Here is a 69,331-nt window from a genome sequence, read left to right as displayed (position 1 = left end):
GTTGGTCTTTGAAGTCAAATGAACTGTGTAAGTGGATGTGGATTGCAGACTGCCTGGAATTTTCCTTGCAGTTTCTCAGCATTCTTTGATAACTACTGCATTGCTTCCTAAACTCTCAAGCATGCCTTATGTAGTAAGATTTGCACAAAGTACAAAAAAAAAAAAAGTTTCTATGCAAGCTGTAATTAGTATGTAGGGGTTTTTATGCTTATTTTAATAAGCTAAAGAAAGGTATTCAATATCTTTCAGTAGTATTAAAAGGACAGCAGGCTGTTTTTGTCTTTTTTTTTTTAATGAAAAAGGTTGGCTGGCTCCTGAAAGCTGTTCTGGTTTATTGTTGATATTTTTTTTTTTTTGGTTAAAGGGAAAGTTAAATACTGTTTGTTTACTTTTAATTTAGGTATTAACTTTTCCCAACATTGCACTTTTGGGATGGTGAGGGGAGGACCAGACTATTTACCAGCTGTAGAAAAGGAAGGACTAACAGGGAAAGCTGTCTGCTGGTGACTAACTGCTTGAGAAAATTCTCTTCTGTGAGTAATGGGCTTCATTAGAAGAACCCAAACATGATGAATTGGTGCATCACTGCTGCATTTCATCTTATCTTAGTAGCATAATTGTGCTTCCAGTGTGCTGTAGTTGGCTACCTAAAAAGGGGCTTAGTTCAAGAAAGCCTTAAACCCCTTCATCCAGGAAAGAAACTAACAGTGACTTCAGGAAATGTGAAGAAACAGAAATCAGAAATAACATTTGCATACATTAGTTCTCCTGCTCATTGTAGTTCCGTAATTTGGGATGCTCCAGTTAATCGCATTCTGATTTTGAAACGCAAGGGAAAAGAATACTTTAAAAACAAAAAACAAAGACACTCCAGAAGAGTCTAATTCATTACAGGTCAAATTCCTGCTTAAATTTGCAATGCAATTTAAGCTCCCAAATCGTTTAGATGCTTCTGAAAAATTGTACTTTTAATCTACAGGATGTGAGAAGCATTTGTTGTGCAGGCTGCTGTAGGCTATTCCAAGGAGAAAAAAATCCCGAAGTGTACCTCTAGCAAAAGCACCTCAAGAACTTCTCTGGGTCCGTCTTCACTTCTTTGCTGTACAGTCTTCACTTCCACGATGGCTGGGGGTCATGTTGCTTCTAGCTGACTCTCTGGTTTGCTTTCACTTCTAACTTATTTTTTTAGGCACCATTGCATTGCCATCCTGTAAATAACCTACTGATCTCCACGTGGCCCTGTTTCACCTCACAAGCTTCCTTGGAAGCTGAAGCCAAGGCTGTGGGGTTTTTCTTAAATCTTAGTTATCCAGGTTTAAGAGAGCTCTTTCTTTTTCTTTTTTCATCTGCATTGTTGTTGTAAATGGGTGATGAGCAAAGTAAGAATTTTTTTTTTTTTAAATTTGTCCTAGGACATGGTGGGTTCTTTCCCCACTCCCCCGTGCCCATTCCCACATGCTGTCTTTCATGCTGTACTCGTAGGCCTGGCCTGAAGGCGTTCAGTAGTGTTGTGTGTGAAAAGTGTTTTAGTACTGTGGATGCAGGGTCAGTGCTTGCTCTGTTCCTCACCTCTTCTGGTAGGAACTGTATGTGAGCAAAAGAAAAAGTACCAAATGAGTGTGATCACCAAACTTTTAGTGGTTCAGAAACAAGTGCTAAATTGCAGAAGCAATCTATTCCTTCTTCTGAAGGACTTTTAAAAAAAGAATGACAAAGAAATTTATTTATTTTTTAAATAAAGAGTTCTGCAGACCAGTGCTCAAGGCAGTAAGGTTACTATGTGAACACTCCCTTCCCTTGTTTTTATTGTAAAATAAGAATCTTTATTTGCTGGTTAGACAGGACTTCTTTTGAGATTTGTTAAATTTAACTGGTGTTTTCAACAAATGTACAAAGTCACGGCAGTTTCATCTCAGGTCTGTTAAGCTACATGGGGATTTTAAAATGTGGACTGCTCAAAAAAGCATCTGTAAATTTGAGGAAGGGGAGGATTTACCTCATAAGATGTAGTAGAGCTTATGCTCTACATCCAGTAGGATAAATTCAGCCTTTGAAATCTGGAGTTGTGCGGAAGACATCTTGCTGAAAGGTCACAACTGTGTTTGTGTGCAATGTCCCCTTGTAAACGGGAAATCTGCCTGTCAGCTCCACAAAAGGAAGAGGTGGAGGAGTGCAGTGACCCTGGCTCAGGACTGTAAAAATGGCAATCATATGTGTAACTTTATATTACTTGGTTCCTGAGTGGGATCAGACTTGCAGGTATGTCTTAGTTGTGATAGTAGCATAATGACCAGCACCCAGTGAACAAAATATTGGCAGGAATTGCATCTTCCTGTCTTCAAAATGCAGAACCTATGATTTAGCTTGAAAATATTGATCTTTTGAGATTAATCACCTCTGTGTGCGTAAATTCTTCAGCCAAATGCTTGTTTAGTAAGCTTCTTCCCTCCAGTTAGATAATGTATTATCCTGTCTCTCACCAATGATACATCTTTTCCAAAAAACCCCACATGCTTGTGGTCCAAGCTGTGGTCCAGCCGGTAGGCCCCCGGAGGACACGGTGCTATGCTGCTCTTTCCAAGAGTAAGGAAGTGCTCTGTGGTCTGCATTTCCCCACCCTCACGTGTGTGTGTGTGTGTGTGTGACTGAAGCAGGCGCTCTTTGGCGCATTGTCTCGGCGTCAGTCACGAATGAAGTGTCTTGGGGTTGGCAAATCTATTCCAAAACCTGCAGGTGGTGGCTCAGTGATACCAAAGTTAATTTCCAGTCTCCTGCTAGATGTTTCAAACTGTGAATGCCACATTGCCAATGACGTAGCCTTTGAGTGAGTTTTTAAGCTGTTCCGCTGTAGCAAGGAATCTTTACAGCAATTTCAACATGCTATTTGTTTTGCAACCTACCTATAAAGTGAACAATTTGTCTTAAAACAGTTGTAGTCACTCTCTTTTACCTTTGACTGGTTTTGGATGCGCTGTGGGTTAGTCTCAGCCCCCCTCCCCCCACCCCCCCCGGTGTGTATTAATTGGGCTAATGCACTTGGCAGCTTTCATTCAAAACAGCATTGCCCTTTGCATGTCCTGATCTTTGGACACGTAGTCAGTTGCAATTCACGTGCTGTGTTGTTGGCCCTAATTACTGCCTTTTTATTATTGTATTCTAGATGTTTTTCTTAAATTTGATCCTTTCCATGTTTGTCCTAAAGAAAAATATGGGATTTCAAATGAGATCAAGTTGTTGGTGTTGTGGTTTCGGATGTGAAAGATGCACTGCCTTCTTTGTCCTGGTAACCTCTGACCTTGGTTTGGAAGAACAGAAATGAGAGCTGCTGTTCTCAGCTGTATTCTGTGGAGATGAGAAAATTCCAAGTAGCGGGCATGGGCTGTACCTCCCACCGGCACACCCAGATACATCCTTCGGAGCATCCAGTTCAGAAGTTGCTTATTTCTTCTTTCATTGGGGTTTGTCACTTTTTACAAAGTCTGAATTCAGTGGTGTCGTGCTGCCATATCCGTTTAACGCATTTGCTTTTCAGATACGATTTGATCTTTTTAGTAAGATCAGTAAATTCCCTAGACTGAGAAGAAACCCGGTGTGATTGGGGTGGACCTCAGGCATGGCAGGGGCCGTGCTTTGGAATAGGAGCAGGACCAGATAGACAGTAAGCCTGAACAGTGTTTCTGCCACCAGCGCCATTCTAAGTGCTCTTTGGCCCAGGCACAATGCCTAAGTGGTCTCTTCACTCCTTCAGAGAAAAACATTTGCAAACAAACTTACTGCATCCCACAGAGTCCAAGGGTTTAAGTTTAAGAGGTTAAGTTCTATTTACCAAGAGAAGTATACCATCTAGCACAGCGCTTACACATTCACTACCCTTTTGTGCGTTCTGCTTATGCCTCACAGAAGGTTTTGTGCTTCTGGAAGGTTTTTTTAGCTGCTCTAAGAAGCTCTAAAATCTCACGGTTGGGAAGAAAAGGATGGAAGCAGTGTGATTAGGTGCAGTTGAATTATGTTATTGTATCATTTGAATTTGTAGCCACAGCTCCTGTTTGAGGGCAGCTTGATTTAATAAGCAATTTACTGCGCTGTATTTACTGAAATTGCTGTGTCATGCCTGCAGTTTTTATGACAGCTCCTATTACATTTGTAACATTTAAACTGCATCTGTGGTTATGAGTAGAATACTGGGATTTTCCTCTTTCTTTTCTTTTAACTCGGATAGCTCTGGCACAGTACAGTAATGTTGCTGCTGTGTCCAGATCTGATTTAGATAATTACAGTATGTTCTTCCTTGCACCTTTTGAGCATTATCAGCAGAAACAGAGGGTACATGACACTCAGGCTGCTTACGTTAATGAGCAAACCAAAGGTAAAACACTGCAGATTAGCAGGGGGCACTTGCCTCTGTGTGAAATGCAGTAAGAATTTATATTTCTGTTGCTCTGATTTACCAGGGACCAGAGAGAAAAAGCTTATAGCAACCTTGAAAAACGAATATGACGGTGTCCTGTAGTAACTGTCCAAGTGGGCAGCACTGCTATGTAATGTTTTGGGCCAGAACCGTATGAAGGAGGGTAAAAATTGCTCCTTGTTAAGGTGCTGTCAGACTTGCATAAACAGGTATTCAGATAGTATGACAGTGGTGCCAGCTGTCTGACCGCAAACAGCCACAGAATGCAATGCTATTTCAGTGACTTTGTTGGCAGTGAAAGCCCAGCTCTGACTCAATGTACTTTATTTTTAGGGGCCCCCAGCTTTTCCAAACATGTTGTGGCCCAGCATCAATGTACTTCATTTGTTATGTGCTCAGTTGGAAGCCTCTTATTTATGAATAGGAGCATTACTTGGATTCTCAAATATGCAGGTACTTAAAGTGGCATTTTGTTGCTGACTGTGCAAATCTTCATTTTGTTCATTGATTATAATGGTTCTTGTGTGGCAGCTGGATTAAATTAAGACTGAAGTCTCTGGGCTAAAAGCCCTGATGGAACTTTTGTGCAAAGGCTGCATTTCTCAACCAAATAACTTTCTCTCGCGCTTCGGCAGACTGCCTGCATACAATTACCTATTGTGGACTAAATACCTGCAAACTTACATTTCTGACGAAGCCAGTTCCACAGCAGCTGTATTTTATTGCAGTCTACTTTATAAATAACTAGCTTGGATTTAGACCAAAAAATAACGTGGATGAGTCAAATCCAAGATGACTAAACTGTGTCCAGCTCAGTGCTGCTGTGTCAGTTTGGCCAGAGCTCAGACGAAATGCCATCTCGTCCTCAAAGGAGAGGGAGCGGCTCTGGGTCTCGGTATCCCTTGCTGCAGCTTGAGCCAAGGACTCGACTCATGTCTTTCGAGGTGTCTCTCGGTGTCCAAGCTTGGCAACTCTGATTAGTGTGTGTCGCAAAACTCCACAGTCGTAACATTGGTTTTTGAGCTTCAGTGTGGAAAAACCTAACAGCCTCTAACATCAGCCTGTCAAGCTTTAGAAATGAGAAGGTAAAATACAACTTACTGATGGCTATGCCTGCTTATTGGGTGTAAATGCTGTAGATAATTAAAGCTGTGGCTGATGCGACCGTATGTCAGGGAACTTTTGCTTTGTGCTTGCACAAAACGCCTGTGCATGGAGGGAGCATTCCCTACAGTGAAACTTGTTGGCCTTCAAGTGCTCTTGTTAGGATTAGCTCATGGTAGTACAACCTCTGCAGCTCGAAGTACTGAACCCAGCTCTAGGCCTTTCTCCAAAGGCTGCGATGACAAGGCAATGGATGTAGCATGAAATAATTGGCTGCCCATGTATGTGCTGGGGTAGCGTGGGGTCTGGCACAGCTGTCACCAGTCTTTTTGGGGAAAAGACAGCAGGTGAGATAGTCATTTGCAGGGTCATGAGTTGGACCTCAGACACAGATAAAAGGGGAGGAACAGCAAAGGTCAGGGTCCTTCTCCATCTGCACATACAACTGGTCAGCAAATGCTGCAGACAATTGTGAAATGCCCGTACACCCTATGGGAGATCTTAAGGTTCTGGGACTAGGATAATCCTAGAGAGAACACTCAGTCAGTATTCATTAGGACCACGCACAGCTGCCTTGCTCACTAAGCTCTACCTTCTGTGGCATCTTTGTCGCCCCATGGCAGCACCCGAGCATTTCTGTAGGTTTGCTTTATTGCAGTTAAATTTCAGGCTGTACGGCCTGATGTGGGGGGTGTGTTGGAGCACAGTCAGAAGAGCAGGAGCGTTCCTGGTGGTTTGGTATTCCCTAATTACTGACCTGGCTTGGCCTAGGGGCTCTTCTAGATGGAATTTAAATTTGCCATTGCAATGGGCAGAAAAATGTGCAACAAATTACAGGTCATGACAACTTAGGACTTTGTATTTTATTGCCTTCCTCATACTGTTTAGCAATAGAATTCTCTCAGTATTACCTGAAAGTTTGCAGCTTCTGAGGGGACAGGGATGACTTGCACTCAACAGCCAACCCAGTGCAGGTAAGCTTCTAAACATTTGGGTCAATAAATCTTGACCTCCTAACTGCTGTAACTTGGTTTTATATGGCCATTATGTGAAGCAGAATCCAATGAACTTTGGAGTATTTGTAAACAGCATTGCAAAGAAGATGCAGGCAACAAGGGCAAAAAGACCAGCAGCGTGCTATTCCGTCTTCTCCCTCACACAGTTTGAGAACAGAGAGTTTGAGTGAAAACCCAATTTGTTTTTCTTTATGTGAAAAAAAACCACTCTACATGTTGAGCATACGCACAAGGCCATAAAACACTGAGAAGGTGCTGCTGAGGTCAGTGGTTGTGAAAGTGTGTAGGTAGAGGGGTGCTCAGAACAGAAATGAGAACGTTACAGTACACTGACACCATGCCACAGAAGTGGACTGGAAAGGGGCCGCAGTGAAATTGCAGCATTGAATACTCTAGCTGTAAATTTTTTAGTTAAGGTTTCTATCATACGCTTCTATTTTTAACACAGTTAAAATTAAACTCTGCAGCCAAGGCTGAGCGCTAGAAATTCTTTCTTCAGTACTTCAGCGTTGCCAGCATCTTTTTAGACAACTTTCTTCTCCTCTTCTGCAACCTTGGATATGGGATACTTCAGCTATACAGGATAGTAAGTATCATCTCTCCACCCTCAGGAGTGACCTCCTACAGGACTTCCAGCAACGGGTAGATGAGATTGTCGTGACAGTGTCTGGTGTCAGCTTTTAATTTGTGAGCATTTTCCTTGGCCCTCTGTTCGTGGACAGTTACTGTTGAAAATCTGCACGAAACTGTCCTTAATTCACCCTGCCTAATGCTGTTGCACAGATGGCATCTGCAATCAGTAGATCAGGGAGCACTGCTGTAGCTAAATAAGACTTGCAAGTGGGGGTCAAAGCCTCAGTCTTAATTCTGGAGTTCCTAGCCTCGATACAACCAGTTTAAAACAGCTTCCTGGTCTGCAAAATGTTCTGACATCCAACACTTCATAGTCAGACTCTGCCTTTTATCTTGCGACTCACCTGTCCTGTGGGGTTTTTTTTATTTGTCTTTACAACGGCAGATATTAAATTCCTTGAGGCTGCTGCTTCTGTCTTTTAATGTGCTCCATCGACTACTGCTATACAAACATAAACCGAAGTCACTTTGCACAGTACAGAGTTCACTTGTGGAGTATTTAGAATTTACCTTTAGCTCTGTTTAGGACACAGAGTAAGGTGGTGGTTGTATTTAGGCTGCTGTATCAGGCCCTTGGCAGGGAAAAAAGGATCTGGTGTTTTGGTTGCACTGGTTCGATCCAAATGGTGCTAGGTGACTGATGAGCCCCTTAATGCAGGCTGCCACAGTGGCAGCAATGTTGGCTGGCCCTCCTGAGCCTTCTCATTGCTCGGTCCTAGCACTGCCAGCTACAACTGTGTCGAAGTTGGTAGCTGGTTATCTCCACAAATGTTAGAGATTAATCATCTTGATCTCATTTGACTCAAACCACTTTTTTCTGTCAGAAAGAAATTTACATTTTGTGTGCGTCTGCAAAAGGTTTCTTTAAAAATTTTAGAAATGACTGTTTCATAATATAGTGCAAAATCTATAGACTATAGCTGCTCTTTCCCTTCCCTGGAAGGGGAAGAATATTACAATTATCCCTTTTTATCTTTCTTGTTATCCATTGTGTCAGGCAGGTGGAGGGTGAAAATAGATTGAGATTTACAGTAAATCTATTTAAAGATCTAATGCTGTACTCAATAGAATTTGGCTGATGATTTTTAACAGATTTTGTACCATATTAGCAAAGTATAATTACGTAGGAAAAGAGTGGCTAAGAAGAAGTAGCTGTTAAAAAGACATTTACCAGCAGTAGCCCTGCTACAGTAGTGGAGATCCTTCCTTCTTTTAAACACAGCTTAATTATTACTCTTCCAAATACATCGTTGTTTTGCTTTCGCTTTTTTAAGAGGCACCCACTACAGCAGAGGGGAAACTGAGCACAGCAGCATCAAGCTGTGCAACAAAGAGAGTTAACCGTGGAGGACCACCTTTTGGCAACAATTGTGTTTTTCTAAACTGAGGGAGTACCTTTAAATTAAGATTCAAGATTTCATGCAGAAGCCCTTGTGCCTTTTTGTTTCTTGCTGCCATAGCGAGAGTTGGACAGAATTCCAAAATTTAAAGTTTGCTGTATAATCTAGACCTTTATTGACTGAACACTTACCTGAAAACTCACACCACTGTAAGTAAAAATGGTACTTTTCGCTTATGACATGAAAAGCGATAGTAAAAGCTTTTGTGTGAAGGTCAGGTTACATGAAAATCCTGGGGGGAAGGTTGGTTTTGAGGAGTTTTTGGGAGGTTTGATTTTTTTTTTTTTTTCTCTTCTGAAGGGTCATGGTTTTTGATTGCAACCATGTTATTGCTTTTTGTCAGCTGTATGACTTTTGAATTGTAAAGTTATTTTTATGTGAATAATGGGTATGTTTTATTCATTAAATACATTTGAAAACCAGGGTTTTTTTTCCTTCTAATTAAGAGTTCACACTTGAACTGTGAGCCCCAGTTTGTGCAAAAATGTCCTTCTTGAGAAGTACATTAGCACTGCTACTCAAGAGAATGAACTGCCACCAACCGAGTTTGAACTAGTGTTGCAAACACATTTGCAAAAGGTGACTGAAGTCCCAGGGCCATACCTGCTGCACTCCTGTGACAATGGCTGCCCTGTAGGCACATCCTAAAGAACAATTCTGAGAAAGTAGCTCTGAGGTCTGAGATAAATGTGATCTTTAGAATGTATGGCTTAGCCTCCAGAAGGTATTTAAGAACTTCAGACCCCTGGTACTAAATGAGATTTCTTTCCCTAATAAATGTAAATTTGATAGGCTGCCTCTAGTTGTGTTTCCTGTTAATGGTTTGGGACTGGGAAGTGAACTCTAGAACCCTGGATTTCAGTGGGTACTCAGAGCTGAATAATGGAAGGTGTAAAAAAAACATCATAAAACACTCCTTAAGATAAAACAGCAGAGCAGCCCCTGGGAACCCAGATGAATCCTGTTCTGTTTTGGTAAGCCAACCACATGTTCGTTTGCTTCTATGAAGTGGTGCTGTTCCAGGTGACAACAGAAAGCCATGTGCCAGAGAAGTGTGCAGCTGTAGGCCTGGAGCGTTTGTAACACAGGGTCAAGTTCTGGTGAGCAGAGTAAAAACCAAACTGGACCAAATGATCCCTTTACTGAGCCACCGCCTATGAGAAAGGCAATACTTGTTCCTCTGCAGGTTGTGCAGGGCCAGCAGAAACACTTCTGCTATGCTGAACCTCACAGGCCAAAATGGGATGTGAACCTCAGAAAGGCTCAGGCACACATGTGTCAGGCACTCTTCAGAACGGAAAGAGCTGCAAGCAGGCAAAGCAGATGTTTGGGCACATAACAAGGAGAAGGTGAACAAACAATGTAATACTAATTCTTAGATGGAGGCACTTGGATCTGTTTGTGGCACTAGCCTCAGGCACTTGCTCAAGCAGCCAGCGACTTCGTCCTTTCCCTGTATCTCAAAAACCAGGAAGAATGATAGCAGTGGACATTTTTTTCCCTTCTGCTAGGCACAGAGGCACACATTGTCGTCTTAATTATTGCTAGGTGTTTTAATGATTGTTACTAGTGTGCTCACACTAATCTACATGAATTATTAGCGTGTACCACCAGAGTTTGCATTCAAGATCTGTGAACTTCACTTCTCACAAAAAGGCTGCTAGAAAAGCTAAGTTTATACTTGCTTTATTAGAAAACTAGCCACTCCAGCTTAAGCGCTCTGCCTACTCACAAACACCTCTCGGTGTTTTGGGAGCTTGTTTCCCATGGCTGTGTGGTAATCACATTTCTTGATGCCACACCAAAGGAAGGGAGATGGAAACGACTCTATCATCTCTTGCTATTCTTTTGCTCATCTGCCTTTGGCTGATGCATCTGGGGAAGGCGAGGATGTAATGCTGCTTGAGGTACAACTAACAATCCTGATGATACATAAGGCGGCACCAAAGTTCATTTGCAGTGAACCAGACGGACCGAAGCACATGTCTTCTGTAGACGCTGGCGTGGTTTTTCTCCTGTGGCTACTCTGACAGCTTCTTCTCTAATAATTGCTTCACCAGAAGAGGATTGGATCGTCCTTGTGTTTCTCTTTGTACCAGGCCAATTAACTTATTTAGAACTTTTAGATTTCCTGCCTTTATGGCCATAACCTTTAAAGAAAAAAAACAAGACACCACTGTTACAGGAAAACCAGACATCTTTGCTCATTCACAGGCAAATATGAATATTTTTGTCCTTTGGACCATTGTGGTAGAATACTCTATTTTGGATTAAGGTGTTATTTATAAAAACTGCCTTCAGCTTTGCAATAAGCTCCTGCTCTGCTCCCCTGAGACAAGAGCAAGTCCCTACAGCAGCAGGGCCTTACAACTAATAGAAAGATCTCCTCTTATTGAAAAAGACAGAAAATGCTTTTGGATATAAACAGTGGCTGCAACCTGAACAGCGACTTCCTGGAAAAGAGCCAGAAAAATGAGATGGACTTCTTTTGCTAATAGGATCTACCTGTTTACTCAACAGAACGTTCAGTGTGTAACAAGTAATTTGCATCGAATCACAATCTATTTGATAATGTTTGTGAGGTCCTTCAAGTGCAGACGTAGGTGTTTTTGTAACAGCATGTTATTTCCTTTAAGCAAGGAATGCTTTGCAACATAGCAATTACTTAACTGATCAGAAATACGACCTCATATCAGACAGCTAGTGTTTGATGCACAATCACCTGCAAAATAGCAAGTAAAGACACTGAAAAAAGCATTGAAAATTTAACTTCTGGGCATTTCTAAAGGAGTTGCTACTGCTGAAAGACAAGCTTCTGGCCTTCATATTGTTCGTGTGGCAGGGAAGACATTCTCTACATTGTCAGAGTTACTGGGCAAACCATGCTAGTTTCAATTAAACGGGATGTCATATTTACAGATAATTAAGGGAAGGACTGTGAACGTATGAACCACCTACTGTGCCAATACCAAGCACAAATGCAAATATTGCTACTCATTATGCTATCTGAACTATTGCCAGTCTAACACCTCTGTAATGTCACAATATGGAAAGGACTCATTACCCCTGATCTGCTAGAAACTACCTATATGGGGCAGAGCACAGTACAATCCAGATACTGCATTTTCATAAAGTGCTCAGTGTTGGCTTGAGGAACTGTTTATAAGTCAGTTCATTTTAAAGAAAGGTACTATCCAAAAGCAAGGCATACTTCCCCCCCCCAAGTACTCAGCTCACTCTATTTTGTAAGGTAAGCTCTCGCAGCAATTTAAAGCAATGAATTAAAGGCCTTCAAGGCAGCTTTTGCCTTGGCAAAAGATCACCTGGAAAAAGCAGGGAAGCGAGGCCATTCTGCTGCATTTGGCTTGACTAACACAGTGGAAAACAGAGAGGAATTATGTTCTCGGAGAAAGCATTATTATTGAAATGGGAGTGTAGTTATGGACCTTCAGCTTCTGCACTTCCCAATCAGTTCTTATGTTCTTTCTAGCCACACTTGTGCTCCTGTACCAGTCTGAAAATACAGCAGCACTTTTATCAGGCTCTGCAAATGAGTCAGTCTGATGGAGGTCACGCCGACCTACTGCAAGCTCATTTTCTTTATCAAAAGCTCTTGCAGAGCTGTTAGCACGCCCCAATGAGATCTGGGGTGGGTGGTACTGTTCTCAAAAGATGTTAAATGTTTTTTTCCAAATGGCAAATGGATCTAGACAATGTTTGTATTAGAAATAAGCTATTCACTTCTGCTTTTACATTTTTGCTCCAGAGAACATATAAGAACTTGTTTTCATTTTGCTTTTTATAAAGTAGATTTTAGACTGTCACGATCCCTTCTCACTCCTCCCCTTCATGATCAAGAAGTTTTTTTTCCCTTTTTCCCGGCTCAGACCTTGTTAGAGCAATGAGCCACACAGGCTGCTGCATGTCCTTCCAAGGAGACGGGGAAGAGCCTAAACCCCATCTTTCCTACGGCAGCATTTGCACTGCTGCCACAGCCCAGCAGCAGAACAGCAGAGCGGACAGCAGCTCTGGAGCCACTAATGCTGCTGCCACGGGGGTCCGGCTCCTTCCCCTCCCACAGACATTGTCAGGCAGGCGAGCCAACTAGACTTGTCTTTTTGGCAGTGGAGGGAGACAGGGACAGGGTGAAGACAGATGCAAGTAAATTTTTTGCCTTGTCAGCCTTTGATACAGTCTCTAATTCCATACCTAATATATGCCTTGCTGGAAGTAACTCCAGTCTCCAGCTTCAGAACAGTTTAACAGTGTTGCCCTAATATTACAACAGATGACACAAAAATCAGAGTTATGTGGCTGGGTGGCCAGGTCAGGTTAATGGCAGTAGAGCTGAAGAGGGAAAGAGCCCCACAGTTTTGCTTTCCTGCATTAAATTTTTATGGTCTCTCAGAATGACTTAGCGCATTAGCCAGACTGGTAATTTCTTCTGCTGATCATTTTGTGTATGCTTCAATTTCCAAAAAAACCACTTAGTAAAATAAGAAAGGAGAAGAAAAGCCTGATAATATCTGAGCAGCAGCTTTAATGCTCCTATACTGGCTCTAGACCACAAATGCCAATCAGAAGGAGAAAAAAAGGAAGGCCATTTAAACCCTCTTTTTAGTGCCACAGACTGCCATAGTGCACAAACTTCCCAGCACCATCATATCACCTCATTTTCTTGTCCATCAATCACCGCCTGGCAGATCTGTTCAAGCTCTTTTTGATCCTGTATCAGTTCAAGTTTCTTTTCTTTAACAATTTCAAGAGGAGTCTTCCCTTCACCCTTCCACAATTCCGCAAGCACCTGAAAATCACAATGAGTAGCAAAGGTCAGTGTCTTGATGTATCAATGCTGTTTACACGCAGTATTTCAGTTACTGATCCAAGAAGCCAGATTTTTTTAGTTAAAGCAAGAGCAGATTGTCTAAATATGAACAAACCCAAGATTTAATCCTGTGCCTCGCTGAAAGGCGTCCTGAAATAAGACAAAGCATTTTCACTCACTGTATGAGTGCAGGGTAATGGTTCGCAACTGGTGCTCTGCAGCCTACCGCAGTACCGGGAGCTGGCCGCTACCACCAGCGATGGTACCTGTCCAAAGAAGTTTGCCGAGCGCAGCCCCCGTCTACCTCGCTGCACTGAGCCACTGCTCCCTCGCTGGGAGAGGGGGGCACCACGGCAGAGACTGTCACTGACTGCCAGGCTGTTCCTCAGGCAGTACTCGCGCTTGTCTCACATTATTCACAAGGACTGCCTGAGCGCAGGAAGAAAATGCATTTCCATGAGAAATGTCTCTGCCCGGGAACTGATGATTAGCTGACTATTGTACCAAGTCCAATCCCAGGTAACTCATCCCATTACCAGTCCTCATCAGCAAGCTGTAATGAGGATACGTATGACAAAGCAGAAGAAAAATAGCGCCGAGCAGAATGAATGCAGCAGCTCCAGCTCACCTATGCATCACCTCCAAGTACTGGAATGCTGGGTGAAACCAGGCCTCTGGAATAATCACTTGTTAACGCTAGTGTGTTTTCCTACGCTGTAGCAGGGCTATCGCCCTGGAATAAACTTGAGAGAAGAGAACATTTATAAAAAACCAATTTCCTTGGGCAGTCATTTGCTGTATTCCCTTTGCTCTTATTTCAGAGCTCTGGGAGGAGAGAAAGAAAACTCTTATTAAAACAGCTGCTTGTGCTCCATCCTGAGCTGAAGATGTAATTGTATGTTTGGGCCATTGCTGTGTACCAATATGGAAATGGATGTCATGTCAAAATCTCAGCATTAAATACTCACTGCAGGATGAAGAAGAGGCTGGGATGGGGAGACAAGAAGGGGCATTCAAACTGCATGTTAAATAATTAGCAGGGCAGCCAGACAACTTAGGAAAAATGAAGCGCGTGGGATGGTATCTTAACAACCCCAGCAATTTCCTTCAGCATGAAGAATTCTCCAGTACAAAAGACCTTCAGTTAAACAATTTGGTAGCCACAAGAGATATTTAAGAAACATGCATCGACACAATTCCTGCAAGAGGAGATTTGTTTGCCAGCAGTACCCTAAAGCTTTTTATGGGATTTTATCACTCTGCTGGAGACCTTGAGAAAGGGTAATCGTACGCAGCTGTATTGTGGCAGCTACATCTTTTTTTTTCCCCCTGTAAGAGGGTTAAAGGCAGATCACAATATTAAAGTTACTGATAAGAAGCCAGAGTTACAACCGCTATAAGTAAAGCTTTCAGCTGTTGCTATCTAAATAAATCAGTGCAATATATGACGTCTTCTACAAGATCTTCCTCCTAGTGCTGTACTTAAAAATCATCATGCCAGTGCTACCTGGAATACCCCTAGAAAGACATACATCCAACAGAGATTGAACCTGTCTGCAGCCACTTGCCTTTTTTTTCTTGCACTCCATTGCTACCCCAGGCAGCACCCTCCCGCTCCTTCCCTGAGGGACCAGACAGGAAACTCTCTGTCCTCGAGGCCTCCTGAGGCACCGGGACAGTACATTACCCCTCAGAAGGAGTCCTGTTCTCTTCACACAGCACAGCCCATAGCAAAACACCCTGGAGAGTCTGAAGCGCTGCACAAATCAGGGGCTAGACAATGAATAAGCCACATGGCTCTCCTCGAAAAAGGCAGATGTGATTTTTAGGACTGGTATGTATTCAAGCAGGATGCCATGGGCTGCAGGAGGGGAAAATCTGCAACAAACAAAACCTACGCAGCCGACCATGGCAGAGATACCCAGGAGCAACTCATACATCAGGCTGACTTAGATCAGGGGCAGGACAGCTTGACAGTCAGAGATCCAGCTCTGATTCCCTGCTATTCCTATGCCAAACATCTCCTGGCACTGAGAAAAGCTTGCCCGTTAGAAACCTTGAAGGCACCAGATTTTCCCTGTGACATCTGCATCGTGTGTACTTTTCAATTTGGTTACAAGCATCTCCCCTTAGCTAGTAGAGCAACAATGTTATCAAGGCCCTTGCTTGTTTACAGGTATGTAGGAAAGCAGAAAGAGATGTGGCCAAGACCTGTCAAAGATGTACTTTAAAAAAAGTGTTTCTCCACTTGGCAAGGAGTATGAATCTAAAGAAAGCAGTTTAAAAAATGATTTCAACTCATTTACACAAACTGCCTGCACCAGAACAGGAGGATCAAATTATGAAGTCTCCAGAGCCAAAATGAGAATCTCAGGCCCCATTTCCATTACTGAAATCTCAGTAGTTTCTACTATTGATTCTTGCCTGAGCATGATTAGATTTTAATGATGTTCTGCAGTCTCTACCTACACAGGCATAGCAGCAAACCATTGGTCAAGATGAATTAATCAGGACTTACACGTCTGGCTGCCATGGGCATCAGATCAAACATTTCGCAACTGATGAGCGTGCCAGCTGACTGCTGTGCCTGAGAACACTCCACTGGAAACCCTATCTGCAGTGATTTGCTGCCAAGGGTGGGAGGGAAGCAGCAGGCAGTACCACTCGAGTCAGTCCTGTGGGCATCTCTCCTTTCCAGTGATGGAAGCCTCCATGGCTGGCAGTTGTCCCTCAGCCTCTGACAAACGTGAGGGGCAGGCTGGGTCCTGTCCTCCAGATGGTATAGCCGTAATTGTCAAAGCAGATGGTTCCGTTTAGGTTTGTGTACTGTACTCATTTCCCCGCTATCTACTTTAAAGTAGGGGTGCCAAGTGGGTCTGTTGAAGTTATCCCTATGTGGGTGACCTATGCCACTGCAGAAGCAAACAAGACCTGGGGTCTGTTCTGCTCCATACCCTGCCACAGATCCCCGATGAACGTGTGACAAGGGTGTCCACATGGAGTTGCTCCAGCATGGCTCTCAGGAGCAGGGGCAAGTTTCTGCCTCCCCGGCCCAGGAACCAGCCTCCTCCCACAACGTTGTAACTCAAAGGCGTAACTCAGAGAGAGATGCACTCGCTGCCAGCCCCGCGAACAAGGACCGAGGCCCCATCTCTGGCGTGTGCCCTGTCGGACTGGTTTCAGCTCTGGGTGAGCAGCACTGGCACCTGCCACTGTGGGCTTCAAAACGGTGCCTCTGGGGTGGGCCACAGCACGTGCCTGTGCAGGTCCCCTGCTCCAGGACATGCCCACCCCACAGCCCTGCACACCAGCAGAGCTGGAAGCTGCTCCCCTTCGCACAGGCACGCCAGTCTGAAACTGCTTCAGAGACCTCTGGAGTAGGATGCTGCATTTGATGGCAAGTTGGGCGTTAGCTCTGTAATTACCTAAGTGGTAATTATGTAAGCACACAGTGCCCTTTCCTTGGCATACGCATCCTGCCATACAATGTTCTGTGTCTATAATCAGTGCTCTCAGCTTTTATCTGCCTGTGTTTTAATGCCTTACACAGCAGAGACTGCACACAAAACCTCTTAAAAAATTTAAACTGTTAACAGCTTCCTGCAGCGAGCATGTATGTGTATGCGCGTCTGCGTGCTCACCCCATCGAACCCTTCCATCCTTTCTCCATGGATCTGTCTCTACCACTGCAGTTCATTCTCCGCCACCCCAAGTGCTGCAATTCATCTGCTGTTGTGTATATATAGCCCCTTCTGCCCTCGGGCCATCCAGTATCTCTGCCTACTGCTGAGAATTGTTATAAACATTTGTTATTCTTCTGACATCCAGGCAACCAAAATACTTTTCTAAATGTGGCAAGGTTTCTGCAGTTTGATAGCATCACTCAGTGATGGCAAACAGTACTGTTATTTCTCTGTGTCCAATTTCAGAACACCAAGGACAACACGCACATTACAAGAAGTTGGTAATTAAACAAGAAAAGCATCTCTGAAATTCTTAACATTTCGTAACATGTCAGAAGTGCTGGCACACAAATATATCACAAGGCAAGAAACTCCCGTAGAAGAGCGTTAGTACCCTGTCTCTACCTCCACAAGGAAGCCCAGAGTTGAGACTGGAGTGCTGAAGCTTCCCTCTCAAATGCAGACACCAAACTGATGGGTGTGTCATAATCCGCAGGCACAGAACCACTCTGCATTCCAATGCTTTTCCTACTAATACTTTATCTCCTTTTTGAAGCTTTTACTTTTCCAATCCAGAATTTCCAAATGCAGATGTCTGAAGTCAGGCACTTAAATCCTTTTTTATGGAGCCTGTCATATGCAGCTGGCTATTCACAGAAGCAGACCAACAGCAAGACCAACTTAATTAAGAACCACAAGCATCTTCAAAAAAGAAAACAACAAACCAGGAAGTTTAAGTGTGTTTAAGTGCAACAGTTACACTTTGTTTATAATCATGCAAAAAAAAGTGAACTTGGATTAAATCAACATGTGCTGGAAAGATGGAAACGCGTCCCATGTATTTCAGAGTGTTAAAAGCTTGAAAGCAGACAAGGCAAGTTAAATATCTTCATTAACAGTTTCACTGATGAACACCTGAGAAGAAGCATTCATCTAATGTACTTGTCTAGAGGATAATAATTACTCTGAAAAGACAATGCATTCCACATAAATGAGCCGTCAACAATTTAAGTTGAATGACAGATTATTCCCTATCACAAAAAACCTCCAAATTTTGTCTATAGACACAGCAGTCACCGTAACCATCACAAGCAGTTCACACTTTTAGATACAAATCACCAAGAGCCGATTTCTCAGACTGTCCTAAGCAAGATCTTACTGCTCTCTACAACTACCTGAAAGGAGGCTGTAGCGAGGTGGGTGTCCATCTCTTCTCCCAAGTAACAAGCGATAGGATGAGAGTAAATGGCCTCAAGTTGCACTAGGGGTGGTTTAGATTGGATATTAGGAAAAATCTTTTCACTGAAAGGGTTGTCAAGCATTGGAACAGGCTGCTCAGGGAAGTGACTTGAGTCACCATCCCTGAAGGTATTTAAAAGATGTGGTGCTTAGGGACATGGTTTAGTGGTGGACTTGACCATGCTAGGTTATCAGCTGGACTCGATCTTAAAATGTCTTTACCAACCTAAATGATTCTATGATTCTACTCTATAAGATTATATTTAAAAAGAGGGGAAAACTAGCTTTACCATTAGTACTTGCTTGAGAGGTCCATGATAGCACTTGCTCAAAGAAGCAAGGATAAAAGAAAGGCCAGACCTCTCCACTTTTGACTCCAGGGTACACCAAAGCAGAACTCTTTTTGTGATTACACTCAGGTGAGTTATATCCTTTTCCAAATGCTAATGCTTGGGAACGTAGACCTTACTGCCCCTTAGTACCTAGTAACAGATACTCTCAGCTTAACTGCAATTCATGGATCAACTCCCACTGACCTTTCACTCAGGTCTGACTTGAACTATGAAATTAAGATCTAGTGTCCAGCCTGTTCAAAAGCAGGATTTATTTATTTGACTTCAGTTCACATTGCTTAATCTACTATTTGGCTTGTGCCCCCTTCTAATACTGAATATGCAGATATATCTGTAAGATTATATACACACAAGGCATTTTCATCTATTATATATATATAGTAGGTACAAAATGTATCCTTCATCAACACTCCAAATAATTTCCTTTTAAAGCAACTGATGTATTGGTACATGCTGATTGATTGTAACATTGCTACACAAATGGAGTAAGCAGCCACAGATTCAAAGTACAGTAAAATCAAAAAGGTACTTACCTGCTTTGCTGCTGTAGAAGAAATTTCCTTTTTTTCTAGAAGGTTCAGAAGGTCAGCCAGGAGAAAAGAACTGACTGGGCTAGGGAAAACAAGGGCAGAAGTTACCTCAGAGAATAAGGTGAAGTAACATATCTAGGCTACTGTTGCTTGCCTACACATCACACAGTTTAGCATGACAAGCTAGTATTTTTCCTCATGATACACTATATTCAGCTTTGGTATTGATTGCCTGATTATGCCTTACCATTGTCATATTCCAAAGAAGGAAGACTCTGATTACAACTCTTTACTATACGGTCCTCTTCTCTACAAGGTATTTGGTTAACTCCAATCAGCAAGACAGCATCAAGGCCTATGTAGTACTGCGTAGCGTAACAAACTTCACAGATAGTAACTAAAGCAGAAGCGAGCAACAGAGTGACATGATACTATTCATAGTACGTGAGAAAAGGATCACTTTTGTTTCACCACTGTAGTAGTCAAGAAGCCTGACCTTTCCTTTACTGTAAGGGAATGTTGTTTCAAATAACTGAGCAGGTCATTTAGAATCCAGCCGATCACCTTCTTTGGCTTCATCTGGGTCTGTTTTACCACATTTTCAAAGAATTCTGTTAATCCGTCTTCATTCTGTTTAAGAAAAGTTAAATGCATCAAAAAGATACCACAGTGCAAACATGTTTAATTATACAATTACTTGTGGAGTATAAATACTCAATCCTAAAGTAAACATGATTTTGTGAATTAATTGTAAAGTCACAAGACTTCGGAGTAATTTTATTAACATAACAGCAAACAAACTATGTTAGTCTAGAACAGGTATATACAGCTTATCTGCCAGTCTGTCTGTTTCAATGGAACTTCCAATAAAGGAGTGATCTTTTTTTCTTAACTCCTCCCTAAAATTAGCATTTGGGGAGAAGCTTTCTCACCTCCTCATGTGCTTTAAATGTGTGTAATGCTAGAAAATATAACTCTGCCATCTAACAGGCTGTCACGCTACCTTTTACGAAGAAAAGATTTTTCTTGAAACTGTCTACAGATATTTCACTCTTGATCTTGCAACCACTTCTATTTATTTTGGATTGAAGAGTAAGTTTAGCTTGCATTCACCCTTAAATAATACGGAAAGGCCACACTGTAAGAAGCAAGATTTTATTTTTCTGTTTTTTTCAGAGAAGCTATATAAGCTTTTCCACAGCACCCTACATGCTCAGAAGGTATGACAGTAGGGGATTCAATTTATAGCCTAAGTGAAATCTGAGATTGTTTTTAGAACAGATACTGTACAGTCTGTTGAATGCTGTGCTGTTTGTCATCAAGGCATTGATGGATCTTTAACTGTAGCACAGAACTCATTAGGCCTACTGAAGGCTGAAGAGATATTAAGTGGCAGCTCCTACCTTTTCAAGGAGGAATCCAAATCCAGCATACCACTGGACTTCTGCAGTGTGTGGCATAAATGCACAGGAGGACAAGCCAGCTCTCAGAAGTTGTGAGAGTAACAGTTTAGAAACAGCCAAGGAGCTATTCTAAGTGTACTATCATCACAGCAAAAACATTTTCCAAGCACATGCTGACTGCAGCCAGATCTCTCTGAACAGTTCTGAGCAAAAAGAGTGCAGGTACACACTAAACCAAAGCCTGACTTTTCCACTTAAACACATTCCATCAAAACAGTCTCACTTGCCCTTGTTTTTAAAGGCAATTTATCACCATAGCAATACAGAATTTTAGACTTTCCTCCTCAAAACTTTCACAACACAAACTTCCAACAGCTCTAGATACCACATTTTTCAGTGGTAATGATGTATGGCTTTTGAGAAGACTGCAGACAACTGCTCTCCGTTCTGTGAAACAGAACAAAATGCACTTGGATTAATGGTTGATGTGCTGTAAAACTGGTATGACAAAAATCAGACCCGTCCCCTTTACCTTGAGACAGTGAGCAAAGAAACCAAGTTCTCAGCCTAGGAAAGCCACTGAGGTCTGTTGTGAACCAAGATAAATCTTGTAACTCCCCCTATTTATCTATCTAATACACACAGACATAATTCCCTTCTTTTCCAGTGTTCTTACAAATTTATCTAGCAGTTACTTTGTAATCAAATAATGTAAAATCTAAGGCTAAATAGACTAGAGGAACAAAACTTAAAAAATACAGTAAAGGAATGATGTGATTACCAAAGTACAGAAAACATGATTAAAAACTGCATGTGCGTTAAGTGGAATTACTAAAATGATGCATTACTAAATACTGTAGCCCTTCTAATTCACCTCAGGATTCATTAGCACAAATAAACACTGATTAGTTAAACAGCGGGTTCCCTTCCACAAAAACACCTATCCAATTTAGGTAGGACAACGCGAGCGCATACAAATGCTGGTTTCTTTACACATGCTGCAGAAGGTTTTACAAACACTCCAGGCAGAGTAGGTCTAGCTACAACATTATGTACACGAAAACAATGTCTGCAGATGCCACATGTCTGAATGCAGGCTACACAACTCAAGACGCAGCATGTCCAACACTTTCATCATGTACAGGCTGGAAAGCGTATCTCTAGCAGTGGGCACATTCAGATTTCTGGATACCAACAACCTGGCTGGAGCTACAGCTCTGACCCTGCTGCCAGACCTTTGAAAATTAAGGACAAACATACCCAGCCTTCACGTTTTAATCAGATGATTTCCAGGCAGCAAGAGGAGAAAAGCCCAGGAATACTCAGGTAGACAGATTTACGTATGCTGCCAGATACTGAGCCCCATACTTGTGCACATAACACCAGACATATTCCCCAAAATTCCTTTGCATTTCATTTCAGGTTTTTTAAAGTGACTGTCATTTTCTGTAGCCAAAGAGTAGGAAAAGCCAAGCAATGCTAGACTGAAATGAATATGGCAGTGTCAAAACATCAAAATGACTGACAGAAATGAAACATTTTCCTTATTTTCTCGCCATATGAGAAAAATGCAAGCATAACTTGATTAGCTTAAATTTCTAGATACTGTACTACTTGAACTTGACTTCAATTTGTTCTGCATTTTGGTCAACTTTCTTCATGCCAAATTCACTCCAACTACCAACACACACCTACCTGTCACTTGCAATAGATCTGAGCTGAAAACCACTGCATGCTCTAACGTGCTGGTTTACAGGAATGCTAACTCACTGTTCTCACTTAATTCGGAGTAACATATTTTAATCCTCATAGAAGGAAAACCAGAAAGCTGGAATTGCAGCACCGTGTTTGTGATCCAGGCTCACTCGGTGCCCTCATTACACACTAAATATGCTCTAACTTACTCATTAGAGTCTCACTGGCATGAAACCTGACATACCAATATTTCAACCAGATGCAAATTTCTTTCTTAAACACAGTTTAAAATGATTACTTAATAGTATTGAGATGTGAAAAAAACTAGTGGTGGAGTGATTCCAGATGCTTTTTAAACAAGTTTAAAACAATACATTATTTTACAAAATACCATGGGTACAATCTTCAGGGACATTGGGTCTGTAATGCAAACTTATGCTTTTAAAGACCAATAATGTTTCCCAAAGAACTGAAGAAAAAACTACATCAATGTTAACAAATAAAATATCATTTTCTGCTTTCTTATTCCCATTTTCACCATCACAGTTCCCACAATAACCAACTGTGAGGTAACAACTGCTGCAAATATGTGCAAGATTGTCAGGGAAAAAACCAGAAAATCTAGCCTATTAAAGCAGACAAGCAGAGCAGTCAAAGAAAGTTCAAACTTTTTCCTACAGCTTCTTATAAAATGATTTAAGTTCTAAAAATAAGCATTAAGTCACTTGCACACCAACGTGTATGAAGATGGCATGTCATAAACAAAATGGTCAAAAACTACTTCTACAGCATCCCACTTTTGACTGTTCGAAGGATTCACCAATGTAATTGTTCCACCAGAGCAATAAGCCAAAGCTCAAGTGGAACTGCCACTTTTACCTGAGTAAGCAAGGGAACAGTAAATGTACAGGAAGACTTGAAATTCAGATGAGAAAGGAAGTGATCAGACTGTTTTTTTCTAATGCTGTACTGTGACAACTGATCTATTTTTTGGTTGGACCCCCCCGGACTTCAGCACGCTTTTTGAAAACAAAACATCACACTAATGTCTATGTCAGTATGTCTTATTTTTTTGACTTAATAGGAAACAAGACAAAAATATTATAATACCATAACCAGCAAAGTTGTCAGAGATCCTTCTTGACTGATGTATTTGCCAGCCTACCAGTTTACACAGCAAAATAGAAATTGCATGCAGAAATTGAGTACCCAAATACCATGGAGTCTATGTGGCGCAAAGAATTGTATCTTTACGAATAAGAAGGGTTCTGCATGAAGAAAATCAGAAACTTCATTTATTTTTGCAGTTTATACAAAACTGTCAAAAATGTAGCAGTTCACACTTAAGAAATTTCAGATATAAAGATATTAAAAGGTAACGCGCTCCTTCCATTTCAGTACATCTTGTAATTAGGCAAAGCAGGAGTCTCAGATTCTCGGTGCTGCAATACGTGCAGGTAGCTATTGTATATGAGAATAAAGCTCATGAGGTAAGCTCGGAAACTAACTTGCATGCTGAAGCATGGTATTGTTTTATTATAACTTTGGCGCATAATGTTTTCTCTAACAAGTTGGCGCAGAACAGAGATTTTGCATTTTAGAGTCATCCCTCTACCACTGCCATTTATTTAATGAGCACTCCTGGGCGCTCTAACCTAAAAGAATGCTCATTAGATTTGTGCATCTGGCCCTATCAGCAATCTTCTGCAACTTCTGATGTAAGCTTAACACAGCAATGGACATACCGTTTTCAAATGAATTAAGGTTAACTAGTCTCCCAGTGAACAGGCAAGCAACTTTTATGGAGAGTATACATGCTGACATTCTAATGCACAATAAAAGAAGACCCACAATGAAGAACCTGCTCACTTCATGCATTCAAATGGATGCATTATCTTATTACAAGCTGAATCCCAAATTTCAGCTTGGAGCTCATTAATTGTCTTATACATTGCAAAAAGGAAAAAAAAGTTAAAAGGGAAAAAGCAAAGGCAATACTGGATTTCAGAGAACAGCTGGAAAGAAAGGGCAGTTGATGAGGCAAATATATAGGGCTGGTTGATAAAGATGACAGAAACCACACAGCAGAAGCCATCAATACTGGCAAAATTGAAACCTGCAAGAAGTGGTTTGATGCCAAGTGAAAGGAGTGGGTGTACTGGGTCTGGCTGGGATGGAGTTTATTTTCTTAACAGCAGCCATAGGGTGCTGTGTTTTGGATTTGTGAATAAAGCAATGCTGACAAGACATTGGTGTTTTGGCTACTGCTGAGCAGTACTTGCACAGCGTCAAGGCTTTCTCTTTTTCCCATTCTGCCCCCCACAGCGAGTAGGCTGAGGGTGGGCACAAAGTTGGGCAGGGACACAACCTGGACAGCTAACCCACGCTGACCAAGGGGATATTCCATGGCACAGAACACCATGCTCAACAAGAAAAACCGAGGGAAGGCAATTTTTGGATAGGTAGTCATTGGTTGGAGACTAGCTGCACATCAGTCTACTTGTGGAAGGTGGTGAGTGCATTTGCACCACTTTTGGGTTTTTGCCTTCCTCTTTCCTTAACTTACTTAAGTGTCTTTATCTCAAACCATGAGTTTTCTCACTTTAGCTCTTTCTGTGCTCTCCCCTGTCCCCCCCAGGTGGGGGGAATGAGTGAGCAGCTGTGGTGCTTAGCAGCTGGCAGGGGTCAATGCATCACAGAGGGGGAGAAGAATAAAGAAAGTCAGAAAAAAGAGTACAGGACCTATCTGCCCTTCTGAGGTCTGTTTATTTTCGTATGTCAGAAATATGTTGATGTGAAAAAATGCATGCTTGGACAGGAATACTGGCTGCAAAATCACATTTTCCAGCTTATACAATGAAATAGAACGGTAAGATACTACTCACACCTCTTGATGCTATCACTGCAGCCTCATGACCTTGATGAGACTTATGACTCAGCTGCCCACCAAATAGTAAAAGATCTGCAACTCACTAAAATGGCACACCACCACAAGAGCAGTTTTCCTAACAGCTTTCTTCAGAAGAAAGAACCATTTTTTTTTTCTGTAGAACCAGCTTCTGTACAAGTGTATTAAATTACAGACACACAAAGGAAGGATATTAGGTAGTTAAGTTAGATGCACTGCTCTCCCTCCATTTATAGTCAAAGGAAAGGAACTCCTCCAAAGGACAATGTAAAGTACTTACGGTTCTGCTCTGAATCTTACTCTAAAGTTGTTTTCCTTCTGTCTCCACTTATCACAGAGGTAACCAAAGAAGGACACTGTCCTAGCTTAACTAGCTATGTGAAATGTCTAATCTTGGGTGGGTATACTAACCCCCACACAGAGTTATCATTGGCAAACAGAGATGATGCAGCTTGTATTTAAGAAGCCCAAAGTCCTTTAGAATAATTTTGGAAGTTATGAGATTTTGCTGTCACTTCCTTATTTATATCCATATTTGCCACATCCTTTTCTTTCTCATCCCCTCTTCTAAACCTACCCCTGGTAAATTGCATTGTGAGGTCAAAGTCGATGTTGTATAGCTGTTTTGTGTATTTACCTAAGAATATGTCTGGGTTTTTTCAAAATGTGGAAGCCAGATCAACTGGGACATGTGAAACTGCAAGATTTAAACTTTGGGTTTTGCTTTTGCAGTCAGGAAAACACATCTATTAGTTTGTTAAATACTGACAATGTGCCCAGCCTTGCACCAGAACCAAAGACAAAGAAGAGCAAGCACTTGCAGACCAGGATTTGTCAGCAGGAAGTTGTACATTTGTTGCAGTCAGTCACAGGTGCAGCCATGTGTAGGCAGACAAGATCAATATTAAATAATAGTTATTTGACTGTACCTTGCATGAGAAATGCTTCTTCTAGGCACACTGTGTATGGTTTCTTTTTCCCACCCTTCTATGTATATGGCTCCAAGGTACAAAGTATGCATTGGACACATTTCGAACTAAAAAACACCCATGAGAACTGACAGCTGGTTAATATGACATTTGTAAATCTTTCCCAAAACCCTGCAACTTTGAAGTTTCTAGGCTTATTTTAGCACTTGATCAATAGACCTACCAATAAGGTGAAGCTGTGTTCAGGAAGAATCCCATACCGTTCAACAAGCTTTGCTCTCTTCACACTGGGGAGGTCAGGAAGTCTCTCATGTATCCAATCAATATTTACCACTTGCTGATGGTTCATATTAGCTGGCAAAGATTTAGCATCGTACAGAATCAATGGAGGAAGGTTTGGCTCTGGCATGAACCTAGAGAAAATGATTATTTTCAGTCAGAAGCTAAACAACAAGGAATAAAATTTATTTCACAAGTTTATGCTTACCTGGAAGTTGTACTACTACTTCAACCAAACAAAATAGTAAAAATTCATGACTTAGTATATCACTGTTAAGTAATAAGAGATCAGCCCCTGAACTGCTGAAAGCCCCTATTTTCTTTCTTTGAGTATTTGCCACTGGTTGTCAAAGAGCTGATGATAGAAAAGGGGTAATTAAAACACTTCGGCACCCAAAATAATAATAAAAATAACAACAATAATAATAGATATGGAAACAACCCATTCCTTTTGGCATCAAGCATGAATTGTGGATCTGGACAAAACGGGAGTGGACTGGCAGGGAAAAAACACAGATTGACAGCCATCTGCCAGGAGTGATCTGGGCAGGTTGCAACCTTTTCCAGACTAACTTCAAAAATCTTGATGAAATCTCATGCTGTGATAAAAGCAAAGTTACTCTGCTCAGCAGGGTGCCATCCCAGGACAAAAGGCTGCCTTAAAGAGAAGGCCAATTCAAACCACTTGAATAACTGCAATTGAAGTAGAAACCTCACTCTTACATGATCAAATGAGGGGTTCAAAAATATCAGAATAAAGGACACTGGGCACCCTCTACATTTACTGTAATAATTTATATTTCAGATCTGCCTAAACATAGATTTTTAAGTTTAATGTAAAATGTGCAGCAGTACGTTACAAAAAATCTGAAAAACGCTGTTTAATACTGATCATAATCTTAGTACTAGTAATAATCTTTCTGGTCTTTATTTGAAATATCTTAGACTCAGCAGTTTCGCCTAGGTTGTCATAAATTTTCTTTTACATTTGTTCAAATTAGTCTTATTAAATAAGCCTCATGCCAGCCCCTACCAGAATAAGAAATTCATAGAATGATCACTGCCTTTTCTGCTGCATTTCTACAAACAATAATTTAAAAGGCAGATTTAAAGTTTGTGGGATGTTTTCAAAATCCTTGCTCTGCTCTAGTAAAATCAATGGTAGAATATATGTAGATTTAAGCATGGAGAGGCAGGGCCTGCTATCTGAAAATCATTTCCCTTGGTATTTACTTAAAGCAGGAGCAATGCTTAGCTCAGAATATTCTGACGTTTTATGTCAGGCATTCTTAAGAATACACTTGCACTGGTCACAAAGTAAACCTTCAACTTACTCACTCTGAGCTAACGTACTCCAGCTTAGTTTTTGGGAAAGGTCTATGGGTTTTAACAGAGATGAGACACAGTTCTAGATCTGAACTACTCAGACCAGCACTGATTTTGATAGGTCTCTTCGCTTTCCAGTGGAAGGTAAACTTCCAATACATACTCGCTATACTGACTAACTTTACATGCTCATTACACTGACTACACTTAAGAAATGAAATAAATTCTCAGTTCTTGAAATGTTAACATTATTAAAAAAAAATACCGATAATCCTGTTTTCCTTCTTTGTCTCTCATTGGTACAGTGCACCTAAAATAAAAGCAAAACAAATAAGATGTGGTAAGAGGTACACCACAGAATTAGTTTTATGGCAAAACCACAAAACAAAAACTTCGCCTCATGAAGATCAGGAGAGCTTCTTAAAACCACTTCAAATAATGTGTGTATGTAAAGAGGGCAGTCACTTTCACACAGGCACTGCTTGATGTAGCCCACAATCTGTTTTGAAAAAGCCTCAACTTTAAGAACAAATTAGTACCTGTGAGGAGACTATGCTTGTGAACATTAGCTTCAGAAGACAGAAGTTGAGCAATACTATGTTACCTCTTCTGATCATGTCACTAGGTATCCGTGGCACTCTAAAGCTGCTATTCCTGATGTTCCTCCAAAATAAAAACTCACCCAAGCTTGGAATCAAAGGCTCTTGTTTCATTCAGAATTGTTCCTCCATTTTCAAGTTCTTCAATTTGCCTCTGTATTTCATAGTCTGATAGAAACAAAAAAAAAAAAGAGTAAGCTTGTTATAATGCGCTATTAGCTTGTTACACTGCGCTATTAGCTTGTTACACTGCGCTATTACACTCCACTATTTCATTTTCACTGCTATGCATTAATGGAATAGTTTGTTGTTTTAACCTTAATGAAATCAACAGCAGTAGTTACACACAGAATGATCAGTCACTGTCTCTCTCTCCAGCACTGTTTCTTTGCGTGTTTCCCTCATCTTCTTTCATTCCCTTTAAATAAAAAACATTTTCTCCCAGGCACTGCAGCCAAGCCATACATTCCTAGTGACCTTCCAATCACCCAGTTGAGTTTTCTTTTGGAGATGTAATAATCATCCTTTCTTGCTCATACCCAAGCTGCACCTGAACTTCGTACACACCACGTACCGTACTCAGTGGAAAGCAATCATCTACTTTGGACAACACAGAGCTAATGCTAACATACTTCTGTACTAAACATGCTAGGCATTGAATCATCTGCTTTTTTTTTCTTGCATGCAGAGGGTTACCTCTGCAAGAAAACGGCAGACTAACATAGCTGCTATCTCCACAGTACCCCATACTAAGATTTATTCTGTCAGGGAGCAGCAAGAACGGGGCTGTTCCACAAGGAGGAATAAGCCAGGAGCTGAGGGTAACCACAGCACAAGCAGTGTCCTCACTGTTTGGTGCAGTCCCACTAGTCTGAACAGCATGGACTGAGGCATGTGCTACTAACAGGGACCACTGACAGCCTCAGTCAAGGTGAGGGGATGACCTGGGTCCAGGGTCCATCCAGGGAGTTCAGTCAGAAGCAGCAGGAGGTAAGTCCAGAGACAGGACTGGGAACAAGACTACAGAACAGGTCAAAGGTCCATCAGGAGACAGGACTGAAAACTGGCACACCTGTGATGTAGCTCAGGCAAAGTCTGAAGGCCCTAGCCTGAGCTTAAATGGAACTTCTGGACCCATGTTAGTCCCAACCGGCAACTAATCACCACACAGCTGCTCGCTCACTCCCCTTCCTCAGCTGGACAGGAAAGAGAAAATATGACGAAAGGCTCGTAGGTCAAGACAAGGACATAGGGAGATCACTCACCAATTACCATCAAGGGCAAAACAGACTTGACTTGGGAAAATTAGTTTAATTTATCACCAATCAAAATCAGAGTAGGATAATGAGAAATAAAACCAAATCTTAAAAAACACCTTCTCCCCACCCCTCCCTTCTTCCCGGGCTCAACTTCACTCCCGATTTTCTCTACCTCTTCCCCCCGAGCAGCGCAGGGGGATGGGGAATAGGGGTTGCAGTCAGTTCATCACACGTCATTTCTGCCACTCCTTCCTCCTCACACTCTTCTCCTGCTCCAGTGTGGGGTCCCTCCCATGGGAGACAGTTCTCCACAATCTCCAACGTGGGTCCTTCCCACGGGCTGCAGTTCTTCACGAACTGCTCCAGCATGGGTCCCTTCCATGGGGTGCAGTCCTTCAGGAACAGACTACTCCAGCGTGGGTCCCCCGCGGGGTCACAAGTCTCGCCAGCAAACCTGCTCCAGTGTGGGCTCCTCTCTCCACGGGTCCACAGGTCCTGCCAGGAGCTTGCTCCAGCATGGGCTTCCCACAGGGTCACAGCCTCCTTCGGGCATCCACCTGCTCCTGCATGGGGTTCTCCATGGGCTGCAGGTGGATATCTACTCCACCGTGGACCTCCATGGACTGCAAGGGGACAGCCTGCCTCACCATCACCATGGTCTTCACCCCGGGCTGCAGGGGAATCTCTGCTCTGGCACCTGGAGCACCTCCTCCCCCTCCTTCTTCACTGACCTTGGTGTCTGCAGAGTTGTTTCTCTCACATATTCTCACTCCTCTCTTCCTCGGCTGCTGTTCCCCAGTTTTTTCCCCCTCTTCTTAAATCTGTTATCACAGAGGCGCTACCACTGTTGCTGATTAGCTCGGCCTTAGCCACTGGCAGGTCCGTCTTGGAGCCGGCTGGCATTGGCTCTATCAGACACAGGACAAGTTTCTAGCAGCTTCTCACAGAAGCCACCCCTATAGCCCCCCCCCCCCCCCCCCCGCAAAACGTTGCCACACAAACCCAATACAATGGGCAAGATGCACGGATGGGACACCCAGATGAAGCCAGGGCATTTAAGGCCAATTACTGCACTGAAGAGCCTGACGTATTTCATGTCAGACCACACAGAGTATCTACAATGCTACTGTAATGAAGCAACCATCACTTACCTACTGCTTTTGCCAGGAATCGTACGCTATTGATATTCTTCACTTCAGTCCTCACTCCATAAGGCTCTCCAGGGTGATGCACAGAAACATTGGCATCCACTCTCAGCTGACCCTCTGTAAAAGGAAACTTCATCAACAGAATAGCCTGCCCTGTAAACTAGAGTAAAAACCTTGGCATGCATTAATAAACTGCATGTTATGTGCAGAGGATTAATAGCAGACTTCCATTATGTTCAGAAAGGAGCAACAACCACCTCATCATAGCGTTCTGTTTGTGATGCCATCTCAAGACTCTGCCTCCAATCATTCAAAATTTTCAAGAATACTACTTTCTAAAAAAAATTGTTGCTCATAATTCCTCTCAGAGAAAACTACATGGTGCAGTGCAGCACAGATCCTCTAAGCCATATAGTGAAAAAAGCTTCTGATTCACAGCTCTTAAATAAAGGGCAGAATTAGACAAGCAATTGAAAATGGTGGACTGTGAGCTTCCATTCCTCTAAAAACAGAATAAAAATACCTTTTGCAATTACAGTTTGATGGATATATACTACCCTAGCATGGAACACAAGAACTTACAGTTATGTTGAACAGATTTACTAAGGTGTTCTTGGAAATTTACAGCTCAAGGACAAAATGTGCGAAGTAGTGGATTTTTTTGTAATTTTCTTCCTCTCCTTCAAGAAGCTGCAATCTCCCCCCACCCCAAATTTCCCTGGCTGCCAAAAACTGAAACTGAATACAGTTATATATAAAAACATCCTGCACTTTTAGTCCAAAATGGAATAATATCCTTAGACGTCTTTAATGACTCAACCGCAAGTAACTCATAATTGTATCTTTCTAAGTTTTTTCCCTCTAAAGACATCCCTTCTGAGAAGAAAAGGCCTGCCACAGTTATTCAACTGGTGGGAATAAACAAACAGGAGAGGTTGTATTAAAAAGAAACATCATTTTGCCCATATTGCACAGTGAACTTCTGTAGTCTTCCTCTTTTTTTTTTATTTTCATTTCAAATACAGATAAAAAGAAACAAACACTGTTTAGCTACAGTACCATTATTAAAGAGAGCGTGAAATAGCTCAGAGTTAGACCTGTGAAGATGTCTACAGCTTTAGAATCCATTCCAGTCAATAGATGTAAATTGACTACAGAGGCCTTGGTACACTTTGTAAAAGTAGGCTGGATGATAGTGCACTAATTTCCTCTGTCTTCATAGAGTCTTGCCAGACATGCAAATGAAGGACAAAGGTGCTGGAACGACCCAACATCTCTTTCAACAGAAGTGTTTTGCATGTGCTCCCTCTTTGGGGTGAAATGAGTACTTGTTCCAAAAGAGGAATAGTCTTGTCCTGCCCTTGCTTCATTTTAAGAGATGACCTGCTTCTACTTGGATGTAGGTGTCAATGTGACAAGACAATGAAGTTAATCAGGCATAAGTGAAAGGAGAGCCAGGCCCCAAATGTTCTTAAAAAAGCTTTTTTCCTGTAAGCCCACTTTAAGCCCAGCTTCTTTTCCTTTCACTTTGCAATAAAATAATCTTCTCATCTGTTTGTTGTTAATGAAGTAACACCCAATAAAACTGGGCACTTCGCCTCCACTGAACACACAAGTAGAATGAAGGTAAAATATGAGAATGTAAAGCCCTCACTTGAAAGCAAGTAATTATGATGAGGGAAAACCACAGTAGGAAACCCTTAAAAACACTACCTTGAAAAAAAAAATCCGGATACTTTTAAAGCCAACTATACTGGAGGAAAAATATTCCCAACACTGGAACTCTCCTCTAAAGTCAGAAATCTCACTGCAATAAAAGGTATCATAGTACAATTCCAACTGCAATCTTAGGGCCAAATTCAGTAGTGATAAATGATGGTATAAATGTATGTCCATGAAGGCCTTTGAAGAAGCATGCAAACTGGCTGCTTAACAACTGTTCCCCATTTGACAGGTGTAACACTAGCGTGAGAAAAGATTCAGAGACGTATATAATGCCTAGCAATTATTATTTTCCCCTACACTAAATTAGACTTGCACCACCAGCCAACATTTATTGGATCCCATTTACTGGGTGATACATGCACCACTAACTCAGTTCTCCAGGAGATGCATCCACTTATACTATGGCCTAAATTTGTTGCCGGAACAGAGAGGCCAGCTGCCACAGGCAAAAATATAGCTTACACTGTAAACAATAATAGGCAGCTGATAATTGGCTGTTCGTGTGAAGGGGATGAATGCCCAAAACTGTACTTCTAAAGTCTCAAGCAGAAGCCTATTTGCTAGCTGTAACCATGGGCTGGTTGTAAATTTTGGTAACATTAGGACTGAGTAAAAATGGCATGACCTGAATCCTCCAATTAATAGAGAGACATGAGACAGAATCACCAGTTAGGAGGCTGATTACACGCTGTGCTTCTGCACATCACCTATTGCAAAAATTGGGACCTTTGGGTTCCAGAAAGAAGACGTGGTGCCAAAATCAGGGGTTCCCAAAAGAGGAAATGGTCTCAGAAAGATAGTAGTGATCTTGGCTAGAAAGATCCTGGAAGTGGGGGAGGATCCTGATAATCAGAGAGACGCGTGGAGACAAATGTCAGGGGACGCCTAGAGACCTTGGCCTCTAACACCTGAGGCTGGAATCTGCAAGCCTGCTGCACAGCACGAACCAACACAATTTTCTGGCCCACTTCCCCAGACCAGCAGAGATCTCCCTACTGGGAAGAGAAGTTGAGACCAAGTGAACATAATGCTGGAGGGGAGGGAGGGACAGAGTGAGTGTATGAAATGATCAAATAGGGTAAAAGCTGCAATCTTATTGGTTCTTAAATTAACTCCGGCTCCCATATCTGCTATGCACAGTTTATTCCATCTCACCCGTGACACCAGCACAAGTTTACTCCCTACACCCATCTGGTGTCTAGCTGAGACCTGACACACAACTTACAAGATAATTCATGCTCTCACTGCTTTGTCCCATAACTTCCATATTCCACAACTAATCCTTACGACAGATCTGTGCTGCAGTGCTGTGGCAAGCAAGATGAGGACAGACGGGGAGAAACACCACAAGAACCCTGGGGACATTCCTTCCTGCCTAGGTTTATCTTGTAAAATTATTGTGTGAGGCAATATAAAATCTAGCACTGCAAAGCTCTGCAGATGAAGGCAGGCCCATAAGGACACCTGAAGCACAGCAGACATTAGGACAGGCTCTGAGGATTGTAAAAACAACAGCTAGAAAAGGCTGTGTGTTATAAGCAACCACAGAGCAAAATAACCAGAAGCTGCAAAACTCCTGCAAATGCAGAGAATTACTGGTGACAAGGGAACATGCCCTTCCCCCTTCTGTACCTGCCATGACTGCCTGGCTGCTCCCAAGTGTTTGAAGAATGAGCTGAAGCTCTCTGACTGCTGCAGCTGCTTCTTCCCCACAGCACATATCAGGCTCCATGACAACCTCCATGAGGCCGACTCCTATCAGGGAAAGAGATAGGAGATTTTCAACAATAGCTTTTGATCTTGGCATATTAAAGTGCAACTGGCTAAACACATGAAAGCACTTGGGCTTTTTTTAAAAAAAAAATAACCCCCCATGTAATATTTAGTAACCATCACTATGGGCCTGGTTGCAGATTGCCATAAAAACTTTTCCTCCTATCTTTTTAAAGAAACAGACAAACCACAGACAATCCTCCACCCTTTGATGACATGCAGATCAGGACACATTCCTCTTCTGCCTTTCTCTAGGAGAACTCCCATTTAAAGCCAATCCGATTCCTGATTCAAATTTATTTATCTTAAACTAATTTTCGAACAGACGGGACTGTAAACAGATGTAGTCTAGTTTTTAGCTTTAGGATCCAGCTTTCAAAGAATATGAGCGGCCACAGCCCTTAACTTCAATGGACACCGGAGCACTGTGTCCCAGTTAGGCTAGGCCATCTTGGTTGCTGCCCACGTTGTGTGCTAATTTGGTTCATTCCATTCACAATTTCAAAGTTTGAAGAGAAAATCTACATTTTTTCAAAGCTAATAATTAAAAGAAATGTCTGACTCAGGCACTGACAAATTCCAACAGCTGCTCCTTCTATACACAAACTTGATTCACTAGGTCTGTGATTTTTTTAACAACAATGCATACAGTGGCAAGAGCTTAAATAGCTGAGTGGCTGTCTGCGACTGACACATACAGTTTTGAGCAAACTGGAGCCAACAGATTTCTGACTTGCTACTGCCAATTGCCATCAACCAACAGAAATGGGAAAGGTCCACTGGCCATTAAAAAATTCAAGTATTCCCCTGCTTCAAGTGTAAGGGTCATTTTGATGACTTTTTATTTTCAAGGAGAGAGACATCAGGCTGTTTTTATTTTTCACCTGTTCCCTGTCACCCATTTACCTTTAAAGACTCATCTTAAACAGAAAGGAGGAGAAAAATAGGAAGATAATCCAAGCCTACCAGCTCTATTCAAGTCAACGAGAGTCTGGCTCCTTGTGTCATCATGGAGACTCTTTCCACTGTCTTGCTCCAACTGAATTTGTTTAATCCTCACATTTTTTGTCACCATCTGGCTCATTTTGTTGTCTACGCAGAGACTGTATGACAGAATTCCATTCACCGCAACAGGAACTCTTTGCTGAGTGATTTGATAGCCAGCCTGTCAACAAAATTAGCTTTACACTCAAATAAGACATTCACTTTTCAGAAAGCAGCAGCATGGCCAAGTGCAAATATTATAGACTAAGAACAAAACTGAAAATGCAACATCTTCCATAGTGACCTATATAAGAGGACAGAACACATGCACATGTAAATTCAGAAGTTATTTTGCTTAGCTGGAAAGGAAGCAAGCTAGAAGATGGGTCTAGAATTTTACGTAACTGGGAGAAGCTGGAGGTCTGGAAAAAATAAGAGCACTCCTCAATACAGGCAAGTATAAGATACTATACTAATGTAGAAATAATCCATAATCAACTGCACAACCACTTGCCAAGGATGACATAAATTTCACTGATACTGCCTTGGGGCAGGAAACGGACTAGAAGAGGTTCTTCCACACCTGTGGTTCCATGATCATGTTAAATCTTGTCTGAAGCCAGTTACCGTACCCTCTATCCCCAAGCTGGGACTATCACTCATCCTCCTATCAGGCTGAATATCCCTCTCTGCCTGTTCAAAACTTTACTCATTAGAGGGGAGGAGAGGGAGAGGGAAAGGGGGGCGGGGGGGGGGGGGTGGAAATCAGGAAAATGAGAAAGCTCAATTTCATTAGTGTAGCAATTTAAAAGATAGACACTGCAACCCCACATAAGGCACAGAGCTGATAAATGGGACTCCACTCAATGGGGAAACTGCTAGCCAGAGAAGGGGCTGCCAGTGACAAGGTATTGGAATAACTGCAACGATGTGAAAATGTAGAACTGAATCAATTACTCTGTTGAGGTACAGTCTCCATCTCTTCCTCCTTCCTAGCCTGCTCATGCCCCCAGTGGTGAGAATCTAAAAAAAAGCCTGCCAGATTTCATGAATTGGGAGGAGCATTTGCATATTTTGCAGGGAGGATGAGCTTACTCTAAAATGTAGAGATGGTGACAGTGCATTGGAACGGAGAACAATGGTCTGGCCCTGTGAACAGCTCAGTTTATATATGCAGTGAAGTACATGACCTTCTAGCCATAATCACTGTAAGAAAAATAAAATAACTGGCTCTATGCAGCCTATGCTAATCACACAGCTCTTCCCATCTCCTAAAACTTCTCATTAAAATGATTTTTTTAAGGCCTGAAATAGTGAGTGACAATAAATAACAAAAATCCCATTTCCCATCCAAAGCCCCATTTTCAGGAGTAACAATAATCCCACTGTCAAACAACCCTAAGAGCTGGATTTATTTTATCTGTTCTATACAGCTCATTAGCCTAAACTCTGCATCTTATTACAGGGTTCCTGACTAGACTGTTTCACTATGAAATGCAGGTCGGGCAGTTTATTGTCAGTGCTTAAACTGCAGAAGTCAGCCAGTAGAAAGCCAGAATTACATGTTTCAAGCTGATAAAATGTGTCAGCATCTCCTTGACCAAATTTCCATGCTTATCTGACCAGAGGATCCTGTAACTCATGTCTGCAGACAACAGCAGCCCACTTGGTGGCTGTACACACCTTCTTCCACCTCACTCTTCTCCTCTAAACACATGGATGCGGTTTCTTTCCTATGACAACAGTCTTCCATATAATTTCTATGCAGTAGACTGATAGCAGCAGACATCACAAGAATATTAGAGATAGTTTTCAGTTTAACAGCAGAAGCACCAAAGGTGGCTTGCAAACATATTTGTGATGTTTTTGGTGTTTCTTTATGATGTGTAAAGGAATTTTGGAAGTAAATTTTATTTCCTGCTATTTCACTTTTTTCTCCTTCAGGTCTGGAAATGGGCTTTAACATAGTTTTACAAGTAAACCAAAAGTATTGGCAATTCAAACCAGTAAGTTTGTGTTTCACATCCCCAGCAGCTCACTACAGAGCCCCCAAAAAAAGGGCCTCTTAATGGCTCACAAATATTAGCAAAGTTATCCCCAGAAACCAAATCAGTAATTACATCAACTTCACAGAAGAGCTACAAGTTCCCAACCTAGAAGAAAACAGACCAGAAGTCTCTTCTGAGATCCAGGTCTCCAGTGGACAACTATAACATAATTGTCTTTCTAAGGTGGGAAGCAATTGTATTTAAATATGTTTTGTGTAACTTCAAAATATTTCCAATGCCTGAACAAAAGAGTGGCAGAGAAGGTAGTCTGGTTAGTAATACAGCACCTCTACACATTGATTTGGAACCTGAGAAATCTCCCACTCTGCTTCTCTGGATGTCCAGGACACCTCTAAAGAGAGGATAAGCTACTATGCCTGATCTTTCTCAGATAAAATAGAAACAGATTTTTTTCTTTTAATGCAGTCATCATATCTTCACCCCAAAATCAAAGGAAGTAAAACTAGTGTCATCCCTTTGACAGGTTAGTGTTAAACTGAACATTCAGAACAAATAAACTGATGGAAAAAAAAAAAAAGATTGAAATTAGAAAGGTTTAATTTCATTAATATAGAAAAAAAGGCTCAAACACTGCTGCATCCTGTTGCAATGAGAGAAGTCGGGTTCTTAAATTATTTCAATATTTCTACACCCATAGCAAGTGTGGCAAAATGCATTTGACTTCCAGTGACACCTTATACCAAATAAGAAAGCTACCAACAAACCATACTGCAAAGACTCAGTCTCTCAGATTTTTTAAAATTTATTTTAACTACTGACTGAGAAAGTTTTAAAGGGAAATTAAATATTTTTAGGTTCCTAAGCACACACAAAAAAGACACTACTATGTTTATACCACTGGAACCTGTGTTTGTAATACATTCACTTTAAATGAAGGACTATTATCAGACTGCTTTTACCCTAACAGACAATTAGTACTAAACACCAGGAATGGAGAACTTGAGGGGCAAAGCAGCTCCAGCTCCCAATTCAATTACATTAAGCTACTGGAAGCGTGCAGCTAAGCAAAGAGTCAGCAATCAGAGCAATCATATTCAATCAGTGAGCATCAGGGTACAGCTGTCTATTCATCAGGGCACAGTGCAGCATCCTGTTGGGGTAAGCAGAACACTGACTGAGAAGAGAAAACGCATCTCTTCACTCATGCCCTATTGCCATCCGTACTCCAGACTTGTCCTTTCCTACAGCCGTAAAGGGACCAGCTATACTGCATACTTACAGGCAGATCTGCGTAGAAATAGTGTTTTCTGTCAAACAAGGACTTCTTGTTTATGCTGCAGTTGAGTGCCAGGCCTGTCATCACTGCTGCTTCTACACACCTCCTGTTGAGAACCTAAGCAAACATGACACATGGTTTTGCTCAGACACTCAGTATGTAACAAATGTGTCTCCCACACATTGCCTTATATGGAGCACATATTCAATTTTGCTTGCCTTCAGCCACCATTAGATCTCTTTCCTTGTGTGGGTAGTTCTTATTCATCATTAAAGTCATGGTAGCTACAAATCTGCAAAGCTTTAAGATGAAAAAAACAAGCCATTCAGTTGTTTTGTCATACCACATAAGGAGGTATGCCCTGTTCTGGCTTGCTACTTTTGCTAACATCCCAGTACTCATGCACCCTCAAAGATTCAAAAGACAAATTATAGCAAATGACAATTGACTTGTAACCAGCTGTCAAGTCATACTGGGAACTAGAAACACAGGGTATTTGCATTTGGGACTGCAGTGCCATTTCAGTAAAATGCTTCAGAACACCTGTAACCACAGAACCACAGTGAATTCATGACTACCTACACATAGATTTCAATGCTTTGCCTAACCAGGATGAAATTAAGCACACTAACATGCTTTGCTAAAACAGAACCAAAGAGACATCAATTGATCCCATGGCTACAAATATACATGCATTTCCAGTACCCGGGTAACCCATGGGATTAAGGTTCTTGCAGAATGCCACGTAATCTGAAGACCTAGCAAGGCCTCTGTGAAGAAATAAAGGAGTTAAATGTGGTTTCTCACCATGGACCCATCACTCTCAGTGCTACACCATTCTATCTCCCCAGCAAGGTCAGAATCCACAGGAGAAAGAAAATTCCACTCCAGAAAGTACTAACAAGCAATGTTTCAAAGTTATGTTTTTTATAAATTTGGTCTCATTAATTTAACAGTTGGTTTAACTAACATCAAATAGATAAAACTGAAAAAAAGACTGAATATGTCTTAGTACAACTCTGACATGCTCACACTTACAGTATTTTGAAACAGGAACAGAACTTTATCCATCTTATTCTGCACTGTACAGCTGCCAAGAAGTAAATGTCCAGCAGGACCATTAAAGGGGCACATTATGTAAAAGTATCTACATGACTTCATCTGCATTGACCAGAACATAAAAGGCTTAAATAATGTTTCCTTCAGTGTTTCTGACAGTATTTACTTTTTATATTCTCCAGCCTGATTTCTGAAAACAGATTAAGCAGCTGTACATTTCCCATCATCCCATGTCTTCAGCTGGAAAAGGAATCTCTTTGCTTTACTTGTCTAATATTTCAAAAATCAAAATAATAAGAGAAAATACGAGCAATTCTTCATGTAACAGAAACTTAAAAATTGATTATACAGACAAGAAATTAAATATTTAAGATATTTAACGAGGGAATTTTCAGATCTTTCGTGTAGCTATATATGGCTAACTAGAACACATCATCTGTTCGGGCATATTTTATTTATTAAAAAATTTAAAAGATACATAAAGCAAATCTTAAATGAGAAAAAAGGAAGAACAATTTCCCTTTGAAATACTGATCCACAGCAAAATGAAGGCAATTAGTCCTGACTGTAATCTAAAGTAAAATGGGTAACTACAAAATATTAATTTATTTTAGTATCATAGCTGCAGTTCATTATACAGTAGATGCTCCTGTTTTCAACAATTAAATGCTTCCAGGCAGTATAGATACTTCTTTTTACTGTTTAAGGAAGCTTTTAACAGTGCTAGTCAAATTGTTCAATGTTTAAAATATCATATTTCTAAATAAACAGGCAAAATTTCTCCTACTAAAGCCTTACGGCATGATCCTGTTCAGCTTTACAAATTAGGGAGGACCATGCCAGTCGGCCCTCTAACAACTAGTCACCAGAAACCATTAAGGCTCCATAACGACTGAGTAGACTCAAAACACCACTGCACCAAAGCAGTAAACTGGTGTCTTGCTACATTTCCTGATGGTGCAGGTGTTGTGACTGCTTGTAAACAGACAATGAGACAAAACCCAACTCCCAAGTCACAGTCAGTTAGAGCCTCATAGCACATTCTTCAAACACAGGTGGAGTTTAGCTGATGGTTACAGTACAACTACTGCCTTTGACTACTTGCTTTTCAATTTTTGCTTCAAACAAGGTAGAGTGTATCTTACTCCTCACCCTAAGGGATAACACTGTTTTAAGGTGAAGGAAATAATTCCCACATACATACTATTCACACCAGTGAGAAGCTTTTGCACTACTGCTGATGAACCATTTTCGTGGCTCTGGGGAAAAACTGGCATAAAAATGTGAAGTATTGATTATTTTCTATGTAGTATTACTAAGCATTTAGATGACTGTAATGTGTATGTGTCCCCAGTGTACTGGGTCATACTAGACACGACTGTATGTGCACCATTACTCATTCACTAGTACTACTTCCTGTGCTACTTCTTTATCGACCTCTGTGGTGACAGAAGGCATTGCAAAGCAAAGCAGATCTCTCCCACTACAGCATAGTGAGATGTCTACCACGCAGATCTGCTTCCTCTGCCCTGTTTGACTCTAAAAAAAAAAAAAAAAAAATCAGATCACTCTCTACTTCCTCAAAAATCAAAACTTATCTGTTTAATATTGCTCCATTACTGAAGTGACTACTACTACCCATTCCAGTGATGAAGGCTGTGTGCATAAAGCAGTTGTTTAAGCAAACTACTACTTTTCCTTCAAACAAGCCTAGCTTTTCAAATAATCTCCAGTGATAAACATCAATTCAGTATGTGAAACTTCCCATACTAATGACCTAGAATAAGACCCCCAAGCTTGTTTATGCAGTAAGCTGTTATTAAGTTGACAGCTTTGACTAGCACCAAAGATTTAAATTACTGGCTTGAACTGACAAGCTACTAGTCTGGCATGTTAGCAAAGCGCTTGCCTTAAAAGAAAGCTATGTAGTTCCTGCAATAGCTATGGACAAAATACAAGAGCCTATCAAGCCTTCTGAAATATTTCTGGTCTTCTAAAATGGAAGCATCTCTCCTAGGTATTTAAAGGAAATCCTAGAGAGCTATCACAAAAGGAAATGTAAATTGTTTGTATTGGAAACTCATGAAAAACCTTAACAATGGCATCGCAACACCAGCATCATTTCCCTTGTAGCTGCACTATCCCGCTAGAGCACCATGGTAACTGAGCACTAAAGGAATTTCAATCCAACCAAGATATTTCTTTTTCTGATACTTGTCTGTTCTTTACATCTAGTTCACAAGTGGAAAGACTCCTTTTAAAAATGTATCATCTTTATTTGTAAGGTCAGTTTAGTCAAGACCTTGGTTTTAAATACAAGACTCTTCAATAGCTATACAAAACTATACACAATACCCTCAATGGCATAAATTCCCACCAAAAGCAATTTTGAACAGCTTTTTCTTTAACAGCAGGTTTACTCTTTATATTAATACATTAAAGAAAGCTGGCCCCCTTTTAGATGAAGATATATGTTTCTATATTTAGTAAATGATCATTTTTACATTTTAAAGAGAGTAGGTATGCAGCTTCTTGTTTTGCTAATGAGTATTATAGAGGATAATTGGGGGAAAAAAAGAAGAAACATCTTGATCTCTCTCCTGGAAAAAGTTTATTTTTGCCACCTTTTAAGGAAAAAAAAAGTAATCTTTGCCATAACAGTCGCACCCAGGAAGCCTAAGTTATGGAACAAAGTATTCCTTGTACTAAAAATAGTAAAATCAAAATAATTCCCCAGAAATTTTAAAAGTTTTTGATTCTAGGTCACACATTTTAATAAAGCAGATTTCATATTAATTGGCTATCTTAAGAACTTCATTCCTACTTAGAATCATGAAGAAATCAGCATTAATCAGATTAACTACAGGACTGTTTATCTAAGAAACATTTAATTTTAGCTCCTTTTCATTCAAAATAACAGCTGGAAGAAGGAAGTAGTGCAATGTACTTAGCCAGCTCTCTGTAGACCAGGCAGTAGTCTTTAGAAACCCCAACAGATCTATCTAATCATATTTCCCAGTACTCCCATTTCATATCACTCTGATTTTTATTTGCTTCCACTAATGGATATAGTCAGTCTTATTATTCTTGCTGTGTTAAAAGTACCAACTTGCTCCAATATATGGTTCTTTGAAGTGCAATCATAAGTTAAACTTCAAAATAAACTACTCTTACATCTACTTAGTCCAAATGTAATTGCGACTATTCAGTCTGACACTGCAGGTGAGTACTTCAATGCAGCGTTCTTCCTTGGCATCCTCCCACACACACAGAAGGGCGTAACTGCCTTGTAGCTATGCATGTACAGAATGTACGTTACAATAACCATTTCCCAAATGATCCATTTATTTCAATAGGTGTACAATCAGATCCCATCCCTCTAAGCAAACAGTAAAAATTTAAAAATCAAGCCAACCTAAGCCTTTTCATTTGTATGGTCTGCAAAGAGCCCACGTATTCCAAAAACTGGGGTGTCTAACTGCAGGGGAAATTTTAAAAGGGCAGCTTCAGTATAGGGTCTTCTGCATTTTAGTCCAGCACCTACTTCACAGCGCATTTCCTGGCCTGATATGAGTGTTATGTTCTTATCCCGAAGGAAAGGGGCAAGACAGTAGGGGAGAAAGCACCAGCTATTTTCAATTAAGATCTTACATTCATAGAAAGAGATTCCAGCTTAAGAAAAGAGAACAAAAGAGCAACTGAGAAGCTGAAGCAGCAAAGGAAGACTGGGGGGGGAGGAGGGCCAGAGCAGCTATTAAATATATCTTAAAATATTTTGTAACTTTATCCTTCTGCAGTCTGGTACTGAAGATATATGCTGCTATTCAAAACATATTATTATTCCTATTGTCTGGTGGCAAAGTTGGCTTGCGGTGATGCAGCACACACTCATTCAAGCAATATCTTAAAACCAGGCAACTGTGACATTTTAAGAAGTACTCAGCTCCCAAACACATCACTTTACGTGTACTCAAAGAGTAAGAGGGCACGCTCTCTCGAAGCTGAAGAGCTAGTCTGAGAGCTCGTATCACAAGGCTTAGAATTGGAGGAAGCATCTTCCAGTGTCAGTGATGACCAGAAAAATTCAGCAACAGTAGGGAGAAATGCTGACCCCTGGGAGTAAGAAAAATGGGAAGTTATCACCAGATACAAAACTATTTAAATACTGATCGACCTCTAGGTTTCTCAGCCCTTTGAGACAGGGGTTGCTAAAAGAAACACAGAAGGAAAAATCCTTTCAGACCACTGCGTGGGCGAAGTGCTCAATGGTCTCAATGGAATAAATCTATTTTCTGGGGTGGTCGGGAAGCAGCCAATTCAGCGGCATTGCCCCAAACTAGTGATCTTCATGTCTCAGATGTCATCATCAGCGGCTAAAACCAAATAAACTTCTACCATGTAGAACCGGTTCCACGCAGGAGAACCCACAGGGAAGACAGAACAACGCAATGGCGATACAATGGTTCATGATATCCATGATCAAACACTGTCCTTCTATGGTGTTTCCATCAAGAAGTCCAGTATCTCTAACATCCGTGCCCTCCCTGTTGACAGCACAGTCTTCTGCGTCTGCACATGGCTTTTTTTGACCTGTCATAAGGATGCTCCCTCTCTTACGCGAGTTGAAATTTAAACCATTCCTAATGCTATCTGATCCAGGACAAGTTAAATACAGGAAGATCCAGTGAAAACACTTCACTGCTTCTGGAGGTAGGGGACTGAGCAATGGCTAAAACCTAAGTTACAGAAAGTGATCAAATCCAAAGTCAAGCAGCGCTTTGAGGTGGACCTTCTGAGACCTTTTTTCTTACACTGAGCTCCGCAAAAAAGGCTACAAAAGGCTTTTAAACATGAATAACATCTGCCTTCTTCAATATAACCTAGATTGCTTAACTTGTTAAATAGAGAAAACTCAGAGCACTTAGGACAGAACAGAGTTTATAAACCAACCCCTACCCTGTTTATCATTGCAGACGGTCCTTTGCTTGTAGGCTCGGTGAGAGCCAGCTCTGTGGTTTTCTGAGTTGCAACAAATTCTGACCTTTGATACACATTGACTGTCATTTTCTATCATTTCTAAGTCTTGGCTATCTGCCCTCTGCTCCTTCTTGCAATCTTTGTGTGTCTGAGAGTGCACACTAAACACACACTAAAAACTCCCAGCCCTTTGCTCTGACTGCCTCATTCCTTTTGCCTCCATTTGCCATCTGAAACATGCGTATTTGCTCCCCAGAGAGGTAGCCATCTTTCCCTCCAGGCTGACCCATATCTCTTAAGAGAGCACAACATAGAAATTGACAGTAAAGCAGAAGTAGTCTATCACACACAGAGACAAGAATATACTAATTCAGGAAAACAACAGATGACATAATGCAACAGGACTTGCAAGAAGCTATTAAGAAAGCAAACTAAAATCCTTTGTTTTTAACAAAGTTGTTCTGGAACAGCAGAACCAACGAAGACTGATTTCCTATAAATAATTGCCCTAGTTTGTTTTACCTAAGCAGTGACCTCAACACTCTCTCCTCCATGATTCCCCCATCTTCTCCCATTTCATCAAACATCCCAAATTGAGTATAAAATGTCACAAATATCTGAATAGCAGCAGCCCAAATAAAGCTGAGATCAGTGGGGAGAAGAGACTCAATTGCTAATTACCTCTTCATGTGCTTGCTAATATAGTCACAAAACCCTCTACAAACCTAAAAATTTTTGAGGCAAATTTGGCTGAACTTGGCAGTGAAATTGCAAAACTAGCATTTCTGTATAGAAAACAATGGTTGCAGTGGCAAAATCTCCACATGTAACTACTAAACACCAGTTGCAGAAGCTTGCATAATCCTCTCAAATTCAAATACATAGTCATAATATATTTAAGGCAGTAAGGTGGCTGATAATCAGAGGCAACACAAAGAAAGAAATAAATTTTACCCCGGGAACCAATTACAGCCTAATTGCACCAAGATAAGTTTCAAACAAAATACAGAAACCTGACAGTTACGCAACATTACACACGAGACAACTAACCATGAAGAGAACGAAGACCCAGTCTACAATTATCTGTCATTACTGTTGGACAATTTTTCCTAAGTACCTTTCAATGAAAAAAACTCTTCAAAGAAAAAATTAAGAACAAAGAAGCAAGGTGTCAGTTTGCAAAGTTAAAATGCTAAGAACCATGATTGTTACAGAAACTTTCGCTTAACAGAGCACTGCTTTCATACACATATATACAATATACTACCTTGGATTTCCTCAAAAGGAGTCACCTGGAACCAGACTGTTTGTCTACATACCAAGAGAAAATTAAATCAAAGACTTAAGGATGCCAGAGCATATATAGTGACTGATAACAGAAGTAATAGAGATTTGTCCCAAAAAATCCACTCATGGTCTGAACTTAGAATAAAAGAAATTCCCAGCCCACTAAGATAAACTACTGCAAAAAGTGAATTGCGTTTCAGCATCAGTTTCAGACTGAACCCAGAAAGAGGGGACACCGATCTGTCTAGTTGTCATGTAATGGTTGTGCTGTCCAGAAGTATCAAAGACGGCACAATAACTGCAGTAACAGAACTGTGTGAAAGAGAGGAAACAACCTACTGCAAACTCCTGCTCCCCACTAAGAAGCTGAAAAGTATCTGTAAAAAGCAAAAGGTAAAGCAATAAAAAAACCAACACAAAAGGAGATAAGAGAAAATACATATATAACAACACTGATGCACTGAAGGATCTACTGAAATAGGTGATAGCAACATGTTTTATCAACTCAATGCCGTTCTAACTGGCAAGTTTACATCAGCCAGAGGGACCTGTTAAGGATGAACAGGAAAGCCAACAAGAACAACAAACAGAAAGAGAGCTCAATAGTTACTGAGGTACTAAGGAGACAAAGCCTTACAGGAATTGTTAGCCTTGACAAAAAGATTAAAACACCCAGAATGAGTGTCAGAACTTCTCACAAATAAACGAGACATAGCAAAAAGCAAGAGAAAACCTTACAGGGGACCCCTTCAAAGCTTGAGAGAAGAGCAACAAATGTCACCAAATACTTCAAAGCACAAAAGCAGAGGTGTCTTCAGAAAAATGGCATTTACAGTTAAGTATGAAATAAAGTTGAGCTAGACAACGGCAGTAACTGAGGAAGTATAACACTTCTCAGACCCCAGTGAAGGAGATTAGTTCCACAGGTAACCCTGGGGCTGTGAATGATCCTATGAAAGAGAAAGAAACAGAATGAGTAACAACCCCCACCACAACCCAGCCCTGAAAGTCGCCTGAAGCAGGCCTCCCTCATCTTTCAAAGACCTCTCCTGACCAGTACAACAGCGTTGAACTGATTAACAGCTTGAAATTATGTAGGCAGGCTTTAATCCATCATGCACTCAGAAATTTAAGGGTCTATTAACTGGAAAGGCATTCTCAGGGAGCAACAGTTTGAAAGCCTATTTCAGTCCCCTAGGTTTTTTTTTCTAAATTATGTGGGATTTTCTTTTTAGAGGCTTACTGGGACTGCAAGTCCAGCAAGCTGGGACTGTGTGAGCAACAAAAGACTGTTAACCACTGATGATACAATGCATGTCGCAAACCCAAATATTATCAGGAAAGAAAGGACTGCAAGAGAAAGGTACCATCAATTTCTAAGAAAGTATCTCCTTTTTCCCCTAAGTACAATTATTACAGTTTTACTGAAAGAAGTAACAAGCAGTTAAAGTGAACCTAGACATAAGTAAATGGTTTAAAACAAGCATGAACTCACTTTTTTCTTTGGGTACTGCCACTAATTTATTTTTAGAGGACAGCTCAGGGATACAACCACCTAGGCATCACGTGGTTTCAAAGGAAAGAAGAAAATTTGTATAATGGAAGCTAAACCAACATGCATACAAAGATCAGAAGATTGTCCAGCTCCCCAAGAAAGGTGTGTGTAATTAAAAATGTAGCTATCAAAAGTCAAGCTAAGAAGCAGGGTTTTTTTTCAAAGCGAAGTAGTACAAGAAAGGAGTAAATTCATATGCATGCCAGCAGGAATGTCAAAACAAAGTTGAAATCACAAGCTGGTAAAACAGATGTTGCAATCACCAGATTTAACAGAAACAGGATATAAAAAAAAACTAGCTTCAAGCTGTAAAGTATAAATTCCGGTCTCAAATGCTGCTTCTGTTCCAATATGTATAGCTGACAGACAGAATGACCAGCATCTCACACAAACCTCTCAGTGCCTTTGAAAGCAAACACATCGGGTAAATTCTGTATCACATCTAAAATTCATCATAAAGTCTGATAATCTATCACCCAAGACATCTGGAAAAACACTGGGTATCTGCCCCTGCCAAGGATGGATGCAGTGTCAATATAGGAAGGGGAACTAAAGCACCCTCTACATCCCCAAACTGGGTATTAACCCTCTCATGTCCCTGGGCAGCCATCTCAACAGCGTAGCACTGCAGGGTGGGGAAAGCAACAGCATTATCCACGTGCTCTCCGGTACTGCACAGTGTTGAAGTGACATTCCTCAGCTTTGGAGAAGTCAAAGTTTGGAGTTTAAGTTGCCAGCGGTGCAATACCAGAAGGAACAATGGTTAATAGCTGTTCTAGCCATGCCTTCTTCCATGAAAAGGTGTATCTGGTTGCCTGACTGCCATTATACAGGTAAGAGATGATACAGTAGGATCCAAATGCGTCCTTATAACACTATTTACAGGGGGAAAACTAAAAGAGTTTAAAACAAGAGGAATGAAAATCTCAGTACAGGGTAGCAGCAATAAGTGAGTTGTCAAGCCCTCAAGGATGTCCCGTGGAGCAGGAAAAAATTGTATATTCGGATAAAATCATGCATCTCACATGATATTCTACAACAATGTTCAACACAGATCTTACTCTGTTTCTTGAGGTCAGAAGGTATTTATCTTTTCTTCATTAGAAAGAGAGCTTGATCATTACCAAGTGTTTCTGAAAACTCTACCTTAAAAAAAGATAAAACAGATGCTGTTCATACTGTGAGGAGAATGAAATTCAAATGCATGAGGCAGTGTCAGAAATTTCAAAATACTTAAGACTGTAGGGCTAAAATTCATTCAAATCTTATTAATTTAAACCTTGGTTGTGTAAATACTAGGTTATTTCTTAGTACACTTGCTGACAAAGAAACAGGATCAGGCTTTCACTTTAGTCATGCAGGAGACAAATGTAAAATGTTCATCTTTTTGTGTGATTAGCAACAAAGACTGTAAGCATAGACAAAAAGGTTTCAGCCTTTAGCTACTAGATCTATCATCTTATTTCTGTGGATGAGCTATAATTAACCTTTAGTCAGCCACCTCAATCATGAGAATAGATAATCATGGGTTCTCTTTCTGTGAGCCCAGTCTTATCTCTATAAACCTTTATAAAGATTCTCAGAATTTTCAAGAAGGATAAATCAGACTGGGAGTGCAACCACCTTTATGGATCCTCAGAAGAATTTTAGATCAATCTGCAGGCATGACGCACTCTATGCCACCATGTGTAGCGTAAAACTTTCTTTATAACAGGTCCTCTAAAAACACCAAGCTAAGATCATTGCCAAGTCTACTCACTAGGTAAAAAACCCAGTCCTTTGCACATTTCATTATGTAATGTACGTAGTCCTATGTAGTCCCAAAGAAAGGAGAGCCTTACAGTAATCTGAGTAAGATGCTATCTGGTCTAATGGTGAGGGGCTCCATCACCACAGAGCACAAAAAGTGTGCAGAGTAGCATGGGATGCGCTGTCCAGTCTCACTACTTGTAAAGCTACTTTTTTAATCAAAGCTTTGCCACATCATTTTTTCTGTCTCATGCCAAACAGGAGTGCACCTGCATAGCTGTTCTTGCCTGTAGCTGTCTCTCAGAGGCACATTATGAGAGCAGCATGGTGAAATGGCCATGAGACTAACACTGTGGTGGTCCTCCTAAGGTCTACTTGCAGCAGAAGCATAAAATAAGCTGTACTACAGTATATGAAGAAAATATAGAGAAGAAAGATGAACACGGGCTAAACACATTCTTCTAGTTTCCCCTCTCCTGTGCAGACTACAGCAAAGGCTCACACCCACACTCACTAGTGACCCAGAAATGTATAGCAAACAGAAAAGGTCGCTTTAGCACCATTCTTTGTGGTGTCGTTGTGAAGCAGCAAATACTAGCATGGTTGTCTAGCACAACAGTCTCATGGTCCCACAGTAAATTTAAATCCCTGCGACATTGAAAACTGCCCCTGTAGTTCTCAGTTTATAACAGCAGTTATTCTCTGCTACAGACAGCACAACTACTGTACTAAAACTTCGCTCCTATTTTCGTTTCTCAACAAAACAAGGTCAAAAGGAAAGGCCAAACATTTACCTTCTAAAGAGAATTATTAGGCAATAATCTTAACATTTGTTAATTTTTTTTTTGGTTTTTTTTTTTTTTTTACAAATACCTGGAAATTTTCAAAAACTACCTTCCGTCTTTCAAAATCCACCAAAATCCCATTCTACTTCAGATACTATTGCCATTTACAAACACATAATTATTTCAAGAAAATAAGCTCAACTGTTTGATTCCAGAACAAACATTGGTCTCTAACATTAATTCTTGTGCAGCAAGTACAATGGGAAAATAAAGTTATGACTACTGACCGGATTTTGTATCACATTCTAACATGCAAGAACATATATTTTGTAACATTCACTTTCAACTCTATTTTCACCAGTACTACAGTGAGAAAAATCTTTCTTCTCTTTGTATAGATAAAAGCAGCTGGTAGAAGCTAACATAGCATCAGTACTTTTATATTAACCTAACCATCCTGCTTTTTGCTTCTCAGGTGTAGTGATATTCTCTGCCAAAGCCCACATGTACTGGGGTTTTCTCACAAAGGTCATACCAAGCCTCATTTGTAAAGCACTTTAACAGAGGAAAAAGCCAAAAAAACCCTCACAGATAAATAGTAATGTACATAAATATGAAACTCTTCATAAATACTTGGTTTTGTTCATTCAAGAACAGTTTTTCTAGTTGACTGAAGATAAGCATTAGACAACTTACCAGGATTTCTATGCATTAACAGAATGTTAAGTAGAAGGACTAAAACCAAAATCATGAACCCTTTTAAATTTTGTGACTATTAACTCCCTAACCTAGCCCTGCCCCCAAATGAAAGGAACTAATTTTCCATGTTTAAGTCTAACTGGATTCGTCTAAAACCAAGTGATTGCATAAGATTCCCATTCTTTCTGGCAAGTTCTCAAAATTTCCATATAGGTAGATCTGAAACTCAGCCCTGAATTGCCACTGAGACCACAGTGAAGTCCAAATTTTATCAGCATCTAAACTTCACTTCCTTAGGTTTCAATACCTTTGCAAATACAGAATGAATCCATCAACTCATTTCTCTTTTTAAGGATCACACAGCATATATTAAGACCCTAGAAATCCAGCCATAAGTTAATTCTCAATTTCAGAATATTATTTAAGACTGTATTATGGTGATCAAAAGCTTCCAATAGATTAAAAATATATATCTGCAACTGGAATTCAAACCTCCACTAATAAATATACTCAGTGAAACACTTTTGCATGAAATAATTTGACTCCATTACAGTCTCTGCATGCTTGTTGCATGAGGCAATGCTAAGCCTGTTCAATATTTATGTTCATTGTATATTAGGAGTTTATATTATACTTTCTAACTATTATTTTTATATTAAACTTGTTAATTTCCCAGAGAATTCTACAGCAGCACTGTCATAGCCATCACAAAGTTATAATTAAGCTTCAAAAATTTATTATGTTGTCACTAATAAATCTCACTGCTAACTGCTAGCTAGCTATTCTGACTTATTAGTCCACAGTGTCTCACACAGATTACTTTTTTTTTTAAATAATTGTTTTGCTGTGGAAATGGGAATAGTTGACACTTTCCTAAATCAGAGTCTTTCTACTTAGGAAGCAAAGTACATCCATAGTGAGACATTCCAAATGGCAAATGACAGCTACGTAAACAAACATATGGCAAAGTAACATCAAAATGGCCACTCGGAAATCTAAGATGTTCTTCTCTCATAGGATTTTAAGTATCTCTCATATTTAAGAAATTTCCTGTATTGCATACTAACCAAATACACCCACTCTGGCCTCAGAGAAATACTGTGATTCATTCATTATGTTGAAGAGACACTCCTTATTTTTATCCTTTGCAGAGGATATCAAGTATCAGTAGTGATAACTAGGGAGTGAGTAAACTGAAAAGAAACAGTACTATGCATCTCATGTTATCAAACAACCAGAAAATAGAAAAATATGTAAAAATAGTTCTATAGTCAAATCTTGGGAAGAACAAAATATTAGAAACATACTCAAAGTTGTCTGACATTAATCCTGAAATAAATTAAGTTGAAGCATAACTTACTGGTAAAGTTCCTGGTAAAGAAGCATCAAAGAAAGATACCAAAGAGTTAGGAGGTGCTGCAAACTGGACTTGGGAACCAGAGAAAAGTTTTGAGTTCGAACTGATCTGTGCGTGAATCTCCAGACCCACAACTGGTACCCATGGAGCAAGACTGAAAAGGAAAGAGGAGAAGGGAAATACAATTTAAATACAAATGACATGAAACCCTATAAACATCTAAAAATACAAGAATTAAGAACTTTTCATTTATTCTTTTAACAACAATTAAATTGTAATTGTAAAAAATTTGTAAATGATGCTGTAAATACATCTACAGTGTAATGGCAAAATTTGTGCTGCAATACTGGAGAACTGAGACTAACTGAGGGGACTGTATGGCAAAGTGTCTTCATTATATACAGAAAACAATGCCGTAAAAAATAAATGTAATGGTCTGAAACTTTTAACTTTTCCTTACATGAGAAATCTTAGAGAAATTAATGAGGCAATCTTGCATGCTGGATGAACCTTAATTTGCTACCTCGTGAAAATCACAAAATCATCATAAATATCAATTACTTCTCAGGTAGTTTGATAAATCTCCAACAGACAGGTGGCATAATAAATTATGTATTCTTTGTCAGCTAGTCACTTGCATGCTGGGAAAGGTGGCTCTCTAGAGCAATGTTAGTAGCATATTAGCATAAACATTAGTAATCTGGTAATAGAGAAATCGTTTCAACTAGAGAGCTACTGCTCTCTGAACATACTCCACAGAATAAAGCTTCTCCATATCATCTAAAAAGTAATTGCAATTCTCACATCCATAACCTTTATATGGACAAGAGAAAAAGGTCACCTTTACAGTATGAATTGCTTTGACAGTTTCTGTAAGTAATTATCTGGCCTTGTACAAATGAAGTGGCACAAATAATACTTCAGTGATGAAATCACATTTCTATGGCAGAATACTTCAGCAGTGTAGGTACCCAGACAGGCATATGAGACAAGCAAGCTATGGAAAAACATCAAACAAATATTTCAAGTACAGTGTTCCTTCCAAAGGTGAACATAATACATTGCCAAGATTTTAGTTCTCTCTCTGCCCTCCCACAGCTGAAGACATCCTTACAAACACCAAACTAGTGATGCAGATGCCACTTATATTGCTGCTTTAGGAAGAAAAATATTATCATACAGGATTAAGGTTCAGATGTTTAAAGGAGCTAATACATTTTCTTTTACTGAAACAGCATTTTCTTCGGTATTTTTAACTATTCATAAGAATACCTCAAGGTTTAGAAAAAAAAGTTTGTTTGTTTTTTTAGTTTTGGAGGCCAATTTATTTCATTGTTTCCTGCTTTCTTTAGAAATGCACCCCCATTACATCATGGCATTAAAACTTACATCAGGCTTCGCTTAATCAGCGTGTTGGCTTACACTAATAAAAAGATACGTGCATCAGGCAGTCCTTGACTCCTACTAATAACACTGATGAGAAACCTGGAGTTTCTTGCCATGTTTGTTCAAGGTTTATGTTTATTTGTGTCTCTAAAGAATCAGCAGCATACTTCTGCCGGTGTCTGCATAACTTCACTCAGGTCATCAGTTGTGCAGAGAGAAACCTGAATCTCACCAGAGAATATGAAAGCTTGTACAGGCCATAACTTTCAGTTGCAGCAGAAATAAAATGCTCCATTCCAGGCACATTGTCAAAGTTTCACATTTCTCCGCCAGCAGAGAAGCTTCCTTTGGACCACAATAAGCCTTCAAAAAATATTTCGCAAAATTGACACAGCCCTTGCTGTTTATACTCGGAACGTGTGAATGCTAACCCTTTCCGATTTCCCTGCATTGTGTGGAAATCTTACCACAGCCAAACGTGTCAAAGGGCCAACAGCCCTACTGCGAAGACAAATACTGTTGTGGGGGGATTTGGGGGGTGTGCGAGATAAATGCGTGCTGAGAAGGTGCTGCCAGACATCAGCATGCTGCAGATGCCTTACACTGGTCAGAAGATGGCATTTAAAGGGGTCCCTTCTGCTACCACCTTGCGATCTGCTTGTGACACAGTAACTACACCTCCAGCACCCGACAGACCGGAGCCCCCCAGCTCCCGCAGCCGTTGCTCTCTGCCTGAGCGCGGCGGCCCGAAACCGGGCCCAGCCCCCACCCTGCGGCTACGCCCTGAGGGCGGGATGCTCCGGCGGAGAACCACCTCCACCGGCCCCTCTCCCCGCGCCGTCCCGGCACCGTACCCGCTCTTCCCCGCCGGCACCGCCCCGCCTCTCGCGTTACAGGCGACGGCCCGCTGCCCGCGGGGGTCAGGGGCGGGACGCCCGGCGCCGCGCTGCCACGCCCGGCGCCAGACCCCACCACGCCACAGCGCCGCCACCGCCATTTTGCCTTGCTCGCCGCTGAGCGACTCTGGCAGCGCCCCCTGGGAAATGTAGTCCGGCGCGCGGGATGGCTCCGCGGAGTGGCGGGTTGCGGGGAGGGACTACAACTCCCGGCAGGCCCCTCGCCTTGGCTCCGCCCTCCCCGCTCAGCCCGGCACTTCGGGGGAGGGGCAGGGTGTGCCCCCGCGCGCCACCTGAGGAGGGCGGCCGCGGCGGGCCGGGGAGGCGGGCCTGAGTTATGGCACAGGAGGCTTTGGCGAGCTGAAGGGTCCGTGAAAGCTTCTGCTGCTCCTCAGGGTAGTGGTGGGGAGACAGCTGCAAGCACGCACCTCCTTGCCTTCACCAGGGGCTGGGTGAAGGCTGGCTCTGCTCAGCTTGTGGTGAATGTGGGCCTTTTGTCCCTCACTTCTGCTGTGGAAAGGTCTCGCCTGGCGTCGTGGCTCAGTGTAATGGTGCCCTATTACCAGGCAGGTGCAAGTCCTCCTCCCACACAGCTCTCTTGCTTACCTCTTCCTGGAGAGGTGTTTCCCCAGGCACCCAAAAATGTCGTAGTGTTAGCGTGGGAAGCCGCTGGACTGCAATCTGAGGGGGTCTAGAGAGGCCGTGATACTTTGGTCTACAGGTCCTGTGCCTACCCTGAGAAAATCAACGCTTGTCCTAGAAATGCTGGAGCAAGAGACACTGACTGCATTTGTGTCTTTCTTCAGCTGCTGTTTAAAATGGCTTAGGCTGAGGTCTTCAAAGGGATTGTGTATGGTTTTACTTTGGTGTCAAGCTGATATAAAACCTGCTGCTATTTTATAGATGTCATTTTGCAAGTCTTGGGCATCAAATGATACGGTACCGTGCAGTTGCAATCTTGGATCTTAACTCCGTGTACGTAGAGCAGCAAGTCCAGTCTCTGCAGGGCCTGGGGGTGTTATTGCTGTACAAATACACAGTAATAAAGAACACTGTCTGGGGCATATGCAAACATCTTAAATGCTGTTTACGCAGCTACATTGCACAGACAATAGAATTAACAACCTTCTGTCCTAAGCCACAGGCCTGTGGAGCTTAAATGGGAATGTACATTAGCTGTTGCTTATGTCATCTTTGCTCTATGTCAGCTACTGCTAATAGAAGCTAATCAGTCACAAACATGTGAGTAAGACTGATTTCTTCCAGCAGAGGACAGTGGTGCACATAAACACTTGACAGCATCTCGCAACCTTTATACCCTCTTGTCTTCCCAAGCTCAAATATGAGATGCTGAGTGGTTCAGAATCATGTGGAAGATAATTTATCCAACTAAGAAAATGTTTTATAATGGCTATTCCACAGCACTAATTTTCTAATATATTTGCATTTTAAATGAGTTAAATTAACAGGAGGTTCTTTATAAGAAGAACCAGTTGGGAGATACCTTCAGCAGATACTGATCTACAGTTACTTGTATAATATAGCTTAGTCTAACTAGTTTGTCACGTTCCTTTTCTTGGGGAATATCCCTCCTTTGTACATCAAAGTGTGACCAAGACAAAATTCCTTTCCAGTGAAGAAGAACTAGTCACAGGCCATCTCGGACATGTTGAGGAGAATGAAAGAACACGGGAGTGACCCTTTTCCTTCTCTCCTTTTGTGAACCTCTTCACATATGAGAGAACCTAATGTAAAGTCTGTATAGCAGTCCTTAGTCCAATGAAATAGGTAAGAGTTTTTGATAATTTTGATATGAGGAAACCCCCATTGTCTTTTGGACTTAGCAGGGGCCTATGCAATGTACTGTGATGAAGAATGCATTTCAGAGTGAAGCTTTAGTGTATGATTGTTATTTCTGCAACAAATTTATTCCTTTAAAAATTGTCCTCCATGAACTCTGGATTTAATTATTATTTGATACTTTGTAGGGATTGACAGATCATTTCAACCCAACTATGATGATTCGTTCTGAATATAGCTCTAAAATGTTTTTACTGGTGTAAAAATGGTAAGTTTTGGATTATTTTACTTTCTTTTAAGCCTGTTATCCTGATATAATAGAAGATTTCATAAATAATCACTAAGAAGTTAAAACCCTATGAATATTAAAATCATGTTTCTTAAAGCCTTACTCTGCCTTGATTGCACAGACTTCTGCCCTTTGTGCATATTATTTAAAAGGGAGTAGGGAGCACAGAGGGGTTGAAATCCACTTTCTGCATCCCAAACAATTCCCCTAGAACTTTTAGCTGTATGGCTGTTCTCTTACGTGGAGAGGAGGATTGGAAAGTGCCATTGTTTGTGATTTGAATTGTCTTAATGCTATTTTAATTCCTTTCCCAGAAAAAATCCTATTAGAAAGACCTTTTTCTTTGCAGCCCTGTGCGAGTGACCAAGTAGGTAATAAATGAAAGCTCACACATCCATATGCAGGAAGCTGATCAATCACAGACAAGCAGGGAATATTTGCCTTTCCCAGCAACTTACTTTGAGGTAGGAAAGGCTACATATTTCTTCCTTATGTACCCTGGGTAGCAGCCTCTACTTTGCAGTGTGTTTATAGATCATTCTGTGGCTTGGAATAGGAAGGTATCTCCAGGACTGCATAAAGATTTATACAATGATGGTTCAGTACTAACTGTGTAGACTTCTGTCTTACAGAGGGTAGACCCAGGGGACAGTTTGCTCTTAGTCTGAGCTTCTTATTACTGTAGGAATTTAAACAGTGCCTGAGAGGAAATTGGAATTTTGTAGAGAACAAAAACGCAACAGCATATCCTTTAAGCCATAAACACGCAGTCCGTCTCATTTATTTGAAAGAAGATCCCTCTGAATTTCAGTTTATAGGGTCTGAGCTCTAAACTCTGCTTTCTTGTAAGCCATGTTTAGCACGCATACTTAGTCCTTTTGTGGACTGTGGGATCTTCTTTTGGTATAGCAGGGAATGGGGTATTCAGACTGGGGTGTTTGTTAGATATCTCACAGGCTGCGTGCAGTGTCTTATTTCAGCATATGAAATAAGGAACAGGCTGGAACCTCTGTTAGATTTTGAAGCGGAGGGTGTGGCTTTTGAAGAGTAGATCTGTAGTCTATCAAATAATCAGACGTTGTCCTAACAGGGAAGATTGACGAAGAGGATTGTTAAGTTTGGAAGCAAACTATGGTAAGGGATGTTTTCAAAACTTTTAAGCCCCTATGATCACCTGTGTACCTTGAAAGCCACCTTTTCTCTACAGGTCTATGTATAGAGAAATTTTCTTCTTTTTCTGCAACTTTGAACTAATAAGGGCAATGATTTTCAGCCTGGACTATTGATTGAATTTGTCTATCTACCAATAATGGGAGATGGCAAATAACAAAAAAATGTACCTGATCCTGCAGCTTGGAAAAGGGTATTTCTCTTGACCACAGCAGACAGTATTTAGGGAGCAATAGAGCTCCCTTGTATGATCTTCTGACCATGCGTGCATGCATGCATGCAGTGATAGATTGGGTAATATGAAGGGCCTCATGGTTTGAGGGGCCTTGTGTCAAAGTGTGTTAATGTACAAAATAACATAAATTTCTATTGACAGACAAGTAGTGCCATTTTATTTTACTTCATAAAAGTGTTATTACTCATGAGTTGAAAATAAGGGCCAGGCTTGGCTAGAAAAAAACTACCACAATAAATATGTATGCACAAGCAATTTCTATAAACAGTAATGGCAATATAAAAGTAACATTCAGATACTGATATTACTGTAGAAGGTGAATTCACTATTCCTCAGAGGCTGTGTTGTAGGAGAGAACTTGTATCTTTGGTTCAGCTGTGAGAAACCCTTATACTTTGGCTCTTCTGTAATGGTTTTCACATGGTATGTCTTGCCTGGGAGTGCTGCGATGAGCTAGTGGCTGCACCTGTGATTTGAATCAGGTGTTGGCAATCTTGAAAACTAGCACTTTGGCACATATAATGCTCCTTGTGCCTCAGGAGACTGAGTTAGTTGGAAGCAAAGTGGTTACTGGGCATATTGGAGCTTGGGAGCCTTGCAGTCCATTTCCTAAAGGCAGTGTTTCTTTGAGGGAGTTCAACGCTGCTTAACCTTGTCTTACGGTGAGTACCACTGCTAATCCTGTTGTTTAATAAATTAAACTCTTCTTTTTCCAGTTTTTCAGCTATTAGAGGCATAAGAGGTTTTCCTAGTATATCACTGCCATACTGGTATTGTATCTTGACTAAGTTATTGGAAAATTCCCTTTATCAGCCTATGCTACCTTTGGTATGATTTCCAGCTGCCTAGGGATTAACTTCTTTTAGTTGGAAGTCAGTATGATTTACTTCCAGGGTGATCAATCCTTTTGGTTTGGATCTGTTATAATATACAATGTTTTATAAATGCTTGAGGGTTTATATTTAAATACAGTTCAGTCTAGAAGAAGTATATTTGGTGGGGGTGGTTTTCTTTTATAGTATGTTTTTCAAGCAATGGGAACTACATTTGGAAACAGAGACTAGGCCCAAGTGTCTGGATTAGAGAAAAGTCTGTAAACTTACTGTATGAATCTTGTATGTATACTGTCTGGGATGGAGCATGCAGAAGAAAGTGATTGATAATGTTTCAGCTGATCTAAAATTTGCTAGTATATTCTCTCCAATTGTGTTGGCATCTGCAAGAAAACCTTTAAAATGTCTTTCCAGCCTTTGGTTTTCACTTTATCCTTCCTTGTTCTTTACTATATAAAGTAAAGAAAAAGCATGTAGAAGTAAGAATAACTTTTTCCTGTGTTTTACTTTTCACATTGCATTTTTGTGTATTCTGTTTGCAATTTTCAACTGAAATTCCCAAGAGCTGCGTTATGTCTGAGGCCTGTTACTTCCTAAATTAAGAGCCACAATTCTTGTTGCAGGCTATCTATGACATATATAAGGTCAGGAATATAAGATTTCAGTAGCATATGGTTTCATATAACCAGTACTCGAAGCAGAACTTTCTCACTTGACTGCAGGATAAGGGAAGGAACTAAATGCTATTGTACAAAGTACAAGACTAAATCCTAATCTTTTGTGTCTGAAGGTAGCCTGACATAGTCTTGATGCTTGTCAAAGTATTTAGTTTTTAGACAAACTATACCTTCCAAACTGCACTTGAGGTATAGGTTGTCCATTCTGGTGTCCTTTTAAATTGTTTATGGCTTCAGTTTCATATACTCATTTATAAGACTCCAGCTGATAGCCCCACCCAGGAAGAAATAGACACAAAGACCTATGATAAATTTGTTAAAGAAAAAAATTTTGGTTGAACAGGCAAATCAGGAATACGTGTCAAAGTGTTTTCCCTGACCAAGAGATGGCATTGATAATAAACAAAACCTTCAATTATTATTGACTTCTCTGTCATGAATAAAGTGAAGGAATTGTTTGAAAGAGTTGTCAAGCAACTTAATGCTTGAAGTAAGCCAGTTATAATAATGACATTAGGTGAGTCTAAAATTAATTTTTTAATCAAAAACAACATAAAGATAGTCTCAAGTGTTAAATCATGTTAAGGGGCTGCTTTTCAGAGAGGGATTTCTGTAAAATCTGAGATTACTTGTAGGTTGAAGCCAGTTTGAAGAGGTTCTATTTTAAAAGAAAATTATATTCCAGAGCCTTAGCACAGGGCTTCTAGGGGCTGCCTTTATTGTTCTTAGCACTAAGGATTGTTTTTAATTGGCTGAAGCAATAAGGATGTGAACTAAAACTGTTGACCAGATGGAACTTTGTGATTAATTACTGCACTAAAAGCACAGCAGAAGTGTAAATGAAGGAAAAGAGGGATAATACTGCAGATAAATGCTCAAAAGCTTTGAATAAGGTTCCAGATCCTGAAGTGAGACAGCCCTGTCTCACCTTTTTTCTATGCAACAACACAGACTTTTGTTTTGCTTGTTTAGGATTGATTTATAAGGGGTTATTTATTTTCAAGACTGTTTGGATTTTCCTTGCCTTCAAATGTATACACTTATACATAGTGTATGCATCACCCAAGTTGGGTTGAAGAACACAGGTTGAAACTCTTATCCTGCTGGATATAATGTCTTTACTCCGGGACATAATTTTTTATTTTTATTGCATACATAGTTGCACTGCTGTCCTCATCTTCCCACAGTGCCTGTGGCATTTTAAGAAAAATCTGATTTATGTTTTAATTTATGTTATTATTAAAAAGAGCTGCAAAAATGTTTGTGGTATTCGGGTTTTTTTCTTCTCTGTACTGTATTATATCATATAATACAGTACATGCCATCTGTGTTTGGTAACTTTTCTTATAGTGAAATAAAAAATGTAAACATTGCTTTCTCCCGAGAATGAAAAGAGAATGGCAGTGCCCTTGAAATTATTCATCTATCTCACAATATTTAAATAATACTTATTTCTGTATAAATGCCAAATTATATATTTGGCATATTATATTTTTTCTGTATAAATGCCAACACATGAAAGTGATGAGTGAAATATGGAAGAAAGGAAGTACTGCTATTTAGTAATTGGATGGAGGGATGCTGTTCGTGGTTTTTTTTGTTTGTTTTGTTGGTTTTTTCTGCGGACTCAGAAAGGCTCCTTGCTTTTGGATCCTGGCTATGATTTCTCCATGGAGCTGGTAAAGATAGTTAGTGTGTTAGTCATAGGTATTAACTGAGAGCTTGTAAACAGAGTCATACTGTGGCAACCTGGAGAAATGAGTGCCTTTGGGTACAAAACAGGGCAGAACACACAGAAGCAGCACAAACATTTCCTGTTTTGTTACTTGTGTATCTAGTGTCCTAATGGGAAGGACTGCTAACAAAGTTGAATCAAGTATTTCATCTTGTGTAGCTTATTTTGTTCTTGAGCTTTCTGTGGCACTATGAGTTCATGCTGACTGGTGTGAACCACTGTGCACCAGTAACGGCAGCCTAATTCACATAGGCTGCTGACTAACCAGAATCTTTTATTTTGTTTTGAACTTGTGACCTGGTTGCTTGTGGGATAATGTGGCCCCATTGAAGAGTTTTGGGGTGGTGTTTTGTACATATTATATCATGGAGCATTTGTTTTCCCATTTATTCCTTAGGAAAAGTATGAATAATTTTGCAGTCCTGTGGACAACAGCTGTATTAAAGCCTTATGCCAGTGTATAAAATATATTGACAGTAGAATACCTCTTTTACTATTATTTTAAAGGTAAGGAAAAGAATTAAATGCTGGGGTTTTTTAGGGTTTGGGGTTTTTCTTGCATCATGTCAGATTTGCCCCTTACACTTCCAATTATGGAAGTGAAAATTCTCTCTGTAGAAACTTTTATTAACCGATGAATCAGTAACTGCCTTGGGACTGAGGTGCTTCTTCAGTAACTAATCAGTAAATTGCAGTCTGTAGCCAGAATGTAAGAGGTGTTGTGTGCTTTGCACATATTGGGGCAATGGCTCATTAAGTTTTAATAAATTGGGTAATCTTTGAAGTTTATATTTCCTCTTTGCTTTGTCCAGTATAGCAGCATGTGCAAGGAATTCAGTACAAGCCAGCAGCAGCAAAGTATTCTTCGACTGTGTCACAAGCCTGCTTCTACAGGCCTTTTTCAAACAAAACTCTCAAGGACTTCAGTAAGAGTTTGGGGTTGATCCCAAAACTGCTACTAAAGCAAAACCAAAAGAGTTAGCATGTGTTAGAGAATTGCAATAATGCCTTTGCCTAAGGTTCTTTAGAGACCAACCTTTCTAGTTTTGCCATATGCCCTTCTCTTTCCTCTCTAATTATTAGAAAGCTGTGCTACCATACTATAAATGCTATCTACTCTAGTAGTATTTTTTTTCTCTCCTGATGCTCACTGTAGTGGTTATGGCATATGAATGCATTGTTGGCTTTTGTTCTAGCAATACTTTTGATCTCTTCTCTTCTTTGTCTGCTACTGTGTGGCTTAAGGCAATATGTAAGTAATTGCATAGGAAGCCTTTTTTCATCAGGGTAGTATCAGTATGAGGAGAAGCAATACTCTACCAGTCACTAGACAATTCATATATTTTTAAATGAATGTACAGAAGGACCTTTCTGCTAGGCCAGGCATGCAGTAGTGACTGTGTATTGGAAAGCTATGTGATGTACCTGGCCTCAGTGGCACACTTTGGATTACTGCTTCCCGTGTTACTGAGATAGAAATTCAGTGAGACACTGTTTTGAATAGATACGCAGCTGCCTTATGCATGGATGAAAGAAATACATCGGTGTATCAAGAGATTTTCTTTTTCCAATTATGATCTGCTATCTCATGGTACTAGACAGGAACTGTCTAGTTCCGGGAGCATTTTATTACTGCTATATGAGTCATGCAAAACTTAGTATTTCTTTTGGGCCCTGAGAGGGAGAGTTAACCTCCTCTTGGAGTCCTCTTCCCCAAAGCATGGCTGCTGTTTTCTTACAATGTTCTGAAATGTGGAATTAAGCATTAACTGAAAAAAAACACCAAATAAAACAAATAGACAGAAATTAAAACAAATACTACTGGCACTCATTGATTGGAAAACGCAAAAGGCAGGAGCAGTACAGCAAGCTGTGCTCTGAAATATGCAGGTCTGGACATACGGTATTGTAAGTGTGTGTATATAGTGTTTGGTAATGCAAAGTAGCTTATACCCTCAAGAAAAATGGGTAAACTACCTTCCATGGTAGTTTCTGTGCAAATTCTGATGTCATGTAATTACACAGTCTTACTTGTGGTCATGTTTACTTGGTCTTTCCCAACCACTAAATGTCTCCCAGTCTCCAGCTGTTTAACTTTAAAATCCATTTTTGATGTTATACATAGAAAGCAAAGACATATATTTACTTAAGATGATTTTACTCTAACTTAAGGAGGAGAAAGAATGAGAAAATTTCCATGAAAAACACAGTCAGTGTGTCTGCTAACCTCTTCAGAACTAAACACAAAATGAATTTGTTGTCTCTTTCTACCAAAGAGTGCTTGAAAGATTTGCAAATGCATGGTAGTAGCATGGTAAATAAGCAGCACATTGTGAATATATCTTTCAAAGGCCAAGGAATAGCTTAAATACTATTTTAAATTGTGGTTAATGGAAAACATTTCCAGTTGGATCATGTATAGAGTAATTAGTTTTGACAAGTTAATTTTGCAAGTGTCCAATTAAGCTATTCATTCATAGCTTATCTCTTCACAGTGTGGCTGTATTCACTTAGATGTGCAGGCTTGAATTTCTGTTATGCATTTCAGTATGGATCCAAATCCATGCAATGTGAATTCATTGAAAGGGCAGTTCTTAGTGTTGAGAGTTTGAACCCCCCAATCCAGATCATAAGACTGGCTTAAATCAAGAGTAGAGGAGTGTGAGGGGCTTTTTTGTCCTCCTCTCTCTCGCTCTTTTTTTTTTTGTCTAGAAGCTTTAGGGGGGAAAAAAACCACCAACCTTTAAAAAAATTAGTATCCAGTGCTTATCCTCTGAGTGAGCAGAGCAGGATTAGGGAACTGCCACACGATTAATCAAGCTAGTGATTATACCAAACTGAAAACTCAAGGGACCAAACTTACTAGGCCCTGGGCAGGTAATTTACATGATCTGCCCTGGTATTGGTGAGGTGAATTCAACAAGATGTATGATAGTGATGGTAGCTAGTGTTCCCTCTCTGTCATCTATCCTGTTTTTCATTTGCACAGAAATGTCTCTAGTGGTAATGGGACCAGGTCAGAACATATCTGAACCTTCACTATTCTTTGCTGCTGACACAGAAGACTGTAGGTTGCTGTTCTAAATCCCTCTGAGGAGAGAGAGAGGCATGTTCATCACAGATATGACAGAAAACCTAAACTAATGCTTTTGGACTTTTTTTTTTCTTCTTGCAAGCCTACTGCCCCAACTTGAGAGACACATTAGTTTAGCTACCCCTCTCCCCCACTTCCTTCTGCTTAAATTCACATGGGCATTCACGCACGGACTCGGGTACCTATATGGCTCTTTCCAGTCAAGACTTAAGTACTTCTCAGTTCTTTCAGTTCTTTTGCCTGTTTTGAAACCTAAGCTATAAATCGATCTTGACAGCAGGTGATTCTTTTTCCCAGAGTTGGGGTAGCTTGAGTTTCTCAGAAGCGCTGCATTCTGGAGAAGACCCTCCACTATAACTTCCTAGGTGGCTCAGGATGCCAAGAAGCCCTGTCTCCCCTAAGCCTTCTGAGTTTATGTCCATCCCACACACTGCTATTTAAGTAATGTTGATGTATGCTTCCTAAACATGGGTTGTCTAATGCTATTTATCTACCTACTTATTAAACCAAAAAAATCTGACCTTCAGTATTTGCCTGAGATGAATTTTGTAAGAGCTGAAAATCATTTTATATATTGGCTTTCATATCCAGCTGTGGAATTATCTAGAGGATAATAGTAATATAAATCTTCCACCCAGGTTTTACAGCATTGTTTCTAATTTTTTTCAGCACAGTTACAGTAGGTCTGGATTCAGGTTCACATTGTTCCCTCTTGCATCATTGTTTGTATGGGAGAGAATAACTGCAAAGAGCAGAATGTTCCAGGGTACACCTATGTTGACCTCTGTTTTGGTACAGATAATGTGATAGCTGCTGACCAATAATACAAACACATGCCAGTTTTAGTATAATTACCCATAGCTGAGGCAAGAAAGCATCTGTAAACTCCATTCCAAGGACAGCAAAGCAGCAAACAAACGGAACTCCCCTGGCCTGAATTTCAGTGACAATAGCATTAATGATGCAAAAGAAATATATTTTGGTGGGGTCTTCGAAAGAACGTTAAACCTATGAGGAATTTCCAGGTAGAAAAGCATGTTCAGATAGTGCAGTCTTAAGCAGATTGTCCCAAAGTTGGTGTGAAATAGCTGAAGAGGTGGTAGGGTTTTGGCTGATGAAATAAAGCATTATTAGTGTTCCACTGAGTGTTGGCAATGCAGGACTTGAGGAAAAACTGGCTAAGTACCATTGCATTATAATGTAATTTAAAACCAACCTGATGCTCTTCTAAGTTAAATGGAATTCAAATTGCTTTTCAGCAGTCCTGTATGTTAGCAAAGTGCAGACATGGCTGAATGCTGCCACTGATTATGGGAAGAAAACAAACAGAATTGTGGTGTGGTTGAAGCTTGGTTTTCATCAATGCTAGTTTAAATCAAACCTTGGTGTAGTGAGGACAGTGTCATTACAGCCATATAAAATGAATGTAGTCTAGGCTAGTATCCAGTCCAGAAGGTCTATCCATTGTGTAGAGGATTTTATGAACGGACTGCACCTTCTCTGCTACCTAGTAGTAAACTGGTGAATGCATTGCCTGTTGTCTTATGGCTTGGACTACTGACTTGCCACAGCAATTATTACAGACATAATATAGTAATTGTGTATTGTGTGCTGGCAATGAGTAAGTTGTGTATTTGTTTTTGATGTCTAGATTCAAAGATGTTATAACCTTCGGTTTTGGAGTTTGTTTGCGTATTTAATAAATACATCACTAGTAAAATTTAGTACTCTCATAAATCATTCAGGTTGGAAAAGACCTTTAAGATCATCAAGTCCAACCATAAACCTAACACTGCCAAGTCCACCACTAAACCATGTCCCTAAGCGCTTCATCCACACAGCTTTTAAATACCTCCAGGGATGGTGACTCAACCACCTCCCTGGGCAGCCTGTTCCAGTGTCTGACAGCCCTTTCGGTGAAGAAATTTTTCTTAATATCCAATCTAAACCTCCCCTGGCACAACTTGAGGCCATTTCTTCTTGTCCTATCACTTGTCACTCAGGAGAAGAGACCAGCACCCACCTCTCTACAGCCTCCTTTCAGGTAATTGTAGAGAGCGATAAGGTCTCCTTTGAGCCTCTTCTTCTCCAGGTTAAACAACCCCAGCTCTCTCAACTGCTCCTCATAAGGCTTGTGCTCTTGTACTTCCTGTCTTATGTTACTGCACTAGTATTTAATTAATCTTAATTTCATTAGTTATATATTCATTAGCATAGGCAAACGCTTGAGGCTGGATTCATGGTCCATGTAATGGGTGGTACAGTGATGCAAATGCAGGAAAAATTGGTCTCCAGGTTATTTAAGGGGGGGAGCCTAATTTACACATTAGGACAATTCAGGGCTAGCCAAACAGTGGCTGACAACCCATTCAACTAGGTTGGAATGGAAAATGGAGGGGAAAATATAGTCAGCAGAGAAAATGTAGTTTATTGAACTGTGTATACATATGGGCCTTTAGGGAAGTTCCTTAGGAAAGGGGTAATGAGTACCCTACCTGTTAATCCCTTCTTATGCAAGAGGGAAGTAACAGTCTGACCCAATTTGAATACAGTCACCAAGTGAATCTCTACTAGAGCGACAGAGGCATTGTCACCTCTGCTACCAGGTCTTGGGGGCAGGCAAATTTTACCGTATCTGCTGTTTTCTCCACCTGTATGTCAGATGTAAACACCCTCTCTCCTGTTGCAGAGAATGAGGCGTGTGTCCATGCTTCGGTGTAGTGGCACAAGCTATGACAGAGTGTGGGTTGGTGCTAATGTGCTGGTCTGTGAGGAGGGCTGGCTGAGATACAGTTATGGTTTTGCCATCCTGTCTAGGATTCCAGTTGTGCTGCTTCTACACTTCCTCTAGCAGTAGAACAACCTATTGACTTATTCTATGCCTTGGCATAAGCATGTGAAATTAGTGGCACGCTCATCCTTTCAATTCAGTGACGCTGAGGTGTGAATTACTACTCCTTATGAATATGTTGTTTGACGCTGTCCTTTGCAAAAGTAGGTGAAGTTCCAGATGTGGATAATAGTGTTTGTATTGAATTGTTACCTCATTCCATAATTAATATCAAGGATGGAGGAAAAAATATATGGGGTCAAACCCTTCAGTCTTTTCTAACCTGGGTAATTCCTTGATTGCACAAATAGTCCCAGAAGATTTCATACCAATAGGGACTATTCACTCAACAGGACACATGTATCTTAGAAGCTTGGGGTTTTAAATTTTTTTAATGTAGCAAGGTTTTGAGATAACATAAGCATAAGTAGCAATCCACCTACAATATTGATTAACTTGCCGTGTTTGTCCTGTATAATTGCATGAAATTTTGTAATGTTCATCCTACTGGAGACTGTAGGCATCCTGTTGGTTGTCAGTTCTTACTGGAAGATAAATAACATAATGAAGCTAAAAGGTTAATCAGTGTAGTGGTTCAACAGCTATTTTTATAAAGAGAAAAACCACCAGAGACTTCTTGCCAGCGTGCAATGTTTCAAATAACTCTATTATTTATTACTAAAGTATTTGCTCCATCTGCCCCCATGCTTATTAATGCTACTGTGCTACCCATTAATAACCCTTTTCATTAACTCCCTCTTATCTGCCACCTCCTCCTTCCACAAATAAATACGCAGGATTTAGCAACTCTAGTAAGGGGTGGAAATATTCTGAAACACTTTAAGAAGGGAGTCAGGTTATCTGTTTAGTGTGCTGTGATTTATTTGACAAATGAACACAGAGGAGGATAGGGCATGCAAATATTGTAGTGTTCTTGCTTTGTCACTTTTGAAATTTCTCTTTTTTAATTTCTTTTATTTCAGTTCCTAAACACAATTAGTATGTGCATGTATGTGTCAGGTGCAAGATGATGTGTATGCCTTCCTAGAATTTACATAGCTTTTCAAATTTTTTGAAAGAAATTAAGCACAGTACACTGGATAAGTTGACAACTTTGATGTATTGCTTCTCAGCCGCAGTAATGTGTAGCTTTGGTTTAGCAAGAGTATTCTCAGGCCTTTACCAGCCCACAAGAAGTCTTACAGTGGATTATACTTCCTAAGTTATTACTTTATTCTTTAGACTACTTTTTTCCTCACAAATTCAGTTATTTTCTACAGGATTTTTATCCAATAGAAATTTTCTTCAGCTAACACTAGGCATTGTTTTTGAGTCCTCAAACCTGGCAGTTCTGCTTGCAACAGCTTTCAGTGAGTGAACAAACACTTGTGCTGTCCTAGGTCAGAAAGTGGAAATGGGCTGAAATGGGTAACAGTAACATGCTACGAAACACTTGGAAAAGGAAGAGAGTATGCAAAGAATCGGGGAATACTGTTGAATCACAAGAAGTCATTTATGTCTGGGCCTGTAATCTAGTAGTGTTCCCGACAAGTGTTCGTCTAACCTGTTCTCAAGGACCACTGGCAGTAGATATTTGCTACCTCACAGGCAACTTATTTCAGTCTTTCACTATCTTTACTAATGCAAAACTTTTCCTAATATTTACCACAGATCTCTTTTTTGCTATGATTAAAACTACTACTTTGTGTCCTGTCCACAGTGGATGGGCAAAACAAATGAATCCCTTCCTCTTTGCAGCGGTTCTTTACAATCTGGTACTCTTACTAGTCTGTTTCTATTTGATCTCTTAAAGCTAAATAGTCCTGTGTCTCTCTTTCCTCATATCTGATATTTTTTTAGATCCCTGATCTCTCTTCTCTGAACTCTTTCCATGTGGTCTGTGTTTTTCCTGAAATGTCACGCCCAGATGTGAATCCATAGCTTAGCTGATGCGTTACTTGTGCTGAATAGAGTTATTCACTTATCTTTCAGCTTATATTTATGCCTACAAATGGCACATCTGCTTTTTTATTGTATGGTACTAAAACAAAGAAACATAAAATTATTTAATTCATATCTGTGATCCAATGTAACCACCAGATTCTTCAAACAGAACTGACACCTAGAAATATGTTCTCCACTGTGTGCTTTGAGTAGGTGATTATTCCTGCCTAAGTGTACAAACTTGTGATTTGAATGCTTTCCAATTACTATTGAAGTTAGGTAGGTTTTTTGTAACGAACTAATTGTTCTGCTTGGGAGAAGGCAGGTTCTACCTCTTTCCCTGGAAGAGGAATGATTGCAATACAGAAAAAATTTTTATGATGGTAATTGAAAAAATTACATGGTGAGTCAGTCTTCTCTAGGGGATTTTTCTGGGATTTAATGCTGTTGTAATACATTTGACTTCTCAG

The 69,331-nt window shown here is 40.6% G+C and overlaps 1 protein-coding gene across 1 annotated transcript; it reads right to left on the bottom strand.

Annotated features, from left to right (window-relative positions):
- Positions 1-10,107: 10,107 nt before the first annotated feature.
- On the bottom strand, positions 10,108-54,355 carry GATB (glutamyl-tRNA amidotransferase subunit B). Its single transcript, XM_059818213.1, has 13 exons — positions 54,213-54,355; positions 51,976-52,126; positions 38,508-38,621; positions 35,202-35,400; positions 34,095-34,217; positions 30,741-30,854; positions 28,414-28,498; positions 27,997-28,041; positions 26,350-26,539; positions 19,688-19,821; positions 19,195-19,273; positions 13,231-13,365; positions 10,108-10,711 (listed from the first exon to the last, which is right to left on the bottom strand). Exons 1-13 carry the CDS (start codon positions 54,353-54,355, stop codon positions 10,583-10,585), a joined length of 1,641 nt encoding a protein of 546 aa, XP_059674196.1. The 3' UTR covers positions 10,108-10,582.
- Between the last annotated feature and the right edge of the window lie 14,976 nt (positions 54,356-69,331).

Source organism: Gavia stellata, chromosome 5 (genome assembly GCF_030936135.1).
Source record: "Gavia stellata isolate bGavSte3 chromosome 5, bGavSte3.hap2, whole genome shotgun sequence".
Lineage (NCBI taxonomy): Eukaryota > Metazoa > Chordata > Aves > Gaviiformes > Gaviidae > Gavia > Gavia stellata.
This window is presented reverse-complemented; position numbering and strand designations above follow the sequence as displayed.

Bases quoted from the DNA above. Each gene is read 5' to 3' on its own strand.
- GATB (XM_059818213.1), bottom strand. From the start codon at position 54,355: ATGGCGGTGGCGGCGCTGTGGCGTGGTGGGGTCTGGCGCCGGGCGTGG. The intron at 38,622-51,975 runs GTAAGTTATGCT...ATGTTTGCTTAG, and splicing joins CTTTACCAGGAACTTTACCA to GTTCTCAACAGGAGGTGTGT. The intron at 28,042-28,413 runs GTGAGTTTTTAT...CTTTTATTTTAG, and splicing joins GCCTTTGATTCCAAGCTTGG to GTGCACTGTACCAATGAGAG.